This window comes from Phoenix dactylifera, chromosome 1, assembly GCF_051530095.1.
Source record: "Phoenix dactylifera cultivar Ajwa chromosome 1, Ajwa_hap1_PhDact_Kaust_v1.1, whole genome shotgun sequence".
Taxonomy (NCBI): domain Eukaryota; kingdom Viridiplantae; phylum Streptophyta; class Magnoliopsida; order Arecales; family Arecaceae; genus Phoenix; species Phoenix dactylifera.
Genome location: NC_143190.1, coordinates 70,872,976 through 70,945,064, shown reverse-complemented (window position 1 = coordinate 70,945,064; position 72,089 = coordinate 70,872,976). Strand labels below are relative to the sequence as shown.

At 39.2% G+C, this 72,089-nt stretch overlaps 1 protein-coding gene and 1 pseudogene across 2 annotated transcripts; one reads left to right on the top strand and one right to left on the bottom strand.

Annotated features, from left to right (window-relative positions):
- Positions 1-22,598: 22,598 nt before the first annotated feature.
- Positions 22,599-31,471, bottom strand: LOC148715537 (high mobility group B protein 1-like; annotated as a pseudogene). The gene is made up of 7 exons (XR_015973506.2): positions 31,291-31,471; positions 24,807-24,936; positions 24,645-24,702; positions 24,502-24,546; positions 24,043-24,123; positions 23,860-23,943; positions 22,599-22,944 (listed from the first exon to the last, which is right to left on the bottom strand). The product of XR_015973506.2 is annotated as a high mobility group B protein 1-like (transcript).
- Positions 26,735-30,347, top strand: LOC148715531 (uncharacterized). The gene is made up of 7 exons (XM_088711406.2): positions 26,735-27,093; positions 28,845-29,089; positions 29,168-29,371; positions 29,474-29,566; positions 29,653-29,754; positions 29,840-30,157; positions 30,262-30,347. Exons 1-7 carry the CDS (start codon positions 26,928-26,930, stop codon positions 30,316-30,318), a joined length of 1,185 nt encoding a protein of 394 aa, XP_088567532.2. The 5' UTR covers positions 26,735-26,927; the 3' UTR covers positions 30,319-30,347.
- Positions 31,472-72,089: the final 40,618 nt, after the last annotated feature.

Below are 72,089 nucleotides of genomic sequence, written 5' to 3'. Positions count from 1 at the left end.
TAAAAGGGGGCCCGAGAGCTCATCTAGGGCACTGTTTGCCCTTTGTCTTCTTCCGAAAATCCTTGTCCCCACTCTCCAATCTCCACTAGACTCCTCCAAACAGTAGATTTCTTTAAGATCTTGGAGAAATGGGTCCCAAACGAGCCGTAGCCAAAAGATCCGGAAGAGTGAGCCGAGTCCAACAAGAGGAAAGGCGCCCTACCGAGCCTTCTCCCGTGTCTCCACCGCGTGAGGCACGTGCAGAGGTCCCTCCTCCTCCTTCCCCCTCAGTGCTCCTTGCAAGATTTGCGGGGAGGCCGGTTACTACCGGAAGAAGGATCCATTCGGAGTTTTTCAACCAAGAAGGATTTCGAATTTGGGAATGGATCCAAAGACAAGGATGGGAGTATCTTTGCTCCCTTGATGTGGTGATATACCCCGGGTTAGTCCAAGAATTCTACGCCTTCCTCAAGACTGGTATGGGAGGGCTTGTTTCAGATGTTAGAGGGGTTCGGATCCGTGTATCCGAGGAGAGCTTGAGTGAGCTTCTACACCTACCTTGCACGGGAGCTATTCCGGAAAGATCAGATAACAAAATGAGAGCTCTTCAGCTGATCATGGAAAATGAGAACTTCGATTTCTCTCAGAAGGTAATAGCTAGTTCTCTTTCCGCCGAGATGAGGTTGTTGCTTAATATGATAAATAGAATTTTATTTCCGAAGACCGGGAGATTCGATCTCATCTCAGAACGAGATCTTGCAGTTATGGAGTGCATGATTAGGGGGATTCCCCTAAATCTTCCGGCCATGATATTGAGGCAAATGAGAAAGGTAATAAGCAGCAACAGGGTATCATTGCCTTATGGCATGATACTTACATTGATCTTCCGTCAGCACGGGTTACCTCTCGAGGAGGAAGCATTCAAGAATCTGCAACCCACAGACACGTACACTGCACGGTCACTCATACGCATGGGTTATGAGAAAGTGAACGGGCAGTGGATACATACTGGTGCAGGCATTCAGGGTGAAGCACCAGAGGGAGAGGCACCAGAGGGTGAGGATGAGGAGCCTATGGATCATCCTACTGCACCCTCAGAGGCTGGACCATCGTCATCTGCTCCTCCGATTCTGGAGCAGGATGACTTCTGGAGCAGGATGACAGAGCTCATGTCAGCTCAGGCGAGGACTATTACTGACGGGCTCACGAGCCGATTAGACGCTCGGTTGGATGTCATGTCTGCTGATATCAGTGATCTGAGGCAGCAGATTGGAGCACTCCGGAGAGAGAGGGAGACACATGGACCATCTGTGCCACAGGCTGCTGAGTCAGAGATATCGGCACAGAGTCATCCAGCTCGACGTGCTCCACGCCAGACTCAGTCTCACCAGGCTCGACCTCCCCTCGCCACGTATGCTAGGAGGATGAGGACTAGATCCCAGCCATTAGATTCCCCCTAGGCTGATCTTAGTATCTATGTTTAGAGCCTAGGCTAGAAATCTAGTTCTCATATGTATCTTGCTTTTTCTCATATGTATTTTGCTTTTGCCTTATATCTTTAAATCTTGATTGAGCAACATTGTACTTATCTTTATTTTGGGCATTATTGTATGAAAATGTTCCTATTTTGATCAATGAAGTCTGAAGTTTGTTCTTTATTGCATCTTTTCCCATATATATGTTTTTTGATGATAACAAAAAGGGGGAGAAGAGAAGGAAAGAGTATATAAAGGAAACGAGAAGAAAAGAGTATATAAAGGGGGAGAAGAAAAGATAGAGTATTCACTTCGAGAAAAGAAAGAGTATTGATTTTGGGAGAAGCAAAGATAGTGTTTAAAAACAAAAATATTAATTTTGTGAGAAAGAGTGAGTAAAGAAGTTATGAAAAGAAAAAAAGAGAAATAAATGGGCAAACAAATTGAAAATCATATAAGAAAGCTTATATATCTAAGGGGGAGCAATTTGTAACAATGAAAACCATCAAATCAAAAATTTCTATCATAATTCAGAATTTGGCACATATAAATTCAAAATTTGGCACGCTCCTCTCTCACCCCGATACATAAGCTGAAACTCATATTTTATCTCAAATTTTTGAAGTTTCATTGCTAATGAATTATAAATGAAAGGGGGAGCCATTCAAAAAGTCAAATTGGCAAATTTTGAATAATATAGGGGGAGATTTCACTTATATATATGAAAAGCTGAAATTCAGAAATTCAATCCCTTTTATAAACTGATTTTAAAGACAAGTATCAATAGGCTTATACTCTTTATTTTGTAATCATCAAAAAGGGGGAGATTGAGGATGATAGTGTTATTTTGATGATTAACAAGCAATTATCTAGAGCTTGCTATAAGTTAAATTGATACTTCATTTATAAGTTCATTACTCTCAGTATATTTGTTTAATTGAAAATATATATATGGTCTTGTTCATTTGGATGGATCTAATCTTGAGAATGCAGCAAAGTGTGAATTGAGTCGACCCATAGGTTGATTGGGTCAACCCCGGGACTTAAAGGAATCATCTGGCACACTCATGCAAAAACAGCACAAATGAACAGTGAGTTGGGTCGACCCAAGGTAGGCATGAGTCGACCCAACCTCCAAAGAACCTCAAAATGCAAAGGAAAAATGCTCTCTGGATTTACTGAGAGGGTCGACCCACACAGTGGTTGAGTCGACCCAAGCTTGAGTCGACCCAAACCCTGAGAGGGTCGACCCAAAGGCAAGACAGAAAGACAGACAGAAAATGGTTCTCTGAAATTACTGAGAGGGTCGACCCAAGAAGAAGTTGAGTCGACCCAAGTGAACTTTGAGTCGACCCAAACCCTGAGAGGGTCGACCCAAATGGAAGACAGAAAGACAGACAGAAAATGGCTCTCTGAAATTACTGAGAGGGTCGACCCAAGAAGAAGTTGAGTCGACCCAAGTGAACTTTGAGTCGACCCAAAGAATGGTTGGGTCGACCCAAGTGAAGGAAGTTTGAAATTCATGTTTCTGTGTTCTCTGAGAGGGTCGACCCAAGGAATGTTTGAGTCGACCCAAGGCCAAGTTGGGTCGACCCAAGGACAGGTTGAGCCGACCCAAACACGGGCTGAACAGTAACGGCTAGTTCTGCAGATGTACTTTTTGTCCTTCCCAAGGCATGTAACGGCTAGTTTTTCAAATCTGACCAATGGGGCTTGTCCAAGGAAGGTTGAAAACTATTTAAAAGGGCACTATTCATCAGAATAAATAACTTTTGAGTGGGAAATCAAAGTATACACAAGAAAACCAAAGAGCCCTAATCTTCTTCATCAAGAGCTTCATTCAAAAATCAAAGAAAGGAATTGAGCAGATTCAAAGAGGCATCAAGAGCTCCTTCCCCCATTGAAGAGTGAAGCTTCCTTGACAAAGAAGAGCCAAGCGACTTCAAAGCGATAATTTCTTTCTAACTCTTCTTCATTGCTCATATTGTTCTATATGCTCATTTAGGAGTTTAAATCTTTTCTTTTCATTTGTTTGAAAACTTTGTAAAGGTTCGTTGGTGAGCCCGCAAAACCAACAAAGGTTTTTGGTAAACCCGGAAAACCAAAGTTGTAAAGGTTCGTTGGTAAGCCCGCAAAACCAACAAGGTTTTTGGTGAACCCGGAAAACCAAAGTTGTATAGGTTCGTTGGTGATCCCGTAAAACCAACAAGGTTTTTGGATTGTGAGCCCGGAAAACAATCCAACTGTAATCCACGAGATTATAGTGAATTCCCAAGGGTACGCTTGGGGAGTGGACGTAGGTGCTAAGGAGAGCACCGAACCACTATATATTGTTGTGTTTGGATTGTGTTTGTGCTTTCATTCTCTCTTGCTTTACTTTCTATTCTTGCATTAGTTTAACTCACTCTAATAACCTAAGTAAGCATCCATCGCAGTTAACTAAGAAAGTTTTAAAAGCACTAAAGTAAAGAAGAAACCAATTCACCCCCCCCCCCCCCTCTTGGCTTGTCACCTTGGGCAACAACCTCTACCCCACAACATCTCATGCCAATAGAGAGGTCCAGTCCCCCGATGCAACTTGCCCACTGCATCCAGCCGAGACAAATCAACGCCGGAAAGACCTTAGCAACTCTACTACGGTGGAAGACCTTAAGACTTAATATTAGGTAATATAGTCTTAGTGATTCCAACTTTGAGCTATTCATAGGAGGTAATCGATCAATTGGCCAGGTAAGCAGGTGGGAGGCTCCCCTTACTCAGAGAGTAAGGTCCTAATTAAGTAACCACCTTTAATGCTTTCCTAGACACCAATTAGATCAATTAATCAAATATGACTAGCTCAATGCATCATTCACTCTCGACTGACTGAGGAGGTTTTAGGTCTCAAAGGATTTGCATTTAATGTAACAATCTATCCCAAACCAAATGTTATATAATTACATCTTATATAAATGTCACATTGGTTCAAGTTTACATCCTATGTAAATATGAAACTCTTTCATATATTATGTGATTACATCTTATGTAAATGACATAATTATTTCGGTTTACATCTTATGTAAATGTCCTATTTTTAAGAATTTTATTTACATCTCATGCAAATAAATTTTGTTTAACTAATACATACATCTCATGCATACATTTTAAACACATCCTCAAACAGGGGTCGACTCATATATGCTTGGAGTCAACTCGAGTTAACCTTAAGTCGACTCGAGTTGACATCCTTTAATTATCATGAATCCATGATTTGATCATATCTTATTCATCTCATGCATATATAATTTTCCTTTTAAGCATAGGCATAAGCAGATAAATATATTTTTATGATCATGAATCCATGATTGATTCTTATCACATGCATCTCATGCATATAATTTCAGATCTGATAATTTTAATTTTAATCATGCTACCAACTGAATCTCTGATTATACAAGACATGATTTTTAATTGTTTCAATCTCATTGTAATTTAAAATCAACATGCAACATCATAAGAATAAAAATCAGCATGCTGAAATTTCTGAAATCTGAAATTTCAGCACGCAGAAAATTTCAGCAAGCATGAATATTAAAATTCAGATCTAATAAAATCCTAATCAAGTCTATTAATGTTAATCTTAATCCTAAAAACCCGGCTCTGATACCACTTTCGGTTTACCCTCACACGCGTTGCGACGATCGCTGCGGAAAGACGCGCGCGGGGTCGTTCATCTCATGAACGTCCAGAGAAACGTAGATTTCAAAAAAATTCTGAGTTCTCTAACTCAGAAGATCATGAAATCTGAAGGAAAGGATTAAAATTAATTACTTGATTAATTTTCAGATCTACAATTAAAATTATAAAGATCAAATCTTTACCTTTGAGCGGGTAGATCTTCACCGCTATTTGATGATCGTGGAAATCAGGTTCGCTTGAAGCCGCACAAGTGTCCGGCCTCTACGGGTATCCACATGAAGATCTGGATTGATCGAGGTTGCGATCTCACCGGGGTGCTAGCTCCCTTGCAGAGATTCCTTTTGATGGTTGGAACTTCTCTAAGCAATCAACTCTTGATTGTTTCCAAGAGGAGAAAGAAAGAGAAGGAAGAAACGCTTTCTTTTCTTTTCTTTACCATGGAAGAAGAAGGAGGAAGAGAGAAACACCTTTCTCTCTTTGTTTTCTTCCATGCATCTGATGAAGAGGAGGAAGAATCAAACATCCTTGCTGCTCCTCTTTTGCCTTGCGGATGGAAGAAGGAAGAGAGGGAGAGATGGAGGCCGCTCGCCTAAAAAGAACCACCAAGAATCATCCCAAAGGGGGCTGCCCCCTTTTTTATTCTTTTTCTTTGAAGCCCTAGGTGTGGACTCCTCCTAAAAGTTAGGAGGAGCCGCACCAATGTTTGGCCAAAGCGGGTCTTGCGTCCCGGGCATCCGGGATGCGAGTCCTGTCCATCCGGGTCGCGCATCCCGGTCATCCAGGACGCGGATCCAGGGAGCATCCGAGGAAGGGAGGGGCTCTTGCCCCTCCCTTCTAATCCTAATCAAATTAGGATTTAGGTAGCCCTTGGTTCATTGAATCCTAATCTAAGTAGAACCCAATTAGTCTCCCTATTTGATTCACATGAATCCTAATCTAATTAGGAGTCATCTTTATCTATTGGACCAAAATTAATTAGGACTCTAGGAATCCTAATCCAATTAGAACTCATATAATTTTAGTCCTAATCCAATTAGGACTTTTATAATTTTAGTCCTAATCCAATTAGAACTTTAGGAATCCTACTCTAAGTAGGACTCTAATAATTTGAAGTCCTAATCTAATTAGAATCTAGGTGTCCTACTCCAAGTAGGACTCTTGAACCTTATCATATAAGATCGAGCCCAATTAATTAAGTCCAATTGATTCAATCAAATTGCAATCCAATTACAATTAATTCCTTCTTCAACTCACTAACTCTTAGTGGGTTAAACTAATTATCAATCAAATTGACAATTACAAACTATTGTGATTCCAAATCACAATTCAACCATTAGATCGATCAGATCCTCTATTGTGTGTGACCCCATAGGTTCTATTCTGTCTGGTAGTGAGATATGTTGTGATCCCTATCACAATATCATTGAAACTCCTTTCAATGGGTTAGAACAATTCCAACTCTTCTCATTCGGGTTCACTGATCATCAAGTGAATGCCTCTGAGTCTCACAATCTACCAGTGACACCTAGCAGCATATAGTGGCAACCCAGCAGAGTAGAATAGATGAACCTCTAGGTGCAGTTAGCATATGATACAGTCCCTCTATCGTGGATCCCAACAGGATGGAGGTCATGGATAACTCGTCAAACCCCATCATCTGTCATATATAAAATTTATTCGACTCCAGTTCGAAATTGGAAAACTCTTTTTCCAAAAACTACCTTGGCCAAGAATTTACGAACTCAGTCTCATAAATCACATAGGATCTCTCCTAATCTATCAAGGTCGATAGATTCCATCTAGATGCACCCCTACTCCTGCAATGAACCTACTGCAGCTAATCTGCACCACAAGGACCCAAATGGATAGGGCCCATATTTATGTGCTCGTCAAACTACAGCAACCTCACTGTGAATAGCCGAGGCATTGCAGGTCAAAGGACCAGTAATACAACTGCAGCATCAAGTAAGTCACTGACGAGTGGATAGACATCCAAGTGACTACTTGCTTTGGTCACGCTCAGTACCCTTGTTCTCTAACAAGCGCTTACACAATCACTCCAGTGTCCCTACACTGTGGACTCAAGACTCATCCATTTGACTAAGTGATCTGTGAACTAATCTCAGCGGATCGATCACCGTCCCTCGTGATGGATCCATCGATCAGAAGCAATTCAGGAATTAATCACCAATGACACATGCCTCAAATTCTCAACTCTTGAGAATATGCGTCATCATCTTATTAATTCCTTGGACGATTCATGGACACATAAGAACATGAATGAAAAGAATGCCTATCCTAATAAATTCATTATTAGGTCAAGTACAAATTTATGTCCCAAAACAAAATAATGCGTCAGCCAAATTGGCTTCTAGGGCATATTTCTAACAAGAGCGAGTACAAAGAAAAACATACCTAGAAGAATTTTGCAACTGAGGAAATGGTTAAATTTAGCAATAACTACCTTTGGACAGTGGCTACTAATAGATTTCTATATGAATAATGTCCTTCTAAGTATTCAAACAATAGTTATGGCAGTTAATTGCAAAAATAACATCTATTGAAAGTTATTTCGTACAAAACTTTCTTGCGGTGCTTATCCTAATAAGGATGACATATCATTTTTTGAATGACATAAAAAAATTAGGTTTACACATTCTTTATTAATTTGCATTATTCGATGCACCCTATTTTGGCCTTGCCAATTAGATATATAGAAATTCAAAGTTACTAAATAAATCCTAATAACAATTACCAAAAATTAATGAATTATAATATTTTAGTTTATAATTAATAATATTCCAAGTATATATCTTCTAAAAATCTTATTTGATATAGTCGTGATATAAAGTGGAGCATGATTGCCATATGTCTCAATAAGTAGATTGCACTAAGGATAGACCTCTCTATAAAAAGGTCAACAGAGTCCAAGAAATGCAAGACAAGATGAGATTGGGAATAGAGATACTCACTGGTAGGTTTTTCTATATAGAGGTGGGAGATGAAGAAACTGTTAGTGGTTTGAAGAGAGAGATCGCAAAGAAAGAGGAATTTGAAGAAAGTAGGCTTTTGCTCACGCATAACAATGGTTGTCTGATGAAGGAAGATCAGCGCAGCCTTGTTGAATATGGTTGCTATGAAGGCTGTATTCTTTATCTCAACTTTTTGCCGATTGATGGTTCTCCTAGGCCCACACCCTCTGAAGATTGTGCGACTATCGATTTTAAAGAATCTTAAAGGTATTCTACTTTTATTGACTTTTACATCATGTTTGAAAGGACCTTGTAAGAAGAGTCAATCTTTCAAATTTAATAATGTTATTTTAAGATTGAAACTTTGGTTTGAGTTAGAGCATACTACTAATTGATTTGGTATATTAGTTGTTAATTTCTTTGACTTTTGGTTTGATAAATATTTTTCCTGGATGTTCATATTTTTGAAGCCAATAGCATAGTTCTATTTTTCTAGTCCAATGGTACTAATAATATGCCACAATTATTGATTACAAGTGGCAAAATATATGTAACTTTTTATAAATTCAATGTTTTTTTTTATGCCAAGTCTATTTTGTCCCTATTTTCTTTCATGCTCTTGCTCGTACTTTTTATGATGGAGACTTTGGAATTTAAGAAGGGGATGAAAGACAAGGGCCATCAATATTCAATGAGAGAGACTCAAAGTCTTGTGTAGGATAGAAAGAGGAGGTGAAGGCTACTAGTATTTACTTCCTAATATCTCCAATCCTTAGCACCTCCTCTTCTCAAATCCCATGTATTTCCTCTTTCATTTGAAATACTTATCTTCCTATCTCTCTCTCTTCTTGTCACATCTCCCTTCCTTATCTCTTTTGCCTAACAAGCACTTTCGCTAATTCCTCTTACATAATCAACACACCCCTTTTTGAAATCCCATGATCTTGCTCTTTCTTCCCTCCTCCCTTCCCATCTCTCACCCTTTCCTTTTTAATTTTTGTGGTTAAACGTTTGAGTCCTCTATGAATGTTCTTTCCTATGTTCAATTTGTGATTCTATGAAGTTTTAATCTTTTCTCCTTACTCCAGTAATTTTAAGGTATCAAAATTTTTCACTCTAATTCAACTTGTCTTCTACTTAAAATTTGCATTTCAATCTGTTTCTTTCCATATTATTGTGTTGTATAGAAGTTTCATCCTTAGCTATGATAGGTTGATACATAATGATAGATGGTGAATAGAGATCTATAATAGTGAGAGAGATACTAGTCCTAGGTTTCATTTTTTTTTAGTTACAACAGATTTAGAGAGCGAGTCTTGGTGTAATGGTATAAGATTACACCATTATGACTTTAGGTTCCATAGGTTAAAAATACGGAAGCAACGCCTCTGCACACAAGCGTAACCCTCTCCATACCTTATAGTGGGAGTATTCTCATGCATTGGGGTCCCCTTAATAATAATGGATAGTATTGGTTAACAAACCACCTATTTATCCTTTGTATAACTAAGGGACAAGATTTAATTGTACAATTAATTCTTTTTTTAAGTATCTATACTACTACAAAACTCAATTTTTTTATAGAAATTCATCCAGGCAATTTATAAATATATTGTTTGTTTTGGCTTGTACATATCTTAGAATTTTCAACTAACTGCATTCAACATGCAACATTCTAGGTACAATATAGAATAGCCTATCATAGCAATAATTCATATTTGTACTTAAGGATGCTTGGTATGTCATTTATGTATTTCTTTAAAGTATATTCCAATACCTTCTTATTTTAAGTTATTTTTGATTGTGACACATTCATCAAAAAAGATGGGTTATAGATGAGTTGCTTGATTAGATTAGGTTATAACAATTAGTTTGGTAACTGAGTTTAATTTTTGAATTAGGTGTTCAATTTTGGAGTAGATTTTGATTTTATGGGATAAAATTATCGTTTGAAAAATACAAATAAAAATTATTTTGTCGAATTGGATGTCTATTTTTTATCAATTAGTTAGGAATTAGTATATGTTAGAGTATAGTTTTTTGTAATATTTTATTTTATAGTAGGAAGGCAACAAATGAGAGTCTATACTTGGACATAATTTCTTTATTAGTCTAGAAAGCAACAATAGCATCTAAACAACAATAGTTTGTAGTGGCATGCAGGGTCATATCGAATCCTAAGTAAAGGACTTAAGATTCTTTCATTATAAGTATTTGGCCATAACTGGTTATATTGATGGTTGCATAGTCCCCTACCTATAGTTAATCATGGCCCGTACATGTATGCTCTAGAGCAGTTTAGAGGAGAATAGAGAGGGAGCTTTTCTCCAAACTATTATTTTTTAATAATTTCATCTATATAACAATAAAATCTAAATAGTCTTTCTCTAGTTTTTTCATAGAGACTCCACAACTCCCTCTCCTTTTCAAGCATCCCTTAGCCCTAGCCTCATTGCTATTTTTTTTTAGCCGAGAAGCCTCCTCTCCCTGTGCCCTTCTCTTTTCTTCCCCTTGCCCCTATTCTCTCCCCACCTTCCTCCTTTTTCTTTCTTACGTGTTGTTTTGGCAAACCTCGTGTCGATGGTAATAGTAGTTTCGCCATCATAAATATTTGGTGGTTTGAGGCAACATGTTCAGGTTGAAAATATTTTTTTCTATCACACATATTACCATCTCATCTCTCATTAGCTCCATGACTTGTGGCAATGGCTTGATGATTGGAGATTTCTCGTGGTCACCATTATTTGTGTAATGGCTAGATAATGACCTACTAACACAACCTATTAGATCAGCCCAATTAGAAGATTCTAAACCTCAACCTAAACCAACCTTATCCCTCTCTCTCTGTGTTTCTTTTGGTTCACACGTTTGCCTACCGCTACTCATGGTCACTTTTCTCTCATAATTCTCTCTTCAATCTTCCATTTCTCTTTTACACATAACCTCTTAACCAAGCCCTCTTCCTCTCTCTACTCCCTTGTAATCTCTCTCTCATAACTCTCTTTCTCATCTCTCTTCCATTTCTTTCTCACAGATCTTACCTTGCTCTTTTTTATGAGTTCTTTCACAAGAATGCGGAACTAGAATATCACATATTGAGGAAATATAGGGAGAGGAGCCCCTGTTATGTGATAACCATTTTTAAAAGTTGGGCAATTGATATTGAGGATAACTTATATATATGCTCATTTTGAAGCTAACTTTGGGACCCACATTTTTGTACTAAATCTTTATTGATTTGGTCAATATATGGGTTAAAATGGGCTGAAAATTTGGCATAAGTTCTATATTTAGCATGATTTTGGAGACATAACTTGATGTATACATATCCATTTAGGATGAAAAATACCTATTTCAAGGTGACTTCGAGAAAATAGCCGAAATAGGGTTGCATAACCAGTTCGAACCAATAAGTGCCGTTTCTTCTTGGCAAGATTAATTTGTAGGATTGGACAATTCAATAGAAATATAGATTATTGGGATATGGTAATTTTAATTATATGGTGCTTGTGCAATGTTCAATAAGAAGTGTGAGTGTACTGTAGATAGAGTTGCAATCACTTTATTTTGCTATATATTTATGAGTATATGTGTAACAATCTTGACCCCATCCAAAAAGGCTAGACTTAAGATAGGATGGCAGCTGGCCAGATATTTTCGGATACCCAAACTATCCCGAACCCTAATAGGATCTATTTAGCAAAGCCCTATAGGATTTGGAAAGGGTTTGGGATTTAAATTAAAACTTGTTAAGGTTCGGGCTGTAGGATTTTAAATGGATTCAGATACCGATAAGGCAAATTTTGCAGGTACCCTACCCCTTGCCATTCCTACCTTAAGGTATTATTAAGTACCTAAGATCTATCTGATTCATATCTAATGTAGGACTAAAGACACACCCACAAGGGTCCTCAAAAACTCCCCCAGTTTAAGCCTTGGCATCTGCATCAGGATAAAAGTTTAAATCTATTGCAAATCTAATTATAAGTACCACAAATCTAATTTACAAATTCCACAATTAGCTTGTAGTCAACCTAATAGACGCATGCTGCAGTGTTCTCCTATCCACATGGACCATTGGTTAGATCTACACTGATACTATTTGTAACAATATAGGATCTTACTAAAAAATGCTTGTCAAAAAGGTGTTATTTGGGTTCTTTGATATTGAATAAGTACCCAAGATTTACCTAGTAGATACTAAATATGAGACTAAATACATGCCCACATGAATCTTCACATACTTCCTTGTTTAAACCCTAGTATCTTGCCAAGCTCATGGTCCAAATCTATTCAAATCTAATTACAAATACCACAAATCTAATCACAAACACTTATGGTCAACCTAAAATGGACCCATGTTGCAGCTGTCTCTTAGTCTATATGGGTCATAGGCCAGATCTGCTATGATATAATTTGTAACAACTCAGTGCCTCATCTAAAAAAGCTAGTCGTAAGATGTTATTAAGTATCCAAGATCTACGTGTTGGGTTTTCCAGTGCCCTAGGGCGCAGCGGAAGATATGGGATTATAAAATTTTCTTATAAAACCCATTATATGAAACCCTAATAAGCCAAGATCACCTTAATAGTATAACCAAATAATGTAGAAAATATAATCTTGGTATAGAAGAATACCTATCACGCTATATCCAATATGTCTGAAGATGTCCTAAGGTGCCCAAATGTTCACCCTCCGATGTTGATCCACACAGGAATGGGTTCAAGACTCTAGCTCCACCAAAACTTGATTCTAATTGTTCAATCCTTTCAAAGAATTTAATTGGCTGATTTTCCTTCACTTCCTTCTTCCTTTCTACCTCTAAAACATTCACTAGCCTTTTTGTCCTAAAGAAGATCCTCTTGTCTTGGGTTAGGACAAAAGAGAGAGGCTTGTAAGAAAGAAGGGATAAGGGAGAGAGAAGGAGAGGCTTTTTCTTGGATGATCTCTAGAACCCCAAGGCACCTCCTTATTTATAAGAGATGGAGGGATGCATCATAAAGGGATGCATCCCATCCACACACCTCATCATGATGAGGCATGTGCCAAGAGATGCATCCCATCATGATGGGGTGCTAAGGAGAAGGGTGTATCAACTTCTTTCTCATATCTCCCTCTTAAATCCTGATGATCCAAGGGCCCAAATGCAGTGAACCAAAGCCAATGGTCCAGATCTAGGCACCATCTAATGGTCCAGATCAAGGCATCATCCTCCAGGGTGCCATCCAATGGTCCAGAAGCAAGATGCCATCACCGATGGTCCAGATTCAGGCGCTGAGGAACGGTCCAGATCTTTCATCCAGAGAGCCATCCAGTGGTCCAGATTCAGGCGCTGACCAATGGTCCAGATATTTCATCCAGAGAGCCATCCAGTGGTCCAGATTCAGGCGCTGACCAATGGTCCAGATCCTTCATCCAGGAATCCATCCAGTGGTCCAGATTCAGGCGCTGACCAATGGTCCAGATCCTTCATCCAGGAATCCATCCAATGGTCCAGATGAAGGTGCCAACCAGTGGACCAGATCCTTCATCCAGGAAGCGATCCAATGGTCCAGAAGTGAAGGCCCTATCAAACCCAATCCAATTGGGTTTAACCAACTTAAAGAAAACATTAAACCTAATCAAATCAGGTCTAATTAAAGCCAAATGGGTTCCAACTCTTGGCTAACCCATATTAGGTCATGATCTAATCATATTAGATCAACCTAACCTAAGAATCAGATTCGAATTTAATTTGAATCAGGAGCTAGGGTTTGCAACATGTGCTAGCATGTTCATCTTGCAAACATGATCTAATCCAATTAGACCCTTGATCAATTCCCTTGTGTGTGACCCATTGGGTTCCTTATCTTAGCCAGTAGTAGGTGCAGGTGCAAGTTGACCTAACCTGATTAGAATACCTCTAATCCAATTTAGGTTCAATTTAGTGCTAAACCTGACTTAGCAATCAGAACCTTTCTGATGCTTTGATCTAATCAAACTCTTTGATCCAATCAACCCACAAGACATGATTGACGTCTAGCAACGTATCACGTCTACCCGGAAGATGAGGAATGTATTGGACAAATCCAAACATACCCTTCAGTGGCAAGTTACTGTACAATTCAATCCCTCAGTCATACTACATCCTGAATAAGTGCATGAGTATGGATCAATATCAAACTCAATCACTTATTCATGTCTCTCTCAATCTTTTATATGATAATTCAAACAATGAAACATTAGAAACTCTTTCTAATATTCATTTTGCTTTGATCAAAGGCTTCTTGAATCATCATAAGATTAGAGTAAGTAGGATGTTACCTTCTCTTACTAGAAGTGACTGATTCCTTGTTGACCTACTCACAATCTTCGTACAAAATCCACCATATCCAGAATACCCCGTACACAATGCAATGTCGTGAATGAGGGTAAACCAAAACATAGCTTCAAGTGCACAAGGTACCATGGTGATCTCAGGTCTAAGGATCACTTGCACAACTCCCGCTATGAGAACCATCTTTTGATAATTAAGTAAGAATCCATAAGATGTTCTCATGGCTGGTCATTTCAGTGAACTCATTCCTCTAATGAGCACCCACATCTTTGTATTAGTGTCTCACACAAGTGATTATGAGATCAATCACCCTCTATATTGAGCATACATAAGATGTGCCAGTCTTTCCGGTAATATTGATCCCCGACTCAATATACCAATTTGACTGGAAATATTCTAAATTAGGATTTTAGGATTTTAGGTCTCACTGGTATGATCTCATCATAACCCTAAAACCAATGTCCTAATTTATGGGGTTCATCATCCAATAATAAAATAGATAAGCAGCAAATGATGAAACACAATGCCTTTATTGATATATATCGAGTGTCAAAGTACATGATTTGGAGGATTACAAAGAGAAACCCATCAAATGATTGGCTTATAGGGCATCTATTCTTTCACTACGTAGTGCATAGCCAATAAGAGACCAAACACATGCCTCCATGGATCCTTACAATATGAGTTCTCATTTATTTAATTAATTTTGTATTGGTATTATTATTTTGATATGTTGAGGTGTTGAGATATTTTTTGTTGTTCACAAGTATTTTTGAGGCAAGTTCTCTCTTTATGTACTCTTTAATCTATTAGAATTTTAGAATTGTATTTTTCCTATAAGACACTTTTTTGTGGAAGTTTTATTACATGTTTTATTGAAGTGGTTGCATTCTTCGCATTAGTGAGTGTATACATAATGTAGTTCACATGGCATGGGATCAATTATGTATAAAAGGGATTATAGAATAAAAACTTCATGAGTTTTTGATAGTGAGTTTTATTGATAGATTTAATTGTGTTATTATTATTGGGACTATTGTTATGGATTTTTGTGTGACATTTTTATAGTTGATTGATGCCTGTCATTAGGCAAATCATGACAACCGATTGAAGCCTATCATGGGGCAAATCATGATCGTGTAACAGAAGATGCTTGTCATAGGGTGAATCATGACATTGGTTGCCTAATATCATGACGAAAATGGACAACAAACTGAAAGTTAAATAAGTTATTAATCATGATGTATTATTTGAACATGTCCAAACTTGGAAATTGTAAATTATTTTAGCTATTAAGTTAGTGGTAATCTTCATATTATATGCATAGCCATTATTTGTGTATTTTCATACTTCTATACTTGTTATTTTAATAAAACAAAATGTATATTGAATTGGTTTTTTTTTTAAAATTGGTGAATTTCTCTTTAAATTGAAGTGTGTACAATTAAGAATTTATTCGTTGTTAAGCTTATAGCTTTCTTCTTTTCCAGATGAACGAATCAGTAAAACTTAGTTGTCTCGAGGATGCAGTTGGAGTATTATCAAACTTTCTTTCATTTGAGACCTTGTTGGTCAGAACCTTGTATTGTAGTTGTTCGAATGGTATTATATCATCATGTGGAACTATTATTTAATAGTATTATCAAACTTTCTTTCATTTGAGACCTTGTTGGTCAGAACCTTGTATTGTAGTTGTTCGAATGGTATTATATCATCATGTGGAACTATTATTTAATCCATACCAAATGTTGGTATCGTTATGCTTGTGTTAAATATTTTTTTTTATTACTTTAAGATTTGGATGCTCATAGACCTTAAGCTAGGTTATGTGCAGGAAGTTATTTAGATCCTTTCCATATATATCTTTGTCTAGCTGACATTGTATTTAGTTGATTGATAGATTAGGCTTGAGATACTTTACAGGGCTGAGCCTTGTGAGGTGTCTACCCTGTCGGCAGTATCATGTTAGGGCATGATAGATGGTGTTTAATCGTTGGTGGTAGTAAGGATGCCAGTTTTGACATGTTTTTGATTAGATTTTTAAATTTGACTGGTTCAAATTTGAATTTCGAATTGATGGATATTATAGTGCTCTAGGGTCCCCTCAAACCAAGACTCATAGGTACCCCTAGATTTGAGATAAATATATATTACTATAGAAGGTGTTTTAGAAGAAAAATCATGTTCGAATTGTGGTTACCAATCGACAACATTAGAGTGGCTATTTAAATCCCCACTAATGGCTATGACTATGCCATTAGATGACTGTACTTAACTAGAATTAAGCTAAACAAGAAATTTCAATAAGGATATATGTGGACTTTTGGCTAGGTGGTATATCGGGTTAAAAATTAGCCTCGGCTTTAGATCGGGCTTTAGGCTTGGTTTAAAATGTCTCAGGATTGAATTTAGGTTTACGTTATGGAGGCCAAACAGAAATCAGGCCTAACCTGAAGCTCGCCACTAAACTCCGCCCCCCACCCATCCTGATCCCACTCCCTTGATAAATTATTTGTTAGACTAAGTTCACATGGACTAGTCCAACCAGAAAGCAACACGTGGAATAGTAATTACTTTTTCCTCTTTTTTTTTTCTTTATATGTGTAATAGCAATATGCACCATGATGAATTTAGCAGCAGTGCAAAGTGTACGCGGTTCAACTAATAAGTTTTCATAAAATGCTTATCTAGGGTGCTATAACTAGGCCTTGACTGTGCACTAGGATGTTACCAACAGTATTAGTACCCTAATAAAGCCATGTTTTACATATGCCATACCTCTTTGAGGTATTGATAAAGTATTTTTATTTTATTCATGGATGTTTTTGGACAATTGACAATAGCATGTGATGCCTATTTGGTATTAGGTATCCAAGATCTATAGGAACAAATAGGAAACTTTGTTGTTTGATGGGTAATTGATGGAGAACAAAGACTCCAGATCCCTATTCCTTAAAACTATGTTTGGATGGTGAAATGGGAATGGAATAAGCTAGGTATTCTATCTTATTCCATGTTTCGTTCACAACCAAACACTCCTACTTGGCCATTTAGTATAGGCCAATTTTGTCCCCAAAAAAAAATCTACCTCAAGGTCCCCAGAACCATGCGGTGAATGAACTTGAGGTTCCAGAGCTTCCTGGCTTATCAAGGTCCCCAGATCGCCTCTAACCATTGCCTGCGCCTGATCTCTATAGCAGATTACATCAGCCATCGACCCCCGTTCTTCTTTAAGAAGATGTGGTTGTCGTACCCCAAATCTTGGAACATTGTTTGAGAGGCTTGGACGATGCCGGTGCGAGGTGATGTCATGTAGAGGGTTTCGTGCAGGCTAGAGCTTACCAAGCGCAGACTCCGCAGGTGAAACTGCAAGGTAGTAGAGGATATATTTAGAAGGCCGGAGGAGGTGGAGGTGTCTATTGCTGAGCTTTAGGGGAGGGAGGATAGTATGGGTGGGCTGCCGGAGGCCGACTTGGGTGTACTGCGGCACAAACTCGCCATGCACCACTCCTTACTAAGGCAGCAGGAGATGTTCTGGAGACAGAAGTCCCAGATCCCATGGATGAAGGAGGGCAACAGGAACACCCGCTTCTTCCACCGGTGGGCCATCATTAGGAGGTAGAGGAGTATGATTCGTTCCCTGATGTTTTTCAGCAATTTAGTTGTCTAGTTGTTTTGTTGTCTGATTCTAGTTCTGTCTTCTTCATGATCAGCAGCCATCTGTCTCCGCTTAAATTTCATGATTCAATTCCATTTGTCAATTCATACATCCCAATCCTAATTCGGAGTCAAGAAAAGTAGAATATTAAGTAAAAGGTGGGAAAACAGGATTATTTGTAAAGATAATTGCTGTAGAATTCTATAGCAAGAGCTGAACTTTTCGTTTTAATTATCGTAGTTGGAAGATGGAGATCAAAAGAACATGCCGTGACAGTCTTGAATAGTGGAATACTAAGTAAATGGTGGAAAAAATGGGATTATTTCATGAAGATACTTATATGAAATTCTACGGTAACAGTTGAAGTTTTGGCTGCAATCATCGATGTTGTAAGATGGAAATCAAAAGAACGGAGAATAAATTTGGTATTCAACACAGAAATATAGAGAACTGTCTTGTGTTGGAGCTTGATGAATGGTAGAATTGGCACCTGATTCTCACCCACAAGCAAGGGAACAAAATCTCTTGTATAAATGGATGAAGTGGATGAACCTAGGGAAATGCTTGAGAGCATTTCCTATGCTGTGCATACATGTGGATGTATGCACACCACGGAATTCTGGTGTATATAACATGAAAGGTAACTGCATGGATTTTTTTTTGCCTACTGCTTCAGTCTATTCTAGGGGTGCAATTGAGCCGAGCTGAGTTGAGCGCATGCATATGCAATTTTTCTTACTCGAGCTCGACTCGAGCCCGGTAGTAGGTAAGTGGAGTCGAGCTCGGATCCGACTCGAGCTCAAGCAACCCGTTTGCGCCCCTAATCCATTCGGAGACAGAATTATGAATAGACTCGAGATGCACTTGTCTCTTTGAAGAACAATTTAACAATATTGAAGGCACACACCATCTTGGAAAGGCGATCCACAAGAACAAAAACAGGATCCAATCCCTCTGTGTTCTTCTGGCGATTCCAAGAACACAATCTACATCATGCTTCATCTTGGACCAAGAGTAGCCACTGTAGACCAAAGCAAATATTTAGTCCTTCCCGAAGTGACCTTGTCCATGGAGCCCCTCAATGATCTTCTCCCTCAATGAGTAGTTTGGAATGCAAAGCTGGACTCCTCTAAATATATGACCATCTTTTACTTTGTAGTCAAGGCCTCTTGCAAGACTACACTTCAGCCATCAAGCTCTTTAAACATTGGTCCTCTGCATACGGATATCTAAAAGAGTCCAAACCAATCGCTCGGACCTTCATGACAGTAAGCAGTCATGCCCTCCTCCTAGAAGCAAAAAACTACCCAATTCAAAGATCCTAACCTATGATTTGGAGGTGGTACTCCTGCAGACAGAAAATTCACCTAACTCACCCACCAATTACCCAGCATATCCTTCCCTTGAACATTCCTCAAAGTCTCCTGATCGATGAGTAGAATAAACACTTGATGTCAAAGCCTCTAATGCCAGAGAACTTGAACAACCACATAAAATTAAGCATCATGAGTAGGTGAATATAGCTTCTCAATGAAGAATGTTATGTGCCTTCCTTCTTGACTGAGAATATATAGGTCCAACTTCCTTTGAAGAAGCATCACACTCCACCACAAAACTTCATTGAAATTAGGAAGAGCTAAAGACTGGTGCGGCTCAAATCTCTTGATTTTGATTTTGTCCAAGCTCGCCGGCCCTCTGGTGTCCATTGGAAAGACTTTCCCTTCGAACAATCAATGGTTGGTGCCATCAAACTGCGAAATCCTCGAAACTGTGGTGCCATGCATCCATGGCAACTACATATCACCGAACTTCTTCAAAATACTTTTATTCAATCGAAAACAATACCAAACATCCACTATCTATGGTTATATCACTTTCCTTCTGGAACCAAGAAAGCTTATAAGGCCAAGGATGCTTCTCTATAGGTAGAGTTACTTTGTAATAGCCTCTTGAGATGTGACATTCTCCTAGCTTTCCCTATTCATTACGACCTTGCAAACTTAGCCATAAGACTATTTCTGATAACAAGCGACTTATCAATATCTCCCTTCAATCCCCTTCATCTCCTACATTGTCAACTTCATCATAGGTTGGGCCCATATCGTCCTCATGTACATCAGATCCTTCATTACCTTCAACTAATAGCTATTATTTTGGAGGAAAAATTGACCTTTTGTGCACTTATTTCATGTATGAGCTATCTTTCCATAATTGTAACAACGGAGATTTGAACCACTATCTTGAGTCTTTTTGGCCACCTCGGCATGGTAGGATATCAGGTCTTCCCCGACTAGGATTTCTTTAAACATCAGCTCCATGCATCTCTTTTGATCTACTATCTTGTCCAATAGATTGGAACATCCTTTGGTTTTGCTGCTTCTCTTCAATAATAGCATGATCATATGCCTCATGCACAGTCCAAGTGCAGATTGAGGGTGTCTTGGATTGATTGGTGCAGCCCACCTATGTATATGGTCATCTATTGCTCCATCACCATAAACTTGTTTCTAGCAATGAACTGATAGTGTGCTTCAATGTAATCACAATAGATCTGTTTCCATGTTGAAAATTCTAGAGGCGTTGGTACAAGTTTTGGGTATAGTTGAAAGGTAGATGCTGTGTGGTTTGCCCATCCACTCATGATCTTTTCTAGAATTGCTCCCACCAAGCTAAAGCTTGGTCTCTAAATTTTCAGGATACCAACTTCACCTTCTTCTCTTCTAGGACACATCCTTGTATTCAATGATGCATGCGAAGGTGTTCAAACAATCCAGTATCTTTGTCATCCCATCCGAAAGGTCCCTAACGTATAACTCCTTCAAGGATTTGATTGTCAAATCAGATGGCTATGTAACGCGATCCTCAACATGATCATCAACATAATCATCTTCATAGTGTGGTCTAAAGAAGTTCGATCCTCGACAAAAGCCAAATACATGGTCGAGAGATCTACTTACCTTGTCAATTCTTCTATCTCAATATCTTGGTATTCATTTCATCAATGTGGCTCTTCATGAACATCAGCCCTAGACTGATTCTAATTTTGGTTCTATCTCTATTTCTTCTTCCGACCACCAGCCATCTATTTATATCAAAGTTCGAGTACCATGAAGCAATGAGGCTTCAACACGAACAATGCACACAACAGTCGTAGTTATATAGAGAGAAGCACAATGAACAAGAAGAGAAAAGTGTAGGATAAACTTCACATAGTCTTTAATGGAAAAGCCATTGGCGAGAAGCTAATAATGCTGCGATCTTCATCTATGAATGCATTGGTGATCGGTTCTTTCAATTTTGAAAATAAACCACGCAATAGCACGTATCCCGTAGGATAGTGATTACGGGTGTCGGTCCACAGGGATTGAAGAATAAGTTATTTTTCTTTTAAAAATAAATCAACAAGAAGGATTTGCTAACTTGATTTAACTAAATCAAAGTATGAGTACGGATTGAAATTTTATCAAAGTAAATAGATCTAGGGTTTGGAATCCACCACATAGCATTGCATCAAGGATTGTGTTCTTAATCTTATCTTTTGGAGAGGCATGCAATTTTGGCTACAAGCCTTATAAAATAAAAGCATAAACACTACAAAAGAAATGATATCTCCCGGCGGTTTTTTTGGTCTCTACCGACGCTTTTAAGCGTCGGCGAATTTCCAGCCCACACACCCCAAAGCGTGGGTCAGACGTCGGGCAGGTGGGCGTGGGTCCGGTTTTTGCCGACGCTTTCTCTTAGCGTCGGCAAAAACAGGGATTTGCCGACGCTCTAAAGCGTCGGCAAAAACGGCTTTTCCGACGCTTTAAAGCGTCGATAAAGCCCAATCCAGTTTTGCGTTTTTGCCGACGCTTTAAAGCGTCGGCAAAAACGGCTTTTCCGACTAGCATCAATAATTCCCAACTTCCGACTAGCCCAATCCAGTTTTATTCCCAACTTGCATCAATAATTCACTAAATATTATCCAATATATGAAAGTCCCAACATGGAAAGAAGTCTTTACAGTAATTTGTAATGTATATACATGAAAGAAGTGATATGGTAATCTCCATGACCCAAGAGAGCGGGTTCCACATGAACCCCAAGAATTTGAGCAGCTTGCACTCCTGCCAGCATTCCAAAACCAAGAAAGACGTCAGCTAATATCACAAGCACTACTAAATTTTTAAATTTGAAACGAAGAGAGGGAGGGAGATATACAGACGTACCTTCTTCTCTTCGAGCTTGTTGGGGCCAAAGATTTGGAGACGCTGCTCTCCCTCGGCGGAGGTGAGCCCCTCCCTGCTGCATTTCAGCTGCTCGAAGACTTCCTCGACCGGAATGTTCTCCTGAACAAAACAAAACAAACGGATTAAAAGAAAAAAGAATGAACGAGCCAAATGTATGATTCTCGAAGACAAGGTATAAATAGATCATAAGGAGCAGTGCAGTATATATTACGAGATCAACGGTCTCGTTCTTGATCTGCTCCAGCGAGATGCAGTATATAGCACGTTGCCATGAACACAGATACCTAAGCATCATCAAATTCGAGTAGATAATATGACCACCGTCAGGAATGCAAATGCTCCAACAAACGGGATTTATCATAGTTTTATGGTTGGGATTAAAAAATAGCAACTAATAAGACTAATACAAGGATGAGTATCCTTTGCAAGGATAGGTTCCACTGGGAATAAAAGCAAGATAAGTGAAACAAATATACAAAGCCTAACATGGAAATAGAAAGGCACAAGAACGACATCGTTTATCATTTCAAAGGCCGGCAACTTTGACCTACGGCACAGTCACACATCCAGGCTTCTCTGTAATGCCATAGTAGTCAAGATGTCCCCGTTTTCAATCCTCATCCTCATCTTCCTCCTCCTGCAGTAACACTCACATCAGAAATGACAATTCCCAAAATTTAACGTACAAAAGATGCTCATGATTTCCAAAAAATAAAATAAAATGACAGCAGGCTTGTCATACACCGCTATTGATTCTTCATGCAGACAGAAGAAATGCAGAAACATCTGCACCTTTTCTTTCCTTTTACAAATCATAAAGAGCGATGCACATTTTTATTCAAGAGAAAAACAAAACAGCTGCTTTGGTTAAGAAACGACAATCAAAGCACCAAATCTTACATAGACTGATGCCTCGTGCTAGGTTGCACAACCTGGCATTCAAGCATAACATGCAATGGATTCAAACTAACATTCATGGAAAGACCACAAGGTGAAGATGATGATGACAGTTCACTAGCCGGTTGTAGAGCCTAGAAACGGTAAAGTGCAGATGAAAACCAGACAAATCAACCAAAACATGGTCACAGAAATAAGATGCAGCATTTGCAAATAGAGCTACCTGAAGCAACAAGTCCTCTAGAACAAATAGAAAAGAGAGAAGCTACAACTACCTGACCCCACAAAACATACATGCTGGCAAAGAAACCCCCACAAATCGCACGTCCACAAATTGTACTACTCTCCAGCCACAAAACTTTAAAAAATTTAATTTCTTCCAGTTATCAAAAAGATAGTCTAAAGGCAATGTTAGAAATTTCCTACTACTTAGATCTGCGAGGACAAGTTGAAAAGCATCTGACTAAGTAATGCACAAGTACATTAATAACAAGCTTTCTTCTTTTTAAAAGCACAGCGCATCTCCTTCCAAGTGGTCCAGGAGAGATCTCCTAAGCTGATTTAGGGTGCTAAGGAAAAACATCACAGACATGGAAGGCTCAAACAAGTAAAGTTCAACATAAATCAATCACTGGAAGAGCTCTAAGAAGCTTACCTCTCCACTTTCCTCTTCATCCTCATTATTGACTTCAGACTTTGACCTATCAGATTCCTCATCACCGTCATCAGTCGCACTTTCCTGAATAAAAAGTATAGCAAAATAAACCAGGGACCATTGTAAAGTAATGTTCCACATGCTACCATTCAAACATGCAAGAAGACTAGCTTTGTTTAGTACTTGTTTCTTGTTGTAGGCAGACATTTGCTTTTCGTATTCACTCTTCCTTTTTGCAGCTTTGGCTTCATATGGAGCTTTCTCCTGACAATTAAGAAAAACAAATTATTTGCAATACGATGTGCAATATGAGAGGAGCCACCATCATTCAGAAGTTTCCGATAACAAAGATAGGAAAAGATTCTACTATAAAAAGCCCAACATTCACCGCCATACTATCTATAGTTTTACATTTAAATTCAACTAAAATAAGGTCAAGCCTGTATGCATTAAAATAGTTATATACATCTTAACGACCATCAAGACAAGACCACTTCAGTCACAGGCAATCTTAGCACAGATAAAGCAAACAAAAAGACATACAGAGTTCCGAAATACTGAGCCAGAATCCCAGATCTGTCATCATTATTATGCGATTTATTGAAAAGATTTCTATTTCTTTAACTGAAAAATAATACGTACAGCATCAGACAATGATTTCCACTTCTCTCCTCCAGCTTTACCAACCTTCAGTAACAACATCAAATGTCACTTAAATCCATGAACCGAAGTATAACTGATGATTCGATAATGATTTAGTAGATTCTGTCTGTGTATCTCCTTACAACTGAGACAGCCTTCACATTGGGATGTTCCTGCTTGTATTGTTTCCTGAACTCTTCACTGCAACATTAAAGTTGCAAGAAGTTAATGATATCTGGAAACAAAATGTAGAACTACAAAGTAGAAGCCTCTACGTGAAACAAGAGAATTGCAAGGGCACTTACAGGAAAACAAAGAAAGCACTAGGAGGCCTCTTTGGTTTGTTAGGATCTTTTTCGGCCTTTTTTTTCCTTCTTGGCCTGTCTTTTGCTACTCTTATCTGCCTTAATAGCAGCCTTGCGTTTCCCAACCTTCCTGAAATAGAGAAACATACAAAACCATAAACTATATTAGTCCTATTCACTTCCTAGCAGCCTTGCATTTCCCAACCATTATGAAAAACAGAAAAAAGAAGCATACACAGCAACCATCACAAATGCAAAGATGGTGTTTGTGTACCATCTCCAGCAATTATTACACATTATGTCAAAATCCTCCCATATACTGAGATTTCCCATCTTCACAACTAGCCATTGATGAACGCAACCTATAAATACTATAGCCCATACATTAGAATTTATCCTTTATCCATCTTTCTCCATTAATTCCCTCATTACATCTTGCACATACATGTGTTCTGAACATTGTCATCTACAAAAGTTATGCAACCTCATGAAATACTTAATTTGATCAATGTAGATTCCCAATATCGTAGTATCTTCCAAAAGCACAAGAACGCATCCCTACTTCAAATATATTTCTAGAACATAGCCTGTTGAAAACCTCTCTTCTGCAAAGGGATCTTGGCTACAGTAAAATCCTTAATGTTGAACGTGCAGAAGAAGGACCCTCTGTCATAACATATATTTGTTTCACTCATAGGAAATACTCATATAATTACAAAATGACCACTTGTGTGCCCCAGCCTTGCTGCAAATGTGCCTAGAACCTCATGTGTGCATCTGCACTTAAACTCACACTACAACAAAAGTTGGTTTTGCCGACGCACTTTTCCCGATGCTAGGGGAAAGCGTCGGCAAAGGTTGGCTCACAGCAAACCTTTTCCGACGCTTTGGGTTAGCGTTGGAAAAGCGAAACAAACAACGACGCTATAAAGCGTCGTTATAAGTTTAAGAAACAACGACGCTTATAAGCATCGTTAGAAAGATGGGTTCATTATAAATATGATGGGTTCATTATAAATGGTTTTAAATTTCATACAAAAAAACGTGAAAAATTTAGAAAATCCCAAAATAGTGGAGTTATGGTTGAGGCGGACGGAAAAATTTATTATGGTGCCCTAACAGATGTTTATGAGTTGGATTATTACGGGAACTTTAAGGTAGTATTATTTCGATGTGATTGGGTGGATATAAACTCATCTAGAGGTTTGAGGCAAGATATAAATGGCTTCACACTAGTAAATTTTTCAAGGTTGATACATACTGGTGTGTTATTGAAAGATGACCCATTTGTTTTTTCATCTCAAGCTCAACAAGTGTTTTTCGTGCAAGACTCTAAAGATAAAGATTGGTCTGTTGTTATTAAGACTAAACCAAGGGACTTGTATGATATGGAAAAAAGGTTAGCAGAGGAGGATGATGAGACTTATACTCAGTGTATGCCTTTTAATGTTCCGCCAATTGATGAACTGAATTCTACTAGTTTTGCTAGGATGGATGTTGAATGAGAGCTGGCTAGTTTCTTAATGGTAAGTAAAACATTAGTTTTATGCATTAAATTATTTTGCAATTTATAAATTATTTCTATACTTTTAATATTTAACTAATATTGATTCTTTTTTGTGCATACTAGATTACAATATGCCGCGAGGAAAACGTTTCAGAGATATTGAGTTTCAGCACACATCCGTGGGACCAAAGACTCATATACAAAAATTAACAAACAATTGGCATTCTTTTCGATCAAAAGTCCAATGTTGATCTTCAAAAAGAACAACTTTTATTATATTTTTTTCATATGTGTGAGGATGGTAGTATTCCTTAAACCCACTTGTTACGAGATATCTATTTTGGCGAGGTGTCTGTTTGACAAAGGAGGCTTCAGCTTTTGTCATGTATCTTTGCTGTTGTGTGTTTATTCTGGATTTTCAGATATCAGTAACTTTTTTGCTTATATTGTTGATTGAGTTCTTTATTATGTGTGACTGCAAGTACAGGCAACCTAACAAATGACAAGGAGAGCTCTTTCCTACATCAAATGCTTCTTTTATAAGAATATTAAAAGTAATGTACTTTTAATATTTAACTAATATTGATTCTTTTTTGTGCATACTAGATTACAATATGCCGCGAGGAAGACGTTTCAGAAATATTGAGTTTCAACACACATCTGTGGGATCTACTTCTGATCGTTCCCAGCAGCCCGATGAGCCCCATACTCAGTCCGGGTCCCAGTCGGAGCACGCTCCACCTGCAGATCGTCCAGACACGGATGACGTGGACGTCCTGGGTAATTTGATTTACAATCCTTTGCCTTTAAATCATTTGCCTTTAAAAAAGTACATTACATATGGCATATTTGATGATTTTGGATATTGGAAGTATTTTGAAAAATATATTTCCTTTTGGACTGCAAACCGAATGCATTGAAATTGGAATGAAAGGCTAATGTAAAAGTGCTTGCTATACACTGTGATGAAAATAAAGTAAGATGTGTTGGACCTGGTGAGAATGTCCAGGTCAAATTGTCAGGGATTGAAGAAGATATCTTGGCTGGTTTTGTCCTTTCAAGCATTGGTATGTATTAGTTTCTTATATAAACCTAGTCTCAAAAGCATACAACTTAAATTGGTGTTCTTTGATAGTGCTTGGAAGATGCTTCTATATTTTATTAAATGGCACACACAAGCTTGAGGACATCTACTCTGTCATAAATTACATGCTTGCATGTCTCCATTTATATTGATTCATGTGCCCCACATTGTGTATGCTTTTGCATTTTATATATCACTGTGTGTGTATAGATGTTAAATAAGAAGTCATACTCCATGAGCTTATCATCTCTCTCTCTCTCTCTCTGCATGTATTTGTGGTGCCAACGACTAGCAATTGGCACGCGTTAGAGGAAAAAGCCAGTGAACAGAGGGAGATTCTGAGGCTGGGCAGCTGATGGATTGGGAAATGAGGATCCAAAAAATAAGGAGAAAGAGTGAAGGTTGTGTGCAAGCCTAGATCTGAAAACAAACAGAGCATGGAAGTTATGGAGAGATGCAATGGATTGGAACATATAAGGTCTAGGGGACCTGATTGTTTATTAATATGGTACAATAAGTTCTGCCAAGGTCAGGAGTCAGGATACCTGAAAGTCTTAGGTAAACTACAAACCTCGTACCCTCTTGTGTTTCCATCCAATAAATAAAACCAAGAGGAGCCCCTTGTTTATATGGTCGTATAAATTAGACCATCTTAAAGTCCAGCCAATAAACAAAACGAGAGAAACACCTTGCCAACATGGTTCTGTAAGTGAGTACCAACCTATGGTCTGGTTAAAAACTGAAGCAAAGGAAACAAAGTACATGGTTGTGGAGGTGAGACCACTGCAAGGCATGTGCCAAAGTTGGTATATGCTTTATCGCGCATTATGCTATTGTTTACTCAACATTTGAAAAGTTAAAATTGGCTTCTTATTTATCAACTTAAATTGAAATTTTGTCTACATAAGAGTAATAATTAAATGGCACACACAAGCTTGAGGACATCTACTCTGTCATAAATTACATGCTTGCATGTCTCCATTTATATTGATTCATGTGCCCCACATTGTGTATGCTTTTGCATTTTATATATCACTGTGTGTGTATAGATGCTTTTGCATCATATAGATATATATTTCCATTGATATTTGAAATTTGCATTGTTTGGTGTGTGATAACTTTCTATCATTAGACTACATACGGTTCAAAGCAAGTTCTCTCTCTCTACCGAAAAGAGAGAGAGAGAGAGAGAGAGAGAGATAGAGAGAAAAGTAAGTTTAAGCTCAAAGGAATATGTTCATATTTTTATTCTGGCTTGTTGATTTTTTGAATGCTATAATTATAAGTCAAGGATGTTTCATTCGCTCTGATCAATTGCTCCTTGACTTATGAGTTCATTCAAGTTCTAACTATTTTGCTTTAAATCATTTGCTTTTAATGGCTAGATGTTCATTCCAGTTCTAACTATTTTAAATCATTTACCTTTAATGGACTTGTTATTTTATAGATGGACTGGGGAGAGTGAGGCGAACACGAGGGCCCACTCGAGCACGGGACGTATGGAGCCTACCTGAGGATGAGAAGATTGTCGTCCATTGCAACGAGCTGGGGCAGCCCATCAAGAATGCTGCAAGCATTTTATCAACTTTTTTAGGATCGGTTGCGCGGAAGGGACAATTGTGTCCACTCAACTATACGAAATGGAACGAAATGCTTCCTTCGTATAAGGTTGAGCTTCTTAGAGTTGTTGAGGTAAAGAATTGAATTTGCTTACTATCTTCAATTATTTTTTGATTTAACATTGATATAACATTTTTGACTTTGATGTAGACAAAATTTGTCCTTCCTGCAAATAGTCATGATTGGGTGCTGAAGTCCGTCAACCGCAAATGGAAAGAATATAAGGCGAAGCTAAAGGCGGATTGGAAGCACGAGGGCATGACTGAAGAGGAGGTGGCCCGTGTTTGTCCTCCAGATGTAATCTCTCATCAGTGGAGGGAGCTTGTCCACTACTGGTTTTCCGAGAGAGCTCAGGTTGTGTATATTTTTTCAATACCTTAGATTGTATTTACTATTATTATAGATTAGAAATTTATACATTTTATGCATTACATTGTTTATTGTTTTTCGGGGAAGATATATTCCAATATTGGTAGAGCTGCTCGAGCATCACAGACTGTTCCTCACACTTCAGGCTCCATGAGTTATGCGAGGCGTAGAGCTGAATTCGTAAGCTTTCTTGAAATAATTTAAATTTATTTTAAATTATTCTATCATATAGCATGAATACTCTTGAAATATACTTTTTGTTGTAGATGGATGATAATGGGAGGGAGCCTGGTAGGGTGGAGTTTTATAGGATGACTCACACCCACCGAGATGGCAGCTTTGTCCGGGAGGAGTCAAGAGATATAGTTGTATGTATTCATCTTTGGCTTGTGCTGTATTTTTTTTGGTTTTATTATTGGCATACATTAATTTGAATTTTTTTGAGAGATATAGGATAGGGCAACAAATCTTATTTCGGAGCGCGTCGGGGGGTCATCATCATCCGACGCGACCCATAATATTGAAGCTGAAGTGCTCGCTGAATTGATGGGCCCAGAGCGTTATGGTCGAGTGAGGGGTTACGGCGTTGGAGTTACCCCCACTCAGTTGTCTTCAGTGGGCACATATACAAGAAATGCCAGAGAATCTAGTAACACTGCAGAAGTTCGTCGGCTTCAAGCAACTATTGATGAGTTGAAGGAAAACCAAGCAAATTTGCAGTCTCAGCTTACGAATATTTCTTCCATGTTACAACGGTTTCTCCCTTCTCAGGTAAATAATTATATATATTTTAATATTTTACATATTATCAATTATGATATATGAGTTAATGTATCACATTATTCTTAACTTCTAAAGTTTTTTTTTTTTTGTAGATTCCTGATACTTCAAACGCTAGTAGAGATGATGATGGAGCTGAATCCCGTCCCTGATGCATTCTAGATTATCTTTTATGAGCTTGATATGTATATGTTTCTGCTTTTTCAGAGTACATTGTAATTTGCTTTTTCAGAGTACAATGTAATTTGCTTTTTCAGAGTACATTGTAATTTGTATGGCAGCTTTTCTGATATATGAGTCAAAAACATGGAGTTTTAATCAGATATATCAATATTCATATTTTGAATGCTCTGAGTATTTGTGTCAATGTATCAATGTAATACAGGTTCATATTGTTATAATATATGTTTTGTAATTTGTATTTTATAATACTGATTATCGTTTTATTTTTTTTAAAAAAAGACAATTCCCGACGCTTTTAAGCGTCGGTAAAAAAGACCGGCCATTGAGCAATTTCCGACGCTTAAAAGCGTCGGTAAATCAGAAATTGCCGACGCAAAAAAGCGTCGAAGGAGCGGAGACAATTGCCGACGCTTTTACGCGTCGGTAAAAAAGGTCGTGGCAGCAGCGGGAATTGAGCAATTTCCGACGCTTAAAAGCGTCGGGGAAAGGTTAATCCCGACGACGCTTAACAAGCGTCGGTAAATCACGAATTGCCGACGCAAAAAAGCGTCGGGGAAACCGATCTGTCGGTTTATTGCCGACGCTATATAAGCGTCGGTAAATCCATGTTTTTGCCGACGCTTTACTCAAGCGTCGGCAAAAACTTTTCCCACTCTGGTATATCCGACGCTTTGCCAACGCTTGGCTTTGCGTCGGGGGTATTTTCGCCGACGCTAATTAGCGTCGGCAAAGCTCCAAAAATGCGTCGGGAAAGGCCTAGTTTCCTGTAGTGTCAGTGTTTCCATGCTCCATAGGCTCAATCAGTTTACTCAGTAAATAAGATGGATCATAAGCCATCATCACAAACAGAAAGTATTGTAAGCTACAACAGCAGATAGGATGAAGTTAGCAATTTCATCGCAAAGGTTGACTGGATGCAGCATTAAAAAAGCTCAAGTAACCTGTCATCAGCTAGCTTCAGTAATTCCCTAGTTTCCTTCTTTGTTGCCCCTTTTCCCTTTCCTCCCTTCATTTTCAGGTGGAGTTCCTGTTACAACGAGGTTCAACAAAACAATGAAACCTTGCAACCACAAGAAGTTGCTAGTTAGAAATGGAAATTGCAGCAGCTGTAGACTAATAATAAGAAGAAACAGTAACTGTCTAAGAGCAATATAAGCTATGGCAAGATCCAGGGGATGCAACAAGATACAAGAAAATAAATGACACAAGGTTCAAAAGGCCCTTCAGAGGTCAAATGAAAGAAAAGCTCAAATGCAACAAGATACAAAAAAATAAAAGTAATCCAGCAAATATAAGTGACCACATGTTTTCCTGGCATCTCCACAGCTGTAGAACGATCCAGGAACAAGTTGATAAGAAAAGGCGGATTTGAAAAAGAGTGGAGAAGAAATGCCCCCATGGTCAACAAGCAATAGATGCATCTGAATGCGGCGAAAACAGAAATAGAGCTCTGTAGATCATCAGAATAAATTTCATAACAGATAAATTGTTCTAATAGGCTAGTTACAACAATAACAATAATAATAATAACAACAACAACAACAACAATAATAACAATAATAATAACAATAATAACAACAATAATAATAAAGCCGTTTTTGCATCCGTACTGTATCCCTAACCGCTCCCCTTTTATTCACTGCATTAATGACAGAGATCTTGAAAGAAGGAAAGTGGCGGAGATCTTGCGGCCGCAGACAGAGTGGGAGAGATCGGCGACGAAGCCAAGTGGCGGCCGGCGGCAGAGGAGATGGAGGCGGTGGGGCCGCCACAGGCGGAGCACACCGACGACGGCCGCGGGCTGTCCTCGGCCGCGGTGGCGGAGGTGGAGCAGACGGCGGCGCATGAAAAGTCGGCGGAGGCGGCGGAGGAGGGGGAGGAGGGCTCGGCGTCGGTCATTTTTTATGGGAGGCGATGCGGGGTTCCGAGGGAGAGGATGAAGAAGAATCGAGGCAACGGGAGGGGGGAAGGGAGAAGAATCGGGGCGAAGAAGAAACGAGAGAGGGCGAGAGAGCGAGAGAGAGAGAGAGAGAGAGAGGAGGCGGGATGGGTGCGGGCGGAGGGAGATCTCCGCCCTCCCGGTTTCTTGCAACAGAAGAAGGCCGGAGGGGAGGGAGGAGGAGGCAGAAGAAGGAGGAGGCAGAGGAGGGAGGAGGAGGCAGAGGAGGATGGAGGAGGAGGGCGGACGCGGGTTTGGTTTTCAACGACGCTAATAAGCGTCGTTTTAGGCCAACTCTACGCGCTAACAAGCGTCGTATATTGCCGACGCTTTTAAAATGCGTCGGCTATTCTTGGCGCTCTGCGGGACATTGCCGACGCTTGCAGCAAGCGTCGGCAAAAACATGTCGTTAAATCCTCTTTTGCCTGTAGTGAAAGAGTTTTAGGAAGATCCATCTTCGGTATAGCATGAAGTGTCTACCTAAGTATGCTAATCTAGGGTGTAGCACATCTCATCTTCCTAGGCATGGATCATCTTAGACTACTTTAGCAACATGAATAGTAAATGGCATGCTCAAGGTTTAAACATCATAAAATAATTTTTCATTGAGAATGAGAATTTAAACAAACTCCAAAAAGATTAAAAGAGTAAGAACTACAATGCCCTGTTACATTGCTAGGGCTTCATCCAGCCCTAGACTAGGTGTTCAGCCGCGCATGGTGGCCGGATGTCCTTCCATCTTCAAATGAAAGCCTTCACCTCTCATTCTTCCCAGAATAACACAAACTCTTTTCTTTCCTCCCCTCTCTCTTCTTTTTTTTTATTTCTTTTTCTCTCTTTTCTCTCGGCTGGTGGCTTCTCTTCTTCACCGAAACAGGGGTCTCCCCTGTTTCTTTCTTCTCCACCCCACTCCCCCCTCTTCCTCCCTCTTGCTCTTATAGATCGCCGAGGGCCGGTGATGGATCCCCAGCGAGGAGGAGGGCGTGATGCTCGGAATGATCTTGGCGGAGGCTTGATTTCTGTTGCACGTGAGATCGCTGGAGAAGGGCGTGATCGTTGGATGCGGCTGGAACGGACTGATGGCGGAGGAGCTGGATCGTTGATTGCAGCCGGCTGGGATCGCGGAGACTGGGATGGGATCCGGATGTGCCACGGGCGGAGGAGGAGGCGGAGACGCTGGGATTTCGACGCGGCTTGGGTCGCTGATCTTGGAGGAGAAGACGCCGCACGCGGTTGATGGCGGAGGACCCGGGGACGACGACGACGTTGGGGCGTTCGGCTGGGACGAGCTCCTTTGATCACGCGGGGGAGGATTGCATCGCGGGAGAGGAGGAAGAGGCGCCGCGGGATCCACGGGAAGACGCAGTGGTTGTGAGCGAGGCGGTATCACGGGAAGGTTTGGCAGCGGGAGAAGAAGATAAACAGTGGAATCTATTTATATATATATTTTATTTATTTATTTATTTATTTATTTATTTATGTTTTTATTTATTTATATATTTTTTTATATATTTTTTGTGCACTGTTCATATGAACAGTGTTTTCACGGGACACTGTTCATATGAACAGTGCCATCTCGGAACACTGTTCATATGAACAGTATTTTCAGCATTTGGGGAAAAACTCTTTTTCTTGCTCTATTTTAACGGGAAAATGGGCATATATGGATTTAAAAGGTCTCCCTTATTTTGCTTAGTTTGGAAACATGATGCGGAGACGGGAATTTCTGAACCGTTGGATCACTTGGGGAGCCACGGACGGTGGACAGTGCTTGAATGCATGCATGTCAGTTGGGCATTGGGCTCGAACCCAGTGTTATTGAACAGAAATGTGCTGGCTGGTATGCTCGGAAGGCGAGGACATGTGAATTATTTATTTCTTATCATATTTTAAATTTATTTCAAAGATTGTTCTATTTTGTAGTAAAATAAGTAGTTATCCGTTTAAGAACGTTGACATGTGCTGGAAAAAGAATATTAAATTATAGATTAATCAGCACTTATCACACCCCCAAACCTACATTTTGCTAGTCCTCGAGCAAAATAAAACTAGAAAAGAAAAATTCTAACTCACTTTCGCAGGCATCGCGATTGCATTTACCATATGCAACAAGGCTTTAAACCCCTAGGTTACCCTAGTGGACGAGTTATAGTCTCGTGAGGGTTTCCAGTGAAGATACCCACAAACTTCAATATCATTTATTGTTATGATTAATTTGTTGTTGTTGTTGTTGTTGTTTTTTTGAATTCGATTGATGAAACTTCAAATTCCAAGTGCATACTTGCTAGAAAAAAAACTTTTTTTTAATTAAAATCTAATTTAAGATACATATATGATAAGAATTTCAAAGCACACACGGTTTTATTTACTAAGTCAGCCCAAATTCTAAATTAGTATGCAATCTAAATTAAAGTCATTAAGTTTCCGTTTAGGGAGTTGTAAGACTTATTTATACTGGAGTGCTCGGTGAAATCTGGACCGTACACAAGCTAAGGGTTCGGATCTCCAAAATATTGTTAATACTAGTAGTTTCCAAGGATTGGTCGAAAAGACCTACTCACTGATTCAAAATCATCTTATCTGCAGGATTTCGAGAGTTGTGGATGTTTACTTTAGTACCTCACGGGCTTTATCTGTAATATTCCAGTTTACTCGAATTTTTACAACGACGGCTTTCACACTATTGTCTTTTTGGTCAATACAACATTTTTTTTCTTCTTTTTTTTTTTTTTTAAAGAAAGATATATAAATTGTGTACTTTTACTCTTGTGGTGATTTCTCCGTGTAACGAGCAATCAGTCGACAACTCTCACACCAGTTGGCATAAGGTGTCGGGCATCAAGACTCCCCTACGGACTTATGCTCGGAGTCCTCATCACAAGCTCACTTGATCTTTGACAATAGGTAGCCCTTTTCGATGTTCCTGACTAAATCCATTTTTATTGATGTTTTTTTTTTTTTTGATTAGATAAGTATGATTCACTAGGGTCCAAGGTTGCTACCATACTCTCAACATAATGTCGAGCCTAGACCTTAGAAGAGTCGGCCAGTGTGTAGTGAAATTCCAAAGTATTAATTAGCTTACAACTCCCTAAGAGAGACTTAATAAAAAGAACTTAAATTTGTATTACTTCCCACTAGTCATTGGGCTTTTTAGATTTTATATACCTTGTGTGTTCATCATTCTCGCATAAATGTATATAAATTAGGGTTTTTGTTTTTTTTAATAAAAACTTTTTTTAATAACTTTTTTTTATTATTTTATAAAAAATGAAAATAAACACATTTTTTTAAAAAAATATTTTTATTTTTTATTTTTTTCTTTTTTTAAAAAATGATTTTTTTATTATTATTTTTTATTTTTTATTTTTTTATTTTTTTTTGGATAAATATCAAGATGAATACCCCCAAACCTAAACCTAACATTGTACTCAATGTTAAGAAATAATCTAAGAGAATTGGGTTGCCTCCCAACAAGCGCTAAGTTTATTGTCTTCAGCCAGACACAGTGGGTCCTTAATTATTTTGATAAACAGGGTTCGTTAAATTAAGAAATTCGATCAATTGCCCATCGGTAACACAGTCCACATAAGGTTTTAACCTTTGACCATTGACTTTTAAAACATGTCCACCATTGAGGTGTTGGATCTCTACTGCACCATAAGGAGAAACCTTTTTCACTACGAATGGTCCATCCCACCTAGAGCGAAGTTTACCCGGGAAGAGTCGCAACTTGGAATTGAACAGCCAAACCTTTTGACCAGGTTCGAAGGACTTACGGTTAATATTTTTATCATGAAAAGTCTTAGTCCTTGCTTTATAAATTTTAGCATTTTCATAAGCCTCATTACGCAATTCTTCAAGTTCACTTAGTTGGAGTTTTCGGTGAGGACCAGCTACTGCCATGTCTAAGTTAAATTTTTTTATAGCCCAGAAAGCTCTATATTCAAGTTCTACCGGTAAGTGACAAGCTTTACCAAAAACTAATCGGTAGGGGGACATGCCAATAGGAGTTTTGTAGGCGGTACGGTAAGCCCAGAGTGCATCATTTATCCTTTGAGACCAATCTTTCCTATCGGGACGTACCGTTTTCTCTAAGATGTGTTTTAACTCTCTATTGGACACCTCGACTTGTCCACTCGTTTGGGGATGGTATGGGGTAGCAACTTTGTGGGTGATGTTATATTTGCGAACCAAAGCCTCGAAAGATCAGTTGCAAAAATGAGATCCCCCATCACTGATAATGGCTCGGGGTGTACCAAAACGACAAAAAATGTTTTCATGTAAAAATTTAATCACAACCTTGTGGTCATTAGTTTTAGTGGCGACAGCTTCTACCCATTTTGAAACATAATCAACCCCTACCAGAATATATTCGAAACCAAAGGATGGTGGGAAAGGACCCATGAAGTCAATACCCCAGACATCAAAGATTTCTACAATTAAAATAGGATTGAGAGGCATCATATCTCTACGAGAGATGGTACCCATCCGTTGGCACCGTTCACAAGTTTGGCAAAAGTTATGGGCATCTTTGAAAAGTGTGGGCCAATAAAATCCACTTTGTAAAACTTTTGCTGCAGTTTTTCTACCTCCAAAATGTCCCCCACAAGCTTGTGAATGGCAGAATGAAAGAATACTTTGAAATTCACATTCAGAGACACATTGACGGATGACTTGATCGGGACAATACTTGAATAGATCGGGATCATCCCAATAATAGAACTTTACTTGTGAAAAGAATCGGTTCTTGTCTTGAGTTGACCAATCATCAGGAATTCGTCCTATGGCAAGATAATTTACTATGTTTGCAAACCATGGCGTTTTTATTCTTTGTACCTCAAATAATTGTTCATCTGGAAAAGAATCGTGTAAGGGTGAGGTATTTTTACAAGAGGGCTCAAGAAGAATCCTAGATAAGTGGTCTGCTACGACATTTGCAGTTCCTTTCTTGTCACGAATTTTTAGGTCAAATTCTTGTAGTAAAAGAATCCATCGAATCAGACGGGGTTTGGTATCCTTCTTTGCAAGAAGGTGTCGAAGGGCAGCATGATCAGTGAATACGGTAACCTTGGATCCTAATAAGTAAGATCGAAACTTGTCTAGTGCGAATACTACCGCTAGCAACTCTTTCTCAGTGGTGGTGTAGTTTAATTGTGCATCTGAGAGTGCTTTACTAGCATAGTAAATGACATGAGGTACTTTGTCTAGCCGTTGCCCTAAGACTGCCCCAATAGCATAGTCGGATGCATCACACATTAGTTCAAATGGAAGGGTCCAATTAGGGGGCCGTATGATAGGTGCAGTGGTCAATTTCGAGCGAAGATTTTCAAATGCCTCCTCGCATGTTTTATCAAAGACAAAGGGAGTGTCCTTGGCAAGAAGATTGCACAAGGGTTTGGAAATCTTACTGAAATCCTGAATAAAGCGACGGTAGAAACCAACATGGCCAAGGAATGATCGGATTTGTTTCACAGTTTTTGGTGGAGGAAGATTGGAAATAAGATCGACTTTGGCTTTATCTACTTCAATGCCCCTCTTGGACACGACGTGTCCTAAAACTATGCCTTCTTGAACCATAAAATGGCTCTTTTCCCAACTTAGTACTAGGTTGGTCTCCGTACATCTTTTCAAAACTAAGGTCAAATTGTCTAGACAATCATCAAAAGATAGGCCAAAAACTGAGAAATCATCAATGAACACTTCTAGAAAGTTTTCTACCATATCTGAAAAGATGGCCATCATGCATCGTCGAAAAGTTGCAGGTGCATTACATAGTCCAAAAGGCATCCTCCTATATGCAAATGTCCCAAATGGGCAAGTAAAGGTGGTCTTCTCTTGATCGTCCGGGTAGACAGGTACTTGGTTATATCCAGAGTAACCATCTAAGAAGCAGTAGAAACCTTGACCAACCAACCGTTCCAAAATTTGATCTATGAAAGGTAGAGGGAAATGGTCCTTCCTAGTTATTGAATTAAGTTTTCTATAGTCAATGCACACGCGCCAACCCGTGGTTGTGCGTGTTTGTATTAATTCTCCTTCCGTATTCTCAATCACAGTGATACCTGATTTCTTGGGTACCACTTGTGTCGGACTCACCCACTTACTATCAGAAATTGGATAAATGATTCCGGCATCTAATAACTTCACCACTTCTTTCTTGACTACCTCCTTCATGTTAGGATTGAGTCTTCTTTGCATTTCTCGGGTAGGCTTTGCATCATCTTCGAGATGAATTTGATGCATGCAAACAGAGGGGTCAACCCCTTTCAAATCGGCTACAGACCATCCTATGGCATGTTTATTTTCTTCTAGCACCCTCAAAAGTTTACCCTCCTGTTTAGTAGATAAGTTGGCTGCGATAATTACAGGGAGGCTATCTTCTGGTCCTAGAAAGAAATACTTAAGATTTGTTGGAAGTGGCTTTAACTCAAGTTTAGGTGGTGAATCAATGGAAGGACAAAGTGGCGCACTAGCAATGGGAGGAAGAGGTTTAGGTCGGCTCTTCCAAGGAAGGGAACTCACTGGAGATTGATTGTCAAGTAAGATGTTAACTTCTTCTATGGCCTTGTCTATATCAAAGTTGTCAATGTCAAAATGGGCCAGACATGCCTCTAAGGGGTCATCTGCTAAGATATAGGGAAGGGCTTCCTCTACAAGATCATCCATTTCGTCAATTAGGCAACACTCGTCTTTCCTCACATGTTGGTCAGCGGCATGAAAAACATTCAATTTAATTTTCATGTTCCCAAATGATATATCCATTGCCCCAGTTCTACAGTTGATGCATGCATTGGCTGTCGCTAAAAAGGGACGACCAAGAATCACAGGGATTTGTTTTTTTAGGTTGGGCACATGTTCCATGTCAAGGACGATAAAATCTACTGGAAAATAGAACTTATCTACCTTGACAAGAACATCTTCAATCATCCCCCGTGATATCTTCACAGATCGATCAGCCAATTGTAAGGACACCGAAGTAGGTTTTAATTCACCTAACCCAAATTTCTCATAGACTGAATAGGGTAGAAGATTCACACTTGCCCCTAGATCTAAGAGCGCTCGGTCAATGGAGTTCTTTCAATTTTGAAAATAAACCACGCAATAGCACGTATCCCGTAGGATAGTGATTACGGGTGTCGGTCCACAAGGATTGAAGAATAAGTTATTTTTCTTTTAAAAATAAATCAACAAGAAGGATTTGCTAACTTGATTTAACTAAATCAAAGTATGAGTACGGATTGAAATTTTATCAAAGTAAATAGATCTAGGGTTTGGAATCCACCACATAGCATTGCATCAAGGATTGTGTTCTTAATCTTATCTTTTGGAGAGGTATGCAATTTTGGCTACAAGCCTTATAAAATAAAAGTATAAAGAGTTTTAGGAAGATCCATCTTCGGTATAGCATAAAGTGTCTACCTAAGTATACTAATCTAGGGTGTAGCACATCTCATCTTCCTAGGCATGGATCATCTTAGACTACTTTAGCAACATGAATAGTAAATAGCATGCTCAAGGTTTAAACATCATAAAATAATTTTTCATTGAGAATGAGAATTTAAACAAACTCCAAAAAGATTAAAAGAGTAAGAACTACAATGCCCTGTTACATTGCTAGGGCTTCATCCAGCCCTAGACTAGGTGTTCAGCCGCGCATGGTGGCCGGATGTCCTTCCATCTTCAAATGAAAGCCTTCACCTCTCATTCTTCCCAGAATAACACAAACTCTTTTCTTTCCTCCCCTCTCTCTTCTTTTTTTTTATTTCTTTTTCTCTCTTTTCTCTCGGCTGGTGGCTTCTCTTCTTCACCGAAACAGGGGTCTCCCCTGTTTCTTTCTTCTCCACCCCGCTCCCCCCTCTTCCTCCCTCTTGCTCTTATAGATCGCCGAGGGCCGGTGATGGATCCCCAGCGAGGAGGAGGGCGTGATGCTCGGAATGATCTCGACGGAGGCTTGATTTCTGTTGCACGTGAGATCGCTGGAGAAGGGCGTGATCGTTGGATGCGGCTGGAACGGACTAATGGCGGAGGAGCTGGATCGTTGATTGCAGCCGGCTGGGATCGCGGAGACTGGGATGGGATCCGGATGCGCCACGGGCGGAGGAGGAGGCGGAGACGCTGGGATTTCGACGCGGCTTGGGTCGCTGATCTTGGAGGAGAAGACGCCGCACGCGGTTGATGGCGGAGGACCCGGGGACGACGACGACGTTGGGGCGTTCGACTGGGACGAGCTCCTTTGATCGCGCGGGGGAGGATTGCATCGCGGGAGAGGAGGAAGAGGCGCCGCGGGATCCACGGGAAGACGCAGTGGTTGTGAGCGAGGCGGGATCACGGGAAGGTTTGGCAGCGGGAGAAGAAGATAAACAGTGGAATCTATTTATATATATATTTTATTTATTTATTTATTTATTTATTTATTTATGTTTTTATTTATTTATATATTTTTTTATATATTTTTTGTGCACTGTTCATATGAACAGTGCCATCTCGGAACACTGTTCATATGAACAGTATTTTCAGCATTTGGGGAAAAACTCTTTTTCTTGCTCTATTTTAACAGGAAAATGGGCATATATGGATTTAAAAGGTCTCCCTTATTTTGCTTAGTTTGGAAACATGATGCGGAGACAGGAATTTCTGAACCGTTGGATCACTTGGGGAGCCACGGACGGTGGACAGTGCTTGGGTGCATGCATGTCAGTTGGGCATTGGGCTCGAACCCAGTGTTATTGAACTGAAATGTGCTGGCTGGTATGCTCGGAAGGCGAGGACATGTGAATTATTTATTTCTTATCATATTTTAAATTTATTTCAAAGATTGTTCTATTTTGTAGTAAAATAAGTAGTTATCCGTTTAAGAACGTTGACATGTGCTGGAAAAAGAATATTAAATTATAGATTAATCAGCACTTATCAATTGGCTCCTACGAGGCTTGGTGTGATCCAACTGATTGTACTTGCTAGGCATATCCTTCTCTACAACAGAATAGAAATTGGAAGGGAGATGGGAGCATTTGAAACTTTTATTCTAAAATCTGCGTAATGGTAGAACAACAAATATAAAAAAATAAATCAATAAAAAAATAGAAGATTTTAAAAATGAGAAAAGAAAATTATATACTTCTAACAAGATAATGGTAGCCTTGTATATTATAATACCTGTCCTCAAGTCTACATAATTAGTCATATCAATTTGTATAAAGATATGCACATAAGACAATCTGCCATTATGTTCAGAACCATGTTCTAGGAGGAGGTTATGGCTTTGAATTTTAGGAAGGTTGTATTTTAAGGATTTTAACTCATGATGTCTAGAAAATCTAAAGTTATGATACCATGATAACAATATGTCAGAATGCAAAACCTTAAGCTAATAGCAAAAGGGTCACCAATGTAAATTAGACTTGATAAACAATATTATACAACTGACAACATTTTCTTAGCAATCCATATGCCCTTGTAAAAATCCAGTAACTCGATCATAAGGATTTCATAATCCACCAAGTGGTTAAACTAACAAGAAAAATCAGAACCACCAAAGAAAAGAACTAGATCAAAAGAATGAAACAAAACAACATTCATATAGTCCAATTTCATACATCATTGACACATCAAATCATTGAAAACACAACATAAAATGATTGATAAAACTAAAATAAACTCTAGAGTTAATTAGGTCTACACCAAGGAGGGGGAGGAAAAAGAGAAAAGTAAAAGATAATGGATAGATTTAGAAGCCTTGTCCATATTGTTATCGATATCAATTGTCTAGTAGATAGTGCATCTAGAGCCCGAATAAAGCCTTCTTTCCCTTTTTATAGTAAAAGGGATACGCAATTGCAGAAATGACTATCTTTGTTAGTTAGTAACAATGGTTCTCGATATGACTATCTTACTTTTAAGTGTCCAAAATACTACTAATAGGAGATTATTGCAGAAATAACCTTTCTCAAAAACTTTGGCCACAATGCTTTACATTCTTTTTGATAGTGTTGTTAAGAGTGTTGTATAGGTGCCTAGGCGGTCTTGTTGGGAACCCGCCCATGCCGCTGATATTTCAAAAAAAAAAAATCAGATGGCAGCGGAAGAGGCATGTGCGGGATCGACGTTCATCACATGAACGTTGTTTCATGAACCGTTCGTAGTTAGGCAAGAATTAAAAACTTTTAAAATATTTAGAAGATCAGATCTTCACCTTGTGCGGATAGATGATCACCGCAAACTGAAGTTCGTGGTTTTAGGATGAAGGTTCGTTTGAAGCCGTTCAAATGTCCGGCCTCTACGGGTATCCACACGATGCAGAGGACCGATCAAAGCTTTCTTGTCTTTCCGGGGTGCTAGCTCCCTTGCAAAGACTTCTTTTGATGGCTGATTTCCTCTCTATCAATCAACCCTTGATTGTGCTTGAGAGGAGGAAGAAGAAGAAGGCAACTGGATGAAGAACCAAAGCCCTTGCAGCCTACTCCCTTTTCCTTGCGTTGGAAGGAGGAAGAGAAGAGGAGGGGGCCGCCAATGGCTTTTCCTTTTCTTCCGTTGCTTGCGGCTGAACCAAGAGGAGAGGAGAGGGAGGCGTACGGCTTGAAGAGGAGGAGGACCAAGTTTGCCCTAGGTGCCGTCCACAAGCCCTTTTAAAGGCATGAAGGGCTCCTACAAATTAGGAGCCCTTGATCACCTTCCAAGGGGGGCGTCGGCCCCTCTTGTGTTGCCGCCCCAAGCAAAGGAAAGGAGGAGGGGCGTGTGCCCCTCCTTCATGGTTGCCCTATTCCTCATTAAGTAAGGATTTGGATGCCCTAATGTGATTAAGTCCTAATCCAATTAGGCTTAGTCCAAGGGTGAACCAATTTGGGTCCAATCTAGGTAAGTCCTAATCCAATTAGAACTTAAAACAATTTTGACTCAATTGAACTCTTCAATCCTAATCCAATTAGGAGTCTTATTGATTCATTAGATTAATAATTAATTGTGACTTAAGAAACCCTAATCCAAATTAGGACATATTTGATTTTAGTCCTAATCCAATTAGGACTCTATTTGAATCCGAAGTCCTAATCTGATTAGGACTCTAGGAATCCTACTCCAAGTAGGAATCCGATTCTAATTCAAAACTCCTAATCTTATTAGGATTGTAGGAATCCTATTCCAAGTAGGAATCCCAGTCGTACTCCAACTAGGATTCCCAGTCCTAATCCAATTAGGACTCTAGAAATCCTACTCGAAGTAGGACTCTTGTTTTAAGTCCAATTAATTCCCTTTGTTCCTTCTTCAACCGAATATCAATCGAATTGATTACTTGTGATTCCTAATCACGATTCAACCATCGGATCGGTCAATACTTCTAGTGTGTGTGACCCCATAGGTTCTACTCTGACTGGTAGTGAGATATATCATGATCTCTATCATGATATCATTGAAAACTCCTTTCAATGGATTGGAACGATTCCAACTCTACTCATTAGGGTTTATCGATCATCGAGATAATCCCTGTGAGTCCCACCATCCACCAGTGACACCTAGCAGCATGTAGTGGCTACCCAGTAGAATAGAATGATGAACCTCTAGGTGCAGTTATCGTGTGATACAGTCCTACTATTGTGGATCCCTACAGGACGGAGGTCATGGACAACTCGTCAAACCCCATCGTCTGTCATATGTGAAGATTTATTCGACTTAAGTTCGAGAGTGGAAAACCCTTTTTCCACTATGCATACTGCCCCGGCCGAGGTCTTACGAACTCAGTCTTATAAATCACATAGGATCTCTCCTTATCTATCAAGGTCGATAGATTCCTTATAGGTGCATACCCTACTCCTACAGTGAACTTACTGCAGCCAATCTACACTGCATGGACCCATATGTCTAGAGACCATGTATGTGTGCAGTCAAACTACAATAACCTCACTGTGAGTAGCCGAAGCACCGCAGGTCAAAGGACCAGTCACACTACTGCAACATCAAGCAAGTCACTGACGAGTGGATAGACATCCAAGTGACTTCTTGTCTTGGTCACGCTCAGTACCCTTGTTCTCTAACAAGCACCTGCACTATCACTTTAGTGTCCCTACACTATGGACTCAAGTCTCGTCCATCCAGAAGGAAAGTGATCTGTGCACTGATCGGATCGATCACCGTCCTTGTGATGATCCATTGATCAGGAGCATTTAAAATTAATCACCAATGATACATGGCTCAAATTCTCAACTCTTGAGAATATGCATCATCATCTTATTAATTTCTTGGACGATTCATAGACACATAAATAATATGAATGAAAAGATGCCTTTTATTTATTCAATAATAAATAGTCAAGTACAAAATTATGTCCCTAGAATTAACAATGTGTCAGCCAGATTGGCTTCTAGGGCATACATCTAACAATCTCCCACTTGCACTAAAGCCAATCAGTCATATATCTAAGCCCCATCTTCTCAAGGTGGGCTTCAGTCTTTTGCTGACTTAGCTGCTTAGTGAACGGATCTGCCACGTTATCCGCGGAGTCTACTCTCTGCACCTCTACATATTTCTTCTCAACATAGTCGCGTATTAGATGGAAGCGCCGCTCTATGTGCTTGGACTTCTGATGAGACCTTGGTTCCTTAGCAAGAGCTATGGCGCCATTATTATCACAGTAGAGTGTTATGGCATCTGATGTCATCACGTCCAACTCTGCAATGAATTTCTTGAACCAGAAGCCTTCCTTAGAAGCTTCAGAAGCGGCGATGTATTCAGCTTCCATAGTAGAATCAGCAATAATCGGTTGTTTAGAACTCTTCCAATTCACCGTACCACCATTGCACAAGAACACATATCCAGATGTTGACTTCCTATCATCGACATCAGTCATGAAGTCTGAATCTATGTACCCTTCTACCTTTAACTCTGATGATCCTCCAAAAACCAAGAATAAATCTTTAGTTCTTTTCAAGTACTTAAGAATATTCTTCACAGCTGTCCAGTGTTCTTCACCTGGATTCGACTGATATCTGCTTGTGACACTCACAGCAAGGGCTATATCAGGTCGTGTACATAGCATGGCATACATAAGGCTCCCTATTGCCGATGCATAGGATATCTTGCTCATGCGTTGAATCTCTTCAGATGTGTTGGGGCACATCTTCTTGGAGAGATGAATTCCATGCCTTAGGGGTAAGAGACCCCTCTTGGAGTTTTCCATGCTGAACCTCTTCAGCACCTCCTCTATGTACATCTTCTGTGAAAGGCCAAGCATCCTTTTAGATCTATCTCTATAGACCTTTATTCCCAAAATATAGGATGCTTCCCCAAGGTCTTTCATGGAGAATTCTTTTGACAACCAGACCTTGACCGAGGTTAGCATGGGAATATCATTCCCTATCAGTAGGATGTCGTCCACGTACAGTACGAGAAATACGACAGCGCTTCCACTAACCTTTTTGTAAACACACGGTTCCTCTTCGTTTTTGTTGAAATCAAACGTTTTGATTGCGTCATCGAAACGAGTGTTCCAACTCCGAGATGCTTGCTTTAGTCCATAGATGGACCTTTGCAGCTTGCAAACCTTGTGATCTCCATCACTGGAAGTGAAACCCAAAGGCTGTTCCATATAGATATCTTCATCAAGATATCCATTCAGAAAAGCAGTTTTCACATCCATCTGCCAGATTTCATAATCATGAAATGCTGCAATGGCAAGCAATGTTCGGATAGATTTTAGCATGGCTACAGGTGAAAAGGTCTCCTGATAGTCTGCCTTCGCGCTGACTATACCCTTTCGCCACAAGCCTTGCCTTATAGGTCTCTACCTCTCCATCCGAACCTATCTTCCTTTTGTAGATCCATTTGCATCCAATAGGTACAATACCTTCTGGTGGGTCTACTAAGGTCCAGACTTGGTTGGAATGCATAGAGTCTAACTCTGACTTCATAGCTTCCTACCATTTCTCAGAATCGACATCAGATATCGCCTCGTTGTAGGTTTTGGGATCCTGTATGTGATCCCTATCTCCCACTAGGAACATTTCCTCGGTATCCTCTTCTAGTATACCTAAGTATCTATCGGGACGATGGGAGACCCTACTAGATCTACGAGGTGGTCGAGGGACATCGTGTACTGCCTCTGTATGAATGGGTTCAATAGGATCCATGACTCGTTGCCTTTCAGAGACTTTCTCTTCAAGCTCAATTTTCCTCCTACTGCCTCTATCAAGGATAAACTGGTTTTTTAAGAAGATGGTGTGACGGCTCACAAACACATTGTGATCCTCTGAGACGTAAAAATTGTATCCTAATGACTCTTTAGGATATCCTATAAAACAAGCACTTATGGTCCTAACCTCTAACTTGTCTGCCTGTAGTCTCTTGACGTGGGCCGGACATCCCCAAATCTTGAGATGACCAAGACTTGGTTTCTTACCATGCCATATCTCATACGGTGTGGTAGGAACGGATTTAGAGGAAACTCTATTCAGTAGATATACTGCGGTAAGTAAGGCATCTCCCCAAAGAAACATAGGTAAATCAGTGAAGCTCATCATGGACCTGACCATATCCAATCGGGTTCGATTCTTCCTCTCTGACACCCCGTTGAGTTGAGGTGTACCCGGAAGTGTCCACTGTGAGACTATGCCGTTTTTCTTGAGATAGTCCCGGAATTTCCCACTAAGGTATTCTCCTCCTCGATCTGATCGAAGAGCCTTAAGAGGTTTTCCAGTTTGTTTTTCTACTTCATTCTTGAACTCTTTGAACTTTTCAAAAGATTCAGACTTGTGTCTCATAAGATACACATACCCATACCGTGAATAATCATCGGTAAAGATAATGGAGTACGAATAACGTCCCCTGGCTAGCACATCGAATGGGCCACATACATCTGTATGTACTAGGGTAAGTATTTCAGTGGTCCTCTCCCCATGTCCTACAAAGGGCAATCTAGCCATTTTTTCTTGAAGACAGGACTCGCAAACAAGATACGACTCGGAAGTCAATGAGCCGAGAAGCCCATCTTTATCCATTTTGTTCATCCTATCCTCTCCAATATGGCCAAGTCTGAGGTGCCACAAATATTTTTGGTTTATCTCATCTCTGGATCTTTTGGATCCTTTGGCACTCACTTCTTGCTCGGTAACATTCACAGATACATCCATATGCAAATGATAGAGACTGTCAATCATAAAACCACGTGCGACTATTTTATTTCTTAAATAAATAGAACAGCAGTCTTTGTCAAATGTAAAAATATGACATTCCTGTGCTAGATATGAAATAGAAATCAAATTTCTGCTAGCAACAGGTACATAATAGCAGTCTCTAAGTAATAAACTAAAACCAGACGGTAGTCGCAGATGGTAGGTGCCCACAGCCACAGCAGCAACTTTTGCCCCGTTGCCAACCCGAAGGGTTACCGCACCTTCTGCCAGCCTTCTACTTTCCTTTAGACCCTGCATGGTAGTGCATAGATGAGCACTAGAACCAGAATCTATAACCCAACTAGAAGTAGAAGAAACCGTTAGATTAGTTTCAATTATGAGCAAGTCTATACCTTCTGAAGGTGTGTCACTTTTCTTGTTCTTCAAGCTCTCGAGGTATGAAGGACAGTTTCTCTTCCAGTGGCCGTCGACATTGCAGTGGAAATATTTTCCTTTGTCGTTAGCCTTTTTCTTTTGAACTTTCCTCTTTGGCTTCTTGTCTTTCTTCTGCTTCTTAGCAGGCTTCTTTTTCTTCCAAGTAGACTTTCTCTTGGAACCAGAAGTCAACTCAGCAGCAAGGACATTGCCCCTTGAACCTTTCAACGCTCCCTCAGCAGTTACCAACATGTTTATCAGTTCAGTCTTAGTGCATTCAATTTTATTCATGTGGTAGTTTACTATAAACTGACCAAATGAATCAAGAAGTGACTGTAGGATCAAATCCACTTGTAATTCCTTGTGCATGTTCATTCCGAGCTTCTCAAGCTCCTCTAGGTCCTTGATCATAGTCAGACCGTGATCATGGACAGACTGCCCTTCGCGCATCTTTGTCTTGAAGAGCCTCTTGGACACTTCAAAACGAGCTGTGCGACTCTGCTCACCATACAACTCTTGCAGGTGTGCCAGTATGTCCCTAGCAGTCTTCATATTTTCATGCTGGCATTGGAGTTCATTTGACATGGATGCCATCATATAGCATTTAACTCTAATGTCATCATCCATCCACTTTTGATGCATCTGACGCTGAACATCAGTAGGACGAGTTGGTAGTGTGGGGCTATTTGAATCGAGTATGTAGCCTATTTTCTCACAGTCCAAAATAATTTTGAGGTTTCTAAGCCAGTCCTTGTAATTGGTTCCGGTCAGTCGGTTGGTCTCAAGAATACGGGTCAAAGGGTTTGAAGCTGACATTGTATCTGCAGAGAGTAAAAATTCTAGTTAGACTTTTGTACTTGATCCTAATCTGTTCTAAGGTCTTTTAGAACAAATGTAACTCCCACTATTTTCTCGAATCCCTCACACTCCCCTGATAGGAAAACGGAAATTCCACACGACTAGGATTTCTAGTGGGTACTGCGGTCCCACCAATTTACATGCCACCTCACCTAACAGTTATTGGTGACACATAGATTGATGAATGTACAACTCTTATACAATGCTTCTCAAGCATGTTGCAGTACAACTTGGTCTGTAAGCCATGAAAACCTCACCTAACAGTTATTGGTCCCATTAATTAGTTAAGTCAGACCCACCGTATAACCGTAGGAATAAAGTCGTCATTGGGTCCTCACCTAACAGTTATTGGTGCCCAACCCCACCTTTATCCTACAACATCTCATGTCTATAGAGAGGTCCAGCCCCCTGATAGTCAACTTTAAAGACCACGCAATAGCACGTATCTAGTAGGATAGTGATTACGGGTATCGATCCACAGGGATTGGGGTATAGTTATTTTTCTTAAAAATAAAAATATTTAAAATGATGAATTTGTGAAGACTATTAAACTAAGCAATTGAATAAAAAAATGCAATTAAAATGATATCAATTTGGGAGAACCTAGGGCAAGGAATTCACCACTAACATCAGAACAAGGGTTATTTATATTTTATTTCGTTCTTGGATTAACATGCAAATTGGCTACAAGCCTAATAAGCATTTAAATAAAAATTCACAAAAGTAATTTGGGCATAATCCATCTTCGGTTGGCATGAAATGTCTACCCTAATCTAAGGTGGCAGCACATCGCATCTTCCCTAAGCATGGACTATCTTATATTTACTTAGTGATCATGAAGAACAGTTGTACGAACATCATACTTAAAATCACAGAAATTAAATATGATTCAAAGGAAGATATTCATTAAAAACAATAAGTTCATACAACCCCAAGAATATAAAATCAAATATAAAACCCTTATCCCTTTGTTAGGGCTGCATCCTGCCCTAGAGAGGAATTTAAGCTTCCATGCAGTGGAGGACAGCAGCAGCACAGCAGCGGGCTCCCGTCATGACCAACTCTTCTTTCTTTCTTCCTCCGGCGACTTCCATTGAAGAACCTCCCTCTTAGCACTTCATTTTTTTATATGGAAAATCATTCCCAAAATGCCCAAAATGTTTCTCTCTCCCTCTATTTTTTGTTGGGAACCCGCCCATGCCGCTGATATTTCAAAACAAAAATCAGATGGCAGCGGAATCGGCATGCACGGGTTCGACGTTCATCGCATGAACGTTGTTTCTAGACCTTTCGTAATTAGGTAAGAATTAAAACTTTTAAAACTATTAGGAAGATCAAATCTTCACCTTGCGCGGGTAGATGATCACCGCAAATCTGAATTCGTGGTTTTGGAAGAGGGTTCGCTTGAAGCCGTTCAAACGTCCAGCCTCTACGGGTATCCACACGAAGCAGGATCCGATCCAAGCTCTCTATCTCACCGGGGTGCTAGCTCCCTTACAGAGATAGCTTTTGATGGCTGATCTCCTCTCTTTCAATCAACCCTTGATTGTGCTTGAGAGGAGGAAGAAGAAGGATGAAGATGGGAAGAAGATCAAAAGCCCCTGCAGCCTTCTTCTTTTTCCATGCGTTGGAGCCAAGGAAGAAGACCAAGAGGAGGGAGACGCCTCCTCTTCTTTTCCCTTTGCTGATGGCGGCTGAACCAAGGAGAGATGGAGAGGGGGTGGCCACGTGATGAAGAGGAGAAAGGTCCATCTAGGGCGCCGGCCCTAGTCCTCCTTTAATAAGGATGAAGGGCTCCTACAAGTTAGGAGCCCTTGACTACTTTCCAAGAGGGGGCGCCGGCCCCCTTTCTCTCTTCATGTCGCACCAACTAAGTGAAGAGGGGCTGATGCCCCTCTTACTTGGTTAACCCAATCCTCTTCCAAAAAGGATTAGGTGCCTCTCTCATGGTTTAATCCTAATCTAATTAGGATTAGCCAAATTTGGGTTCAATCTACGCTAGTCCTAATCCAATTAGGACTTGAATGAATCATGACTTAATTGAACTCTTCAATCCTAATCCAATTAGGAGTCATGTTGATTCATTAGATTAATAATTAATTTAGACTTAAGGAATCCTAATCCAATTAGGATTTGTTTAATTTTAGTCCTAATCCAATTAGGACTTTATTTGAATTCGAAGTCCTAATCCAATTAGGATTTCTAGGAATCCTACTCCAAGTAGGAATCCAATTTTAATTCAAAATTCCTAATCTCATTAGGATTTTAGGAATCTTATTCCAAGTAGGAATTCCAGTCCTACTCCAACTAGGATTCCCAGCCCTAATCCAATTAGGACTCTAGGAATCCCTCCCGAAGTAGGATTTGTGTTTAAGTCTAATTAATTAATTCCCTTTGTTTCTTCTTCAACTTCTTATCAATCAAATTGATTTCTTGTGATTCCTAATCACGATTTCAACCATCGGATCGGTCAATACTTCTAGTGTGTGTGACCCCATAGGTTCTATTCTGACTGGTAGTGAGATATATTGTGATCTCTATCACTATATCATTGAAAACTCCTTTCAATGGGTTGGAACGATTCCATCTCAACTCATTAGGGTTTATCGATCATCAAGATAATCCCTATGAGTCCCACCATCCACCAGTGACACCTAGCAGCATGTAGTGGCTACCCAGCAGAATGGAATGATGAACCTCTAGGTGCAGTTAACATGTGATACAGTCCTACTATCGTGGATCCCTACAGGACGGAGGTCATGGACAACTCGTCAAACCCCATCGTCTGTCATATGTCAAGATTTATTCGACTCGAGTTCGATAGTGAGAAACTCTTTCTCCACTGTGTATACTGCCCCGGCCGAGGTCTTACGAACTCAGTCTTATAAATCACATAGGATCTCTCCTTATCTATCAAGGTCGATAGATTCCATATAGGTGCATACCCTACTCCTACAGTGAACTTACTGCAGCCAATCTACACTGCATGGACCCATATGGCTAGGGACCATGTATGTGTGCAGTCAAACTACAATAACCCCACTGTGAGCAGCCGAAGCACCGCAGGTCAAAGGACCAGTCACACTACTGCAACATCAAGCAAGTCACTGACGAGTGGATAGACATCCAAGTGACTTCTTGTATTGGTCACGCTCAGTACCCTTGTTCTCTAACAAGCACCTGCACTATCACTTCAGTGTCCCTACACTGTGGACTCAAGTCTCGTCCATCCAGAAGGAGAGTGATCTGTGCACTGATCGGATCGATCACCGTCCTCGTGATGATCCTTTGATCAGGAGCATTTAGAAATTAATCACCAATGATACATGGCTCAAATTCTCAACTCTTGAGAATATGTATCATCATCTTATTAATTTCTTGGACGATTCATAGACACATAAACAATATGAATGAAAAGATGCCTTTTATTTATTCAATAATAAATAGTCAAGTACAAAATTATGTCCCTAGAATCAACAATGTGTCAGCCAAATTGGCTTCTAGGGCATACATCTAACAATCTCCCACTTGCACTAAAGCCAATTGGTCATATATCTTAGGCCCATCTTCTCAAGGTGGGCTTCAGTCTTTTGCTGACTCAGCTGCTTAGTGAAAGGGTCTGCCACGTTATCCGCGGAGTCTACTCTCTGCACCTCTACATATTTCTTCTCCACATAGTCGCGTATGAGGTGAAAGCGCTGCTCTATATGCTTAGACTTCTGATGAGACCTTGGCTCCTTAGCAAGGGCTATGGCGCCATTGTTATCGCAGTAGAGTGTTATGGCATCTGATGTCATCACATCCAGCTCTGCAATGAATTTCTTGAACCAGAAGCCTTCCTTAGCAGCTTCAGAGGCGGCGATGTATTCGGCTTCCATAGTCGAATCAGCAATGATCGGTTGTTTAGAACTCTTCCAATTCACCGTACCACCATTGCACAAGAACACGTATCCAGATGTTGACTTCCTGTCATCGACATCAGTCATGAAGTCTGAATCTGTGTACCCTTCTACCTTTAACTCTGATGATCCTCCAAAAATCAAGAATAAATCTTTAGTTCTTCTCAAGTACTTAAGAATATTCTTCACAGCTGTCCAGTGTTCTTCACCTGGATTCGACTGATATCTGCTTGTGACACTCACAGCAAGAGCTATATCAGGTCGTGTACATAGCATGGCATACATGAGGCTTCCTATTGCCGATGCATAAGGAATCTTGCTCATGCGTTGAATCTCCTCAGGTGTGTTGGGGCACATCTTCTTGGAGAGATGAATTCCATGCCTTAGGGGTAAGAGACCCCTCTTGGAGTTTTCCATGCTGAACCTCTTCAGCACCTCCTCTATGTACATTTTCTGTGACAGGCCAAGCATCCTTTTAGATCTATCTCTATAGACCTTTATTCCCAAGATATAGGATGCTTCTCCAAGGTCTTTCATGGAGAATTCTTTTGACAACCAGACCTTGACCGAGGTTAGCATGGGAATATCATTCCCAATCAGGAGAATGTCATCTACGTACAGTACGAGAAAAGCGACAGCACTCCCGCTAACCTTTTTATAAACACATGGTTCCTCCTCGTTTTTGATGAAATCAAACGTTTTGATTGTATCATCGAAACGAGTGTTCCAACTCCAAGAGGCTTGCTTTAGTCCATAGATGGACCTTTGCAGCTTGCAGACCTTGTGATCTCTATCACTGGAAGTGAAACCCAAAGGCTGTTCCATATAGATATCTTCATCAAGATATCCATTCAGGAAAGCAGTTTTCACATCCATCTGCCAGATTTCATAATCATGAAATGCTGCAATGGCAAGCAATGTTCGGATGGATTTTAGCATGGCTACAGGTGAAAAGGTCTCCTGATAGTCAATGCCTTCGCGCTGACTATACCCTTTCGCCACAAGCCTTGCCTTATAGGTCTCTACCTCTCCATCCGAACCTATCTTCCTTTTGTAGATCCATTTGCATCCAATAGGTACAATACCTTCTGGTGGGTCTACTAAGGTCCAGACTTGGTTGGAATGCATGGAGTCTATCTCCGACTTCATAGCTTCCAGCCATTTCTCGGAATCGATATCAGATATCGCCTCGTTGTAGGTTTTGGGATGCTGTATGTGATCCCTATCTCCCACTAGGAACATTTCCTCGGTATCCTCTTCTAGTATACCTAAGTATCTATTGGGAGGATGGGAGACCCTACTAGATCTACGAGGTGGTCGAGGGACATCGTGTACTGGCTCTGTATGAATGGGTTCAATAGGATCCATGACTCGTTGCTTTTCAGAGACTTTTTCTTCAAGCTCAATTTTCCTCCCACTGCCTCTATCAAGGATAAACTGATTTTCCAAGAAGATGGCATGACGGCTCACAAACACATTGTGATCCTCTGAGACGTAAAAATTGTATCCTAATGACTCTTTAGGATATCCTATAAAACGAGCACTTATGGTCCTAGCCTCTAACTTGTCCGCCTGTAGTCGCTTGATGTGGGCCGGACATCCCCAAATCTTGAGATGACCCAGACTTGGTTTCTTACCATGCCATATCTCATACGGTGTGGTAGGAACGGATTTAGAGGGAACTCTATTCAATAAATAAATCGCTATGAGTAAGGCATCTCCCCAAAGGAACATAGGTAAATCAGTGAAGCTCATCATGGACCTGACCATATCCAATAGGGTCCGATTCCTCCTCTCTGACACCCCGTTGAGTTGAGGTGTACCCGGAGGTGTCCATTGTGAGACTATGCCGTTTTCTTTGAGATAGTCCCGAAATTTCCTACTAAGGTATTCTCCTCCTCGATCTGATCGAAGAGCCTTAAGAGGTTTTCCAGTTTGTTTTTCTACTTCATTCTTGAACTCTTTGAACTTTTCAAAAGACTCAGACTTGTGTCTCATAAGATACACATACCCATACCGTGAATAATCATCGGTAAAGGTAATGAAGTAAGAATAACGTCCCCTGGCTAGCACATCGAATGGGCCACATACATCTGTATGTACTAGGGTAAGTATTTCAGTGGTCCTCTCCCCATGTCCTACAAAGGGTAGTCTAGCCATCTTTCCTTGAAGACAGGACTCGCAAACTGGATATGACTCGGAAGTCAATGAGCCTAAAAGCCCATCTTTATCCATTTTGTTCATTCTGTCCTCTCCAATATGGCCAAGTCTGAGGTGCCACAAATATCTTTGGTTTATCTCATCTCTGGATCTTTTGGATCCTTTGGCACTCACATCTTGCTCGGTAACATTCACAGATACATCCATATGTAAATGGTAGAGACTGTCAATCATAAAACCACGTGCGACTATTTTATTTCTTAAATAAATAGAACAGCAGTCTTTGTCAAATGTAAAAACATGACCTTCCTGTGCTAGACATGAAACAGAAATCAAATTTCTGCTAGCAACAGGTACATAATAACAGTCTCTAAGTATTAAACTAAATCCAGACGGTAGTCGCAGATGGTAGGTGTCCACAGCCACAGCAGCAACTTTTGCCCCGTTGCCAACCCGAAGGGTTACCGCACCTTCCGCCAGCCTTCTACTTTCCTTTAGACCCTGCATGGTAGTGCACAAATGAGCACTAAAACCAGAATCTATAACCCAACTAGAAGTAGAAGAAACCGTTAGATTAGTTTCAATAATGAGCAAGTCTATACCTTCTGAAGGTGTGTCACCTTTTTTGTTCTTTAGGCTCTCGAGGTATGAAGGACAGTTTCTCTTCCAATGGCCTTCGACATTGCAGTGGAAACATTTTCCTTTGTCGTTAGCCTTTTTCTTTTGAACTTCCTTCTTTGGCTTCTTGTCTTTCTTCTGCTTCTTTGCAGGCTTCTTTTTCTTCCAAGTAGACTTTCTCTTGGAACCAGAAGTCAACTCAGCAGCGAGGACATTGCCCCTTGAACCTTTCAAGGCTCCCTCAGCAGTTACCAACATGTTGATTAGTTCAGTCTTAGTGCATTCAATCTTATTCATGTGGTAGTTTACTATAAACTGACCAAATGAATCAGGAAGTGACTATAGGATCAAATCCACTTGCAATTCCTTGTGCATGTCCATACCGAGCTTCTCAAGCTCCTCTAAGTCCTTGATCATGGTCAGACCGTGATCATGGACAGACTGCCCTTCGCGCATCTTCGCTTTGAAAAGCCTCTTGGACACTTCAAAACGAGCTGTGCGACTCTGCTCACCATACAACTCTTGTAGGTGTGCCAGTATGTCCCTAGCAGTCTTTATATTTTCATGCTGGCATTGGAGTTCATTAGACATAGATGCCATCATATAGCATTTTACTCTAATGTCATCGTCCAACCACTTTTTATGCATCTCACGCTGAACATCAGTGGGACGTGCTGGTAATGTGGGGATATCTGAATCGAGTATATAGCCTATCTTCTCACAGTCCAAAACTATTTTGAGATTTCTAAGCCAGTCCTTGTAATTGGTTCCGGTCAGTCGGTTGGTCTCAAGAATACGGGTCAAAGGGTTTGAAGCTGACATTGTATCTGCAGAGAGTAAAGATTCTAGTTAGACTTTTGTACTTGATCCTAATCTGTTCTAAGGTCTTTTAGAACAAATGTAACTCCCACTATTTTCTCGAATCCCTCACACTCCCCTGGTAGGAAACGGAAATCCCACACGACTAGGGTTTCTAGTGGGTACTGCGGTCCCACCAATTCACATGCCACCTCACCTAACAGTTATTGGTGACACATAGATGGATGAGTGTACAACTCTTGTACAATGCTTCTCAAGCATGTTGCAGTGCAACTTGGTCTCTAAGCCATGAAGACCTCACCTAACAGTTATTGGTCCCATTTCTTAGTTAAGTCAGACCCACCGTATAACCGTAGGAATAAAGTCGTCATTGGGTCCTCACCTAACAGTTATTGGTGCCCAACCCCACCTTTACCCTACAACATCTCATGTCTATAGAGAGGTCCAGCCCCCCGATGCAACTTGACCACTGTGTCCAGCCGAGACAAATCAACATCAGAAAGGCCTTAGCAGCTCTACTACAGTGGAAGACCTATTGACTTAATATTGGTTAATCAGGTCTTAGTGTTTGCAACTTGAGCCCTTCATAAGAGGTAATCGAATAATTGGCCAGGTAAGCAGGTGGGAGGCTCCCCTTACTCAGAGAGTAAGGTCCTAATTAAGTAACCACCTTTCATGCTTTCCTAGACACCAATCAGATCAATTAATCTAATACGACTTGCTCATGTCGGTTCACTCTCGACTTGATTGAGGAGGTTTTGATTTAGGTCTCAATTGGGTTTGCTACATCACATGTAAACCTATCTACCCGACTCTCATTCACATCACATGCAAACGGCGCATTGCAGGCAGTTATAATCGCGGCATCAAATTAAAGCTAAACTTTAACTAGGTGATGATCATGGATTCTAATTAGGTCGTATTACAAGCACATGCACATCAATCGATCAAGTGGTCTTCAACTCTTGAATTGGATCCAAGCTTCCTTGATTCGATCCTTGATCAACTCTTGATCCCATCGCCATCAACTGCTTAGACCCCTGTTCATCTCATGCATCGTCTTCGACTTGATCGTTGATGTACATTACATCACAGAAATACAACCAGATGTAAAATAAAAATAAAAATAATTTACATCTCCTTTTAGGGGGCACGCAGGCCTCTCAAAACATCAAATAAGATGCATGCAAGCATCTGAAAAATTACATGACATCGCAGATCACATCGCAGGTCATTACATTTGATACCAAAAGGGGTTGAATCCTATGATCATCACCGTATGCTACAATTATAATTTTCAGATCTGAAACTTAACTGATTATATCATGACATAGGTCGCTGATCATGCTAATCATGATTCTAAACTTTGTAATCCCATTAACAATGCAATTAGAATCATCTTTTTATCACATAAAAATCAGCATGTAAAAATTCAGCACCCCTGAAAAAATCTGCATGCAGAATTTTTCAGCATGCATGATCAATCAATTTTCAGATCTAATAAGCCTTTAAATATTTAATTCTTACCTTAATCTACGAAGCCTAGGCTCTGATACCACTATTGGGAACCCGCCCATGCCGCTGATATTTCAAAACAAAAATCAGATGGCAGCGGAATCGGCATGCACGGGTTCGACGTTCATCGCATGAACGTTGTTTCTAGACCTTTCGTAATTAGGTAAGAATTAAAACTTTTAAAACTATTAGGAAGATCAAATCTTCACCTTGCGCGGGTAGATGATCACCGCAAATCTGAATTCGTGGTTTTGGAAGAGGGTTCGCTTGAAGCCGTTCAAACGTCCGGCCTCTACGGGTATCCACACGAAGCAGGATCCGATCCAAGCTCTCTATCTCACCGGGGTGCTAGCTCCCTTGCAGAGATAGCTTTTGATGGCTGATCTCCTCTCTTTCAATCAACCCTTGATTGTGCTTGAGAGGAGGAAGAAGAAGGATGAAGATGGGAAGAAGATCAAAAGCCCCTGCAGCCTTCTTCTTTTTCCATGCGTTGGAGCCAAGGAAGAAGACCAAGAGGAGGGAGACGCCTCCTCTTCTTTTCCCTTTGCTGATGGCGGCTGAACCAAGGAGAGATGGAGAGGGGGTGGCCACGTGATGAAGAGGAGAAAGGTCCATCTAGGGCGCCGGCCCTAGTCCTCCTTTAATAAGGATGAAGGGCTCCTACAAGTTAGGAGCCCTTGACTACTTTCCAAGAGGGGGCGCCGGCCCCCTTTCTCTCTTCATGTCGCACCAACTAAGTGAAGAGGGGCTGATGCCCCTCTTACTTGGTTAACCCAATCCTCTTCCAAAAAGGATTAGGTGCCTCTCTCATGGTTTAATCCTAATCTAATTAGGATTAGCCAAATTTGGGTTCAATCTACGCTAGTCCTAATCCAATTAGGACTTGAATGAATCATGACTTAATTGAACTCTTCAATCCTAATCCAATTAGGAGTCATGTTGATTCATTAGATTAATAATTAATTTAGACTTAAGGAATCCTAATCCAATTAGGATTTGTTTAATTTTAGTCCTAATCCAATTAGGACTTTATTTGAATTCGAAGTCCTAATCCAATTAGGATTTCTAGGAATCCTACTCCAAGTAGGAATCCAATTTTAATTCAAAATTCCTAATCTCATTAGGATTTTAGGAATCTTATTCCAAGTAGGAATTCCAGTCCTACTCCAACTAGGATTCCCAGCCCTAATCCAATTAGGACTCTAGGAATCCCTCCCGAAGTAGGATTTGTGTTTAAGTCTAATTAATTAATTCCCTTTGTTTCTTCTTCAACTTCTTATCAATCAAATTGATTTCTTGTGATTCCTAATCACGATTTCAACCATCGGATCGGTCAATACTTCTAGTGTGTGTGACCCCATAGGTTCTATTCTGACTGGTAGTGAGATATATTGTGATCTCTATCACTATATCATTGAAAACTTCTTTCAATGGGTTGGAACGATTCCAACTCAACTCATTAGGGTTTATCGATCATCAAGATAATCCCTATGAGTCCCACCATCCACCAGTGACACCTAGCAGCATGTAGTGGCTACCCAGCAGAATGGAATGATGAACCTCTAGGTGCAGTTAACATGTGATACAGTCCTACTATCGTGGATCCCTACAGGACGGAGGTCATGGACAACTCGTCAAACCCCATCGTCTGTCATATGTCAAGATTTATTCGACTCGAGTTCGATAGTGAGAAACTCTTTCTCCACTGTGTATACTGCCCCGGCCGAGGTCTTACGAACTCAGTCTTATAAATCACATAGGATCTCTCCTTATCTATCAAGGTCGATAGATTCCATATAGGTGCATACCCTACTCCTACAGTGAACTTACTGCAGCCAATCTACACTGCATGGACCCATATGGCTAGGGACCATGTATGTGTGCAGTCAAACTACAATAACCCTACTGTGAGCAGCCGAAGCACCGCAGGTCAAAGGACCAGTCACACTACTGCAACATCAAGCAAGTCACTGACGAGTGGATAGACATCCAAGTGACTTCTTGTATTGGTCACGCTCAGTACCCTTGTTCTCTAACAAGCACCTGCACTATCACTTCAGTGTCCCTACACTGTGGACTCAAGTCTCGTCCATCCAGAAGGAGAGTGATCTGTGCACTGATCGGATCGATCACCGTCCTCGTGATGATCCTTTGATCAGGAGCATTTAGAAATTAATCACCAATGATACATGGCTCAAATTCTCAACTCTTGAGAATATGTATCATCATCTTATTAATTTCTTGGACGATTCATAGACACATAAACAATATGAATGAAAAGATGCCTTTTATTTATTCAATAATAAATAGTCAAGTACAAAATTATGTCCCTAGAATCAACAATGTGTCAGCCAAATTGGCTTCTAGGGCATACATCTAACATTTTTTATTTCTTCTTCTCCCGTGGGACTTGCCTCCGAGAGCTTGCATGGCCGAAGGAAGATAGCTCTCCTCCTTTTATAGCTTCACCAGCACCCCCCCCTCCTTGCTTCTCTCCTTTCTGGTTGATCCGAATGGTGAGAGGATAAGGATCGAGTGAAGCTGAAATTTGTTGCTGCGGGAGATCCGGACGCGGGAGAAGTTGGAGCTGAATTTCGTTGGCTGAAGTCGGCTTGATCCTTGGAGCTCGGATGGCGAGGACGTGGAGCATTGATCTCGGATGGCTGCTAACTTCCAGACGTTGTGAAGATGAGCTGATGAGCTTGGGAGTTTGGATTCGGAGGTTGGAACGAGCATGGGAGAAGATCTCGGATCTGTTAAAATGGGAAGACTGTGGGACGTGAAGCAGGGGAGGTGAACCAGACGCGTGGGAAAATGAGTTGGGAGATGGCTAATGGTTGAGCCGTTGAACGATGGATGCGATCATGGACGGGAAAAATATGCTGGAGAGGATCTCGTTGAATGCTTGTTTTGCGGAAAGGATTAAGCACATGGGATAGGGATGAATGGCTGAAGCTGGGAAGGATAAGATTGAAACAGGGGAGCTGGGAACGCTTGGAGTTTGGATCAATCCGGAAGAAGTTTGGATGGAAGACGCGTACGGCTGCTGGAAACGGATTCTGTTTTGAGGATGCTGGGATGATTCAGATGAAGATAAAATGAGCTGGGAACAGGGGATAGCGGGGATGCATGAGCTTCGGGATGAAGCTTGGGATGGTTCGGTTCCGATGAAATAGAGGATACGTTAGAAACTGTTATCCGTGGATGCGGGAAGGGATAAGGATGATGGGAAGATATGCAGAGGAGAGGATTTGGCTGGGAGATGGAGTATAGACAACGGAAATCACTCAAAGTTAGCTGGAATGCCGGGATGCATGGGATTCGGAGAGGTGAAATCATCCGTGGATGGAGTCAATTCCAAACGGGAGAGGGAGAAACGAGGAGTTGGGAAGTTGGGATCTCGGGAACGAGATGAGAGCTGGGGGTTGTGTTTAGAGATGGAATAAGGATGGGTTGAGGCTTTGAGATCCGTGCAATTAGATGATATACTTTGAGATATAAGAAACAAATACTTAAAGAGATTTTATTAAAATCGGATCATGTGGAAAAAGAGTTGGGTGACTAAATCAGAGGGTCTTGATTTGCGGGGTGCATATGATTTGGATTCAGGGATCATCCCAAATAAGTTTGACCTGACCTGCATTCATTAGGCTCAATCATTAAATAATTAGATCAACTCGAATTACCTCTGATAATTATTAAAATGCAATGATGATGGTAACACATATTTTATGGTTAAATTTACGAAATATGTGAATTAAAATAATGATAAGTGCTGTGAATAAAAGGTTAATTTATGCATTATTTAGCACTTATCACACCCCCCAACCTACATTTTGCTAGTCCTCAAGCAAAATAAAAGCTAACTCACTTTCGCAGGAATCGCGATTGCATTTACCGCATGCAATAAGGCTTTAAACCCCTAGGTGGCCCTAGTAGACGAGTTTTGTCTCGTGAGAGTTTCCGGCTCAGATACCCTCAAACTTCTGTCGAAAAAATTTATTTTATTATTTTATAAAATCTAATTTCAAATGCATAGGTGCTAAAAATTTCAAAAGCACACAAAGTTTTAATCACTAAGTCAGCCCAAATCCTAAGTCAGTATGCAACTTAAGTTGAAGTCATTAAGTTTCCGTTAGGGAGTTGTAAGACTTATTTATACTTGGGTGCTTGGTGATATCTGGACCATACACAAGCTAAGGCTTTAGATCTCCAAAATACTGCTAAAGCTGGTAGTTTTCAAGAATTGGTCAGATATGACCTAATCACTGTTTCAAAATCATCCTATCTTGCAGGATTTCGAGAGTTGTGGATATTTACTTTAATACCTCATGGGCTTTATCTGTAATATTCCAGTTTACTCGAATTTTTACAACGACGGCTTTCACGCTATCGTCTTTTTCAAGGTCAATATTATTTTCTCATTCTCTTTTTTTTTTTATGCACTTTTACTCTTGTAATGATTCCTCCGTGTAGCGAGCATTCAGTCAACAACTCCCACATCAGATGGCATAAGGTGTTGGGCATCAAGACTCCCCTACGGACCTATGCTCGGGTTCATCATCACAGGCCTGCTGACCTTTGACAATAGGTAGCCCTTTTCGATGTACCTGACTAAATTCACTTTCTCTTTTTTTACTATTTTTTATTTTATTTATATTTTTTTATTTTTTTTTTTTTATTTTTTTTATTTTTTTTTATTTTTTTTTTGAGAAAAAAAAGTGAATTAGATAAGTATGATTCATCAGGACTCAAGGTTGCTACCAGACTTAACAACATAATGTTGAACCTAACCCTTAGAAGTGCAGGCCATGTGTGTTGTGAAATTTCAGAGTAAAAATTATCTTACAACTCGCTAAAAGAATAATTAATAAAAAGAACTCAAATTGACTTACTCCTGACTAGTTATTGGGCTTTTTAGATTTTATATACTTTGTGTTTTTATCATTTCAGTACTAAAGCATAGAAATTAGTTTTTTTTTTTTGAAAGTTTTTTTTTGAGATAAACTTATTTAAAAATACAAAAATGTGAAAAAATTTCTTCAAAAATTCGAATCCTATACCCCCCAACCTAGATCAGACATTGTCCTCAATGTTTATATATTTTTTTTTACTTTAATATATATATATATTTTATTAGTTTTTATTATTATTATTATTATTTTTATTTTGGATGAAAGTATGATGCATATGGAGGATAGAAGCATTGTACCTTAGTTGCATCAGTAATATGAGGACATCTGAAAAAAATGTGACAAAAAAAAAATGCAAAAATAACTTATGAAAATTGGGTTGCCTCCCAACAAGCGCTAAGTTTAACGTCTTCAGCCAGACGCAGTGCATCCTTATCAAATCATACCGGGTTCATGCCGAGTTCTCCAAGGAAGAAAATTTGTGGAAAACTGATTGTCGGACACAAAGTTAACTGCTTCTATGGCCTTGTCTATATTAAAGTCAGAATGGGCCAAGCATGTTTTCAGAGGGTCATCTGCTAAAGGAAAGGCTTCTTCTGCAAGATCGTCCATTTTATCTATTAGGAAGCACTCAACTTCCTTTGCGGGTTGATCAGAGGCACGAAATATATTTAACCTGACCTTCATATTCCCAAAGGATATATTCATCACCCCAGTTCTACAATTTATACTCGCATTGGCTGTAGCTAAAAAGGGACGTCCAAGGATCACGGGGATTTGTTTCTTAGGATTAAGCTCATGTTCCATATCAAGGACGATAAAATCTACTGGAAATAGAATTTGTCTACTTTGACAAGAACATCTTCAATTATCCCCCGTGGTATTTTTACAAATCGATCAGCCAACTGAAGAGATACCGAGGTTGGTTTTAACTCACCTAACCCAAGTTTCTCATAAACTGAGTAAGGTAAAAGATTGACACTTGCCCCTAGATCTAAGAGTGCTCGATCAATGAAATTATTTCCTAAGACACAGGAGATGGTGGGAGCACCAGGATCTTTGAATTTCGGTGGGGTGTTGTGTTAGAGAATAGAACTTACTTGCTCAGTTAGGAAGACCTTTTTAGGCACATGTGTCCTAGATTTTCGCTTTTGGGTACAAAAGTCTTTGAGAAATTTGACATAGGAGGGAACTTGTCGAATAGCATCAAGAAGCGGAAGGTTAATTTTTACTTGTTTGAAAATTTCCATCATCTCCTCTGATGACCCAAAGATTGATTCATAAATTGATTTTGATGATCACAAAACCTTGAAGTATAGATACTAATGCTTATGTTGCAAGGAGAAAGATATTTATTTTGCAAGGAACATAGCAAGTTGGGAGAACACAAGAAGGCCTCCAAAGCTCTCAAGTTGGAAGAAAGCTACAATTTATTGGCCCAAAGTTTAAAGTTCAAAGGATTCAAATTGGAGGAGTAAAATCAAAAGAAAAATTCAAAAGAACAGTCTTCGAGTCGACTCCAGTGGAATTCGAGTCGACTCCAGAGAAGTATGAGTCGACTCCGGAGAAGTATGAGTCGACTCCTAGGAGTCACAGGCAGAAAAGTCAGAGAGCAGTTTTCGGGTCTGAGATTCGAGTCGACTCCAGTGGAACGCGAGTCGACTCCGATGGTTGGTAGGTCGACTCCGAAGAAAGCAAGAGTCGACTCTCAGCGGAACACAAGGAAAAAGTCAGAGAGCATTTTTGGGACTCTGAGATTCGAGTCGACTCCCGCATTGCACGAGTCGACTCCGAGACTCCGCGACCATCAACAGACAGAAAACCAAGTTACTGCCTCTGAGATTCGAGTCGACTCCCAGACAGCTCGAGTCGACTCCAAGGCAGCGCTACACCAAGATGGCAGAAGGTTGTGTTTCACAAACTGAGAGCCGAGTCGACTCCAAGGAAGTTCGAGTCGACTCCAAGACTGGACGAGCCAAAAGACAGAGGATCGGGAGTTCGGGGTCTGAGATTCGAGTCGACTCCCAGGACAGTCGAGTCGACTCGAGAGGACAAAATTCAAAATTGGATCCACGGACTTCAGTGGATGAGCCGACTCCGAAGATGCCAAGTCAGCTCCAGATGTTGGCGAGTCGACTCCGGGTTAAGTCGAGTCGACTCCCAGTCAAGGCATGCACTTTAATTCAAATTTGGAACAGTAGCCGAGTCGTCTCCAGTAAAGCACGAGCCGACTCCTGCAACAGGCGAGTCGACTCCTGATCGCGCGAGTCGACTCCGATCCCAACGGTAACATTGTCAGGAAACGCAGACTGTGTCCAACGGCTCTTTTTCTTGTCTCTAACGGCTATATTCTTGTTTCCACGCCATCTAAAGCTATAAAAACAAGAAGAGAGCTAGGGGAGAAGGCATGGAAGTGGGAGAGAACTTTTAGGGAAGAGATTCCAAACAGATTACAAGGGAAATCTCCCAAAAGCACAAAAGGGCCATTCAAAGTGAAATAGAGGGAAGAAGAGCATCCAAGTGAATCCCAAAGCTTCCTCTCCATCCGTGTGCTGCCTCAGTGATCCTCCACTTCGTGCCAAATCAGAAGAGGGTCAAGTAAAGAAGAAGTCGAGCTCCTTCATCTTCCAAACTCGTTTGAGGACTTCACTTTACTCTATTTGCTTATAGTGTTATATTTGCTTGTTTAAGAAGCTTTGATTTATCTTAAACTTTGTTATAATATCTTGTAACTTGATTCAATCACGGGATTGAATCAAGGGGTAAAGGTTTGTTGGTGAGCCAAAGGGAAAACCAACGGTGTAAGGTTTGTTGGTGAGCCAAAGGGAAAACCAACGGGGTTTAGGTTTGTTGGTGAGCCGAGGGTAAAACCAACGTGTAAGGGTTTGATTGTGAGCCCGGGAAAACAATCGGAGTGGTTCTAGTCGGTGAGCCTGGGAAAACCGACCGAGTTCGTTGTGCGCTCGTAAAACAACAAGTTGGGTTGTGAGCTTGTAAAACAACCGGCTGTAATCGGTAGGATTATAGTGAAATTCCCAAGAGGTCTTGGGGAGTGGATGTAGGTGCTGGGGTGCACCGAACCACTATATTTTTGTTGTGTTTGTGATGCTCTTTGTTGACTGACCTCCTCACTCACTTACTTAGATATTAAGCTTGCTTAACTCTTCTTCGTGCATCCTTTAGTTGCAAGCATAATCAATTTACTCAATCATTAAATTGAATAGCATACTAGGGCAAAATTAGACTAATCTTTTATTGAACCCACTGCTTAATAGTTGATTAGATTAGAATCATACTCTTGCTAAGGTTAAGCTTCACTAAGCATCCATACAACTTAGCATAATTAATCTAAAAGATTAGAAGTAGTTTAAAAGGTTTTAAAAGACCCAATTCACCCCCCCCCCTCTTGGGTTGTCACCTTGGGCAACAAGTGGTATCAGAGCAGGTGCTCAAATATTATTTGTAGTCTTAACCGACTAGAGCCAAAGATCATGACAACTCAAATAGATAGTTTTCTAGGAGAAGGACAATCAATTGATACACCACCACTATTTAATGGCATAAACTATACACATTGGAAAATACGCATGCGCATCTTTATTCAATCACAAAACTATTATTTATGGAAAATCATAATAAATGATCTTCACACACTCTCTCAAACTTTTAATGAAAAGGATTTAGCACAATTGAATGCTGATGCCATGAACCTTTTATATTGTGCATTAGATAGGAATGAGTTTAATTGCATATCTTCTTGCATGACTGCTAAAGAAATATGGAATATGCTTGAAGACAAATATGAATGCACTAACAAATCTGAAATATCATGTGTAGAAGGAGAGCAGTATCATATTGAAAATCTATGCTTGGTGGCACAAGAGGTACATGCTGAAACTGAAAGCAATTTTACATTTGATGAACTCCATGATGCCTTTTCTGATTTGTATTTAGAATATAAGAAACTTATTTGTAAGAACAAAAACTTGAAGATTGAAAATCAAATTCTAATAGATGAAAAACTGAAACTAACCAGTAAAACTGAAATCTTAATTAAAGAAAATCAAGAACTAAATCAAAGAGATCAACTTCTCACTGAAAGTCATGATAAACTTAAGAAAAACAATGAGTTACTTTCAGAAGATAACAGAAGATTAACTAAAGAAGTTGACAGATTAAAACCTGTTGTTGAAAGATTTACCCTCAGCTCTGAAAAATTGAACCTAATGATAAATGATCAAGGAGCTGAATTTGATAAAGTTACATTAGGATATCAACCTTGGTACACCCAAAAACCTTTTAAGAATATGTTTGTTAAAACAGTTTTTAATTACTCTAAAACAGATTCTCATAAACAAAAGCTAAGTAAAATCTCTTCTGTTGTCCCTAAATCTATACATTACAAATTTAATGAACCAAAAAGGGAGAAACAGAAAATTAAAAGTTTTCCTACTACTCATGTTCGATCTAAGTTTGTTAAATTCAACAAGAGGATACAGAAATACATCCCTTGTAATCCTAAAATCTGTAAATTCATGGACAAAATAGCTATTAAGAGAATATGGGTTCCAAAAGGAACAATTATAGCTAACCTACAAGGACCCAAAAGAGCTTGGGTTCCTAAGTTGAAAATATGATTATTCTTTCAGCAAGCATGTCTAGCTATCCAAGGTTCTAATGAAAGATGTTATCTAAACAATGGGTGCTCTAGACATGTGTTAAAGAATTGAATTTAAAATGTAATTAAAAAGAATGATTTAAATGAAAGAAAGGATGAAATAAGTAATTCTTACATCTTCTCGTATTGAAATTACTTTATTAGTTGATTAAAACATAACTTGAAAGTATTAATCATTTTTGTGATATAAGTGATATTTGTCTTTTTGGGTATGAAAAGAAAATATATTCAAATCACTTCATTTTTTTTGTATGCTCCACTCACTATTGGATAAGTTGCTAAATGATTAATTAATTCATTAAAAATAACTCTATGAACCCTCTATATGCTTGATTAAGAATTTTTGTCTATGGCATTATTTTTATTGATCATCAATATGATAATGTGTACTTGGTATGCTTTTGAATACCAAGATTAAAGAAACCATCCTTGGCACATAGAATCAACTCATGCTAGTATGTACTTAATATCAAAAGACCTTGCCATAGGCTTGTTTAGATTATCTACTTAAAGGTCAAAGTTTTGCTATGCATGCTAACTAAGGAAACAAACAAAAATCATTTCTAAATCTAAAGATGTTGTTTCCATCTCTAAGTCTTCAAAAGCTTACATTGGACTTGTTCTTGGAGAATAAAACTGAAGTATTTTTCTGTATTTACTAAATCTTGTAGAAGCGTTTCAAATGAAAAAGGTTTCCAAACTGTGAAGATCATGGCACAGTGTTGAAAACCAAAATCCAGATTAAGGTTATACAGAAAATAGTATTAAATTCAATTATTTCAGCTCCATGGACATCATAAGTAAAAAGGGGTTAATAGAATTCTTGAAGAAATGAAAAAGACAATTATGTATGATAGTCATCTACTTAAATAATTTTTAAAAGACTATCATCACTGCTTGTCATACATATGATTTCTATTAGATCTATTTCTGATGAAAATTTTGATCTTCTGAAAAAAAAAATGAAAAATGAACCATTGCATATCTTTCATATTTTTCAGTCGTACATGTTATGCTTGATATGCTCTTATGAAAATAATGCCAAATCTGATAGAGATATGTCTATCCTTGGATATCATTCATCAAGCAATGCATATAGAGTATTCAATGAAAAGTTTTTAGTTGCAAAAATATCAAGGTATTTTACTCTTTATGAGACTAATGATTTATTATCAAGATACTAAAATTAAATTATGTATGTATATGGTTAATCTTTTACATATAACAATCTGAAAAACTTGTTAATAATTAGAACCAACTTGGATTTTCAGATATGCTCTTAATGAAGAAAAAGTGATGACTACTAAAAGACTAAATTAAGAAAAGATGAAATAGATCTTGATGAAATTTTTGCATGATTAGAAGTAAAGATCACCATCATCATTTGCTTGCTTTATGAGCTTTATAGTCCATCAAATGAGTGTGTAGAATGGACTCCTATGTGCTTACTTTATTAAAGAAGATATATGTTAAATAACCACCATATTTGAAAACACTCATTACAAATATGATAAAGCAATATATGATTTGATACAAGCATCAAGAGCATGATATAAAAGCTTAAATAACCTTTTTGATAGAAGGTAATAGTGATAATTCTTTGCATCAAAAAATGTGTGACACCTCACTTGCTCAAAGTATACATTAATGACATCATTTCTGGTTCTACTAATGAAGAGTTATATTGCAAGGTGAGTTTGAAATATGTATGATGAATGAATTAACATCTTCTCTCAAACTCCAAATTAAGACAAACAGGAAAGGGGATCTTCATTGACCAATGTTAGTCCACAAGAAAACTCTCATAGAAGATTGGCATGAAGAAGGTATGTCTATGACCCCATCTTGTAGAATTTGAAAAGAATGAGCAAAATAGATCTACTGTTTAAAGCTGTATTGAAGCATGATAGAATAATTATTTTATCATACAGCTAGTAGACCAGGTTGTATGCTCATTATGTGACCTTGTGCAAGACATCAATCTAACTTTAATGAATCATATTTTATTGATAAACAAATAAATCATAATCTGAATTGTGATAGAAATAACTGTTTAAGATAAAGTTGATTAAAACTTAGCTAACATGTCTTATTGATAATCATCTTAAGCAAATAGAATCTAAGCTAAATTGATTCTGAAAGTAAAAAAATTGATTTGACCTTGATAAATCTTTCCATTGCCTCACATGCTTGTCCTTGAACCAGCTTGGTTAATGAAACTATCTCTTTAGTTCAAGTGATATGTGCTTGCTTATATTTAGGCAATCTCTTGAGTAAAGTGACTCAACATGTAACTATTGTCATATCTTATATTGAGTCATCTAGTTAAAAAAAATGTTGGATGAATGTTTTGTATCTTGAAGAAACTAATGACTTTCTTTCAAGAAAGAAAAGGAGTTTGTTAATAATGCAGGATCCTTGAGCAAGAAAATGAGAGATCTCAACTTGAAGGATATCTCCATGTAAGATACAATAAACATTCACTTGCAAACAAGAGAGAGGACCTTCTTCAGCCAAAGGTTCATACATAAGAAATCTAGTAGGTATTTGACTGAAGAATGCAGAATGGATTGGTAATTCTAGATACTTCTTGAGCAAAGTCAACAACTTAAGTCTTATTATGGCATGATTAAGTTCTTTAATTATTAACTTTTGATATCATGGCTCCATACATATTGATTGACTTATGCTCTTAGAAATTGTTTCATGGTTTGCCTAAATTAAATGATTTCTTTGCCTATATCATAACCATGAAATACACAAGTATATGCTTAAAAGTTTGATGTAAAATAACTTGTGAGAAGTTATGAATCCATGAGCATAATAAAAATGTTGTTTGCATGATATACATATATATGATACACAAGATTAATTCTTTATTCTGCTCTTTCATGTAAATTACTTGAGAACAACAAAAAGAGAGAGAGAGATAAAGAAAAGAAAATGAATATTATTCAAGAGGTGTAGAATCTAAGCAAAGGCAAATACTCCAATCTTAAGGAAAAGTAAAACAAGCATAATATATTTGGCACATTTGGAAGGGATAAAATCCATAATTAATTACACTTAAACAGGGAGAATTCGAAGCAAACATTTTAATCCTTCTATATTGCTCATCATAGGGATGGTGCCAATGGGGAGGCTAGTGGTAGTACCCGGCACTATTTGACCCAACTATTCGGTGTAGGGCATATTAGGGACGGCACAAGAGGGAGGCTAGTGGTAGTACCTCGTGCCCCTTCCCAACTCCACCGGATAGGGAGCAAATAGAATATAAAGCATAAGAAAGTTGAAAATGAAAAACAAAGTAAATGAAAATATATAAGAAGAATCAAGTCTAATTATTAGTCACTTGGAAACACACCATAAGGAGGAAGTCAATGCAAGATGATATTTAAATAGGGGGAGTGTATTTGAAAAGAATTGACTTTGATCCTTGACATGCTTGTTATTATTATTTTAATGCATGACTTAACACTTAATATATTTTGCATATAGTATGATGTCTTGATTTATGGGTTCTCAATATTTTGTAATGTTTCATACTTGGACAATTTGATTGAATGCATGAATTGCTACATAACATCTTTTGTTTAGTTTTATTGAAAAGAAATTTCAGATTTGTCATTCACAATCATTGTTAAAATCTGAAAGCTAAATAAAATTGTAGAAAGGAGAAGAGAAGAATATCTCTATTTAGGGAAAATAAATTGATTTTGATCTATCTTTCTACTCGCCTAACTTTGATACATAATGTCCTAATACTTGTTAAAATATCCTTTATTTTGTATCAAAACTCAAAATTAAACACAAAGATTCTGAAAGTGCTTTAATGTTATTGAAATATGTATTTTTCAATCATAATAATTTAAGATGAGCCACAATGTGAAAGATACATATCTCAAATTATGACTTAAAAGGGCTCTATTGAAAATCTTTATGAAATTCAGAATTTGATTTTGTATAAAAGCTTAAACTCCATATGATTACTAAATAAAATGTTAATGTAAGAAAAACAGAATTTATTTTGATTGCTCCGATACGCATCCGAAACATATCATTTCTTATCTTCAAAGTATACTAATTTTGATCCAAATGATGTGTTTTTCGATGATCTTGATTGCAAACAAAAATTTCTAAATATATGATTTTATTTTGATATTAAAAGGATTTATTGTGTCTCATGTATACATTGCTGAAAAACTATGATTAAAAAATTGAGTTCTATAAATATATATACCTCAATGATCATCTATATGTTTTTCTCCCCTACATTATTAAAAAACTTCCATCAATAGAGTGAATGATCTTAAAACTAGAAATATTTCAGCTCACTCAAATGATTCTAAAAGAAAGAAAATGTAAATGCGGTTGAAAGAAACTAAGCTTCTAATGAATCATTTTCTGATTGATATTTCTATACATTTTCACTAAGATTAAGAGAAAGCATAACTTGTTCGTAAAGGATTAGAAAGAGTAATTACTACAAATTTTGGAATAATACTAGATTACTCTACATTCTCGATATTACAGGATTTCAGTGTTATTCATGTTTATCACTATAATCTGAAATTCAACAATTTAAAATGATTAAAGAAGAATGCATCTTTTGAGGGGGAGCTTTAGATATTCAGTATCCTATCCCAAAGACACTTTATTTTGATGCATGCTTTGAATTTTATGGATTGATTTTGATGAACCTCCTTATATTGCAAGACATGCTTTAATTACCTTAAGATGAGTTCTATAAAGGTTGTCTTATCTCAAACCTTGAGTCTTATGAAAATAAGCTGAAACTTATAGAA

What these genes read in the sequence shown, in the direction of transcription:
- LOC148715531 (XM_088711406.2), top strand. Translation starts at nt 26,928, where the DNA reads ATGCCGCGAGGAAGACGTTTCAGAAATATTGAGTTTCAACACACATCT. An exon ending in CGAGGCGTAGAGCTGAATTC is followed by an intron (nt 29,567 to 29,652) that starts GTAAGCTTTCTT and finishes TTTTTGTTGTAG; the next exon opens with ATGGATGATAATGGGAGGGA. An exon ending in AGGAGTCAAGAGATATAGTT is followed by an intron (nt 29,755 to 29,839) that starts GTATGTATTCAT and finishes TGAGAGATATAG; the next exon opens with GATAGGGCAACAAATCTTAT.